General features: G+C 39.7%; 1 protein-coding gene and 1 long non-coding RNA gene across 2 annotated transcripts; both read right to left on the reverse strand.

Moving 5' to 3' along the window:
- Positions 1-15,330: 15,330 nt before the first annotated feature.
- Positions 15,331-39,580, reverse strand: GPI (glucose-6-phosphate isomerase). The gene is made up of 18 exons (XM_067302488.1): positions 39,370-39,580; positions 34,197-34,287; positions 33,196-33,264; positions 30,159-30,278; positions 27,944-28,027; positions 27,704-27,850; positions 25,839-25,910; positions 24,720-24,764; positions 23,772-23,825; positions 22,799-22,859; positions 21,059-21,102; positions 20,666-20,818; positions 20,166-20,295; positions 19,730-19,806; positions 18,229-18,357; positions 17,634-17,709; positions 17,486-17,552; positions 15,331-16,024 (listed from the first exon to the last, which is right to left on the reverse strand). Exons 1-18 carry the CDS (start codon positions 39,486-39,488, stop codon positions 15,901-15,903), a joined length of 1,662 nt encoding a protein of 553 aa, XP_067158589.1. The 5' UTR covers positions 39,489-39,580; the 3' UTR covers positions 15,331-15,900.
- A 12,805-nt stretch (positions 39,581-52,385) lies between these two features.
- LOC106483243 (uncharacterized) lies at positions 52,386-52,835 on the reverse strand. Its single transcript, XR_001292336.1, has 3 exons — positions 52,738-52,835; positions 52,539-52,646; positions 52,386-52,458 (listed from the first exon to the last, which is right to left on the reverse strand). It is a non-coding gene; the product is annotated as an uncharacterized lncRNA (long non-coding RNA).
- Positions 52,836-72,089: the final 19,254 nt, after the last annotated feature.

Below are 72,089 nucleotides of genomic sequence, written 5' to 3' on the forward strand. Positions count from 1 at the left end.
TTTAATCCATTTCCAATTTAACATCATATGCACATTGCTTTTTAAGAAACATCTACTACTTTTTAAAATCAAACAAGCACATGTCAAGATAATCTCTTCTTTCATAGTAATGCAGCTCTACAGAGTAATTGTCTAAAATATTCAACGTTTCGTGGTCAACCTTCTCTTCTCTCACCTACCCTTCTGCACACTAAACAAAGAAATCTAAGAGTTACCTGAGATCATGTTATAAGCAATGTTTTACAAAAAGACAGGGAATACAGAGCACAAGAGAATATATGTGATTTATCTATCCACTTATTAGGAAAAGAAAAGCAATAAATCTTTCGTTCCACAGTACACACAGGGACAGCTACATCTTTCCTTGTAAATAATGTTGGTGAGTATTTTATCCTTTCAAAACAGACCAAAAGCAGATAGAGGACTCTCCATCCTGAAGTTCAAGTTTTCCCCTAGAAATCAGAGATCCAACTTGTGCTTGACTTCAAAGTATTATTTTCTAGCTTACATTTATATATCATCATTATTGTCTCAATATTTTCCCATTCTGATTTAAAGAAAAGTTTGATTCTTTTTTAAGTCCATACACAAAGATCACTGTGATGTTCATTCTGCCAAGACTGTCTGAAACAAGAGCCCTCATTTCTGAAAGAAGCCTGACTTCTTGCAGTGTTTTGCATTCAGCAGCCACCACTGAAGCCAAAGCTATCTATCTCCATGCTCTTGAAGACCAGCCCACTTAAGTAGCAGCCTAAACATGGATTTGGGAGTCTAACTAAGGGTTTCCAGTTTTGAAAGTCTTGATCTGACTTTGCTAAGTGCTCCTTAAATAGAATATCATGTTTTCAGCATACATGCCTTAATTCCTGAAAGCAAAACAGAAAAGAAAGACACAGCATTAAAGGAACGCATCTTCCCTATAAGATACTGGTAGGCCTGAGAAAACTGGCAGCTATTCCTGCAAAAAGCTGATTTCCTCTGAAATAATAGGGTGTGGACAAGTATCTGTGTGCTGGTAGAAGCTGGAGAACTTTGGGCTTGCATTGCCTTGTTTGATTTTTTTACCCCAAACCCTCTGGTGCATTCCCAAAATTGCTTCCTTTCCTTCAATGCAAAGTAAAGAGAAAGCTCTAAACAGAGCATATTTGCAAGTTCTCCATTAGCTAAAGGAAGAGAAAGTTAAGCCTCTAGCTAGGCTGTAAACAAGTTCCTTCTAGTCCGCAAAACAAACAAAGTGGAGCTTGTAAGCAACTGCTAGTTAAAACACAGTCCTTTGCAATTACTCCCTTTCCTCAACCTTAGGCCTGGTAACAAGTTTCCTGTGGTTTTGGAGTTCCTGCTTCTCTTCAGACTAAAGCCTCTCTAGTCGGTGAGAATCAAAACATAGGAAAAGCAGAATAAAGGGTGTGTCGAAGAAATTCCTGCTGAATAGCAAACCTTTCTCCAAACCTGCGTTTCTCCATTCTTACCAGCCCACAGAAAATGACTTTCCTCCCAATGCAGGAGCATCGCCAGCCTGGGATAGTGGTTGTGATGCACCAAGTCAGCAGGATCTTATGGACACTGACAGTGTCCTGTCCCCTCAGCTTGCCCACACAGCATTCCCTAAGAGCTAACATGGGTCAGGGTATGCAGGGCTTTGAAAAGGGCAGAGACAAGCTTCAGAGCTGCTCAACTTTGGTCTCCCCTTGCATCTCCTACTTGGGACTTAAATGGAGCAGAGGGGTTTGTGGTAGTCTTTTCTATCAGAATGAATTTAAGGCTAATACCAGGTGCAATAATATAAAATGAAGAAAAATTGTCCTAATTGTTTGTAGGATACGCACTATTTACTCCAGTATTTTTAATCTCACTGAGCAAGCACTCTCTACTATAACTTTGTTTTTTTACTGTGTTTGGGATATGCTTCTATTCTATGTCTTTTCTGATACAAATGACAGATAATAAATCCAAAGTCTGGTCCCGGATATATATAGGTAAGAATAAATATAGGATAAATATAGGTAAGAATAGTTCCAGTGTTACTTTTTAAACTATAAAATAAATTAATTTTTTTTCCATTTTTTCATTTTGAAAATAGTGAGGTTTATTTAATTTTTTTTTTTGAGAAAACTGTTCAACTGTTGCAACAAGCTTACCTTAGAGAGTAGAATCACATATTTTCTCAGAGCTGTATAAACCTTCACAGAATTGAGACTGCTGCATCGAAATTTCCAATCTCTTACATAAAGCAGTAATTTTCAAAATACAGAAATATATGTCAAAAAGTAAGATACAATCATTTATTTTCTATAATCCTGAATCATTCTCAAAAGCTTTAATAAAGTTAGTGATTATCTGTCTCCATAATTAACTTCTTAGTTGAAGTGCCTCATTTCACTTCTGAAGGAGAGAAGGTATAAGAATGCCAAAATACATAACTGATTTGCTTACAGAATTGTTTTTTTTTCAGTCACACAAGCATAAGGTATCAGATCAGCTTAAATTAGCAGACGACAACTACATTAAATATAACTAAAACCAGAGTTAAATAAATACAGATAAGGAAAAATTATATAACAGTGAATATATTTTTCATGACCATTTTTGTTTTTGAAAAAGAAGAAAATAGATCTCCGAGAGAGAGATGAACTTTATTTCTCTTAGAGTCAAAATGCAGTCAACTGGCTAGTGAGCAAGGCAAAGTATGAAATAGATCAGACAGATCCTGACAGACAAATTTCTTACTCCAAGAGAATCCTCCTAACCAGCATAAGCCTCAAGCGTGCTACTGATTTGCCCAATCAAACCATTACACCCACAGAGAAATGCATTTAAACCAGTGGGCTTCACATCAACCCAAAGACTGATCTTTATGTGTGAGATGGCAGGATCAAGAACATGAAAGCCAAGTTTTAATGTTGTTAATGTTGGTGTTCCTGCTGCAATGACAGGCTTGGTAAAATTAAATTAAATTAAATTACATGGCATAGCTTGACAGGAAATCTGATTGTGAAGGAGAGAAATTGCATACATTTAATAGTTTGGTTATGTAGAAATAAAAATTCCTAGAAACAAGGAATATGAATTATCTCCACTGACAACATTAAAACAGTAATATCTATTGTCCTTGGAGAGCCATCACTTATACCAGTGACATTACTGTGCTGTTTTCAGTAATTGTACTATGAACTATATCAGCACTTGAAGGGAGATGAACACCTGGTTGAGAGAGAGAGAAAAGACAAGACGATGAAAGCAGCAATCACCCAGCATGTCTCCAGACTTAGTTCAAACTGTGAGGAAAAAAATAAAATACAGCCAATTCCCCTGAAGAGTGTACACATAACGGGTTTCCCCCTACCTATTCCTTGAAATTTTGCTCATTAGCTGGAATTCTCTCAGCCTCTACACACTTATCATAACCTTAAGTTTCATATGACGCAATAAGGCTATTTAGCCGCTTTATGTCTGAATTATCAGTGTGGCTGAAACACTAAAGTGCGGCTTCCCCGCTGCCTCCAAAGCCTCTCCGCAGCTGTGCACGACACCTGCAGACAGATCTGGGCATGGCTGCACTCACTCACTTCACCAGCAGTGCCGCACACCAGCGAAGCTCAAACAAACACCAGGGCTCATCGTGCAAGCAGGGCTGTCTGGTGCCTACCATTTCCATCCCAGGCTCTCCCTATGCTTAAAAAAAAAAAAAAAAAAAAAAAAAAAAAAAAAAAAGCCTCGCCACTGCTAACATTCGGAAATAAAATACGCTGTCTTTTTTCTCATCCTCTGTCCACATCAAATGGATACCGAGGATTAAATTGCTGAAAAATTAACAGAGTACATCCTGAACTTTTTGAGCAAAAGATGGACCAGATGACCTAGAATACAACCATGAAATTTAATACTTGTGAGTTGAAACCCAGGGTTTTTTTTTTGCATTTTTAAATATTTATACCCAATTTTAGCATTAGAATTACTTTTCAGGTTGACATTCCCAAATAGGTTTTTCAGAATTTTTTGAAAGTCTGAAAAAACAAAAATTCCAGAATATTGACGTTTTACCCCGACCCAAAGTTTGAGCTTGATGCTAGGAAACATTTTGCTTCTGGAAACACTGTCTTTTTGAAAATATACAAAACTGTAGGTGATTTCTAATGTCTGGAAAGATTTAATGAAATTTTTCTTAGACTACTTTCCCCAAATCCCAGCTAAAATAATCACATTCTTTCTTCCTAAAATCCTTTCTCAGTTTCAGTTTCTAGCCTAACACTGTTTCAGTCCTAGACACTGCGGTACACCATTAAAGAAATGCTTCATCATAAAAGTTGCTGCACTTCAGTTAATATTAAACACCTCTGAGATTCTTTTCACAAAGTGCCTTCAGTGACAAATTCACTTTCAAAGTGAAGCTCCTAACAGCACTTTACTATCCAGTCATCATTTTGGGTTTTGTAGGTCATTTGGGGTAAAACTTATCATTTACTATGACCAAGATTTTTTAAAACAACTATAGATACTGGGTGCTTAGCTTTACTTGGTTATTGTAGAGTGAATGCTCAACAATTTCAGAAGCCACCCCAAAACTTACATACCGAACATTATAGACATGCGTACCACCAGATGAGGCACATCTATACAAGGCTTTAAGGCACTGCCACAAACCACATGTTAAACCTTAAGCTTTATTAAGTCCTGCTTTACTTCAAAAACCTGGATTCTCAGATCAAAAGTTTCTCCTTAATTAGTGTTCCAAACTTGCATAATTTACTACTACTTTGTTTTTCACGTCAGCAGAATGGAATGAGGAAGGCTTGGAGCCAGGAAGGGAGCTCCTACACTGGTGGAAGAGGATTTAACAATCAGCATTACCACCTAGTGGACAGAGACTGCTCCTCTTTCATTTTACACTCTAGTCCTCTAATCTCCATCCACATGTAATATTCTAACATTTCTCTTTGTTGATATATTAATCAAGTAGTAAATTGTTGTATCTGTGCTTGTATCATAATTATTTGTTCTTAGTACTCTGCCACTGAAGCCCCAAATCCAGCAAAGCATGAAAACACACGCTACAGTTTCAAGTACTGCTTTGGATAAGTCAAACCTCCCCAAATTATTCAGTCTCTGCTTGATGTTCCCTGTCATTTTTCAATCCTCTCTTAATGCTTTCTACTTTATATTAAAATACTTCACCTTTCAAAACTCTGAAAAATCCAAAGCTATTCTTCAAAACTCTTTGTTTTATAAATACATTAAGGACACTATTAAGATGCTTTGGTTCAAAAGGAAATGAGCGCCCTGTTAAATTTAAAACCCCATGAAACCTAAAGAGAAGCTAACAGTCCAAAGTAAAGCATCCGGGACCAGACTGCAAAGCTATTTAGGTACTCCTGCTGATTTAGGAACCAACATACCTTGCAGACTAAAGCTGATTTATGATTCCCTCAGGGAATGCTGCGTTTCATCACTGAATTTTCTGTTACCATAACACTTTGTCAACATTCTCATCCCCCTCTTTGCACCTCTCCCTGAATGGTTAATCTGCATTCTGCAAAGTCCATTAAAGGACTGTCTTTCCTTCCATTTCCTTTCATATTGACTGTTTTGAGTACCTTGAATTTCTGTTACATTCCAGTCCTATCAGACTCTTGCAATGCCTGTAGGTTTATGGCCTTGCATATATTACACAAATTTAACTAAATCAATTTACAACCCCAGAGCTTCCTATTTTGGCCATAGCTTATTTTTTCCTGCACTTCTGTGATTCAGGAACCTCTGTCCAGCTGGACTCATTAGTGTTCTCATGACTTAAGCAGGATTTAGACATTTCTGTCCAATACTGAGATCCTCAGTCTCCCTATTTGTCTACTACTCAGTCAATACTCATTTCTCAGATCAGTACTTGCCTTTTTCCAGTGACTGTATTTTATTGTAAAAGGACAGTTCCATGAAACATCTGAAATTTAAGCACAAATTTAGTGCTTTGACTGGGCAAATCAATCCCAGAAAGAATGAGCTGCCATTTCTAAATCTGAAATGGTTACAGAAGCATGTCAGGGCATATTCCCCATTTGAAGCCAACTTGAGCACAAGAGTCAACAAGGACTAAGCGGTTACAGAGGCAGACCTCTCTAGGGGATGTGCTGTTACAATGGCCACACAGAAGCAACTTGAACATTTGAGGAGCCTTCAGTCTTTTTTCCTTCTGAATGCTCCACATTTCTGACTTAGAAATCATTTTAACTGGAGCCCACTGAGCATGAAAAATAGCAGATTGGCAGCCCAGGAGGCTCCATGGAATGTGATCATATACAGGAAAATGAGACTGTATGTTCCAAATCAAATCAGGTTATCTTCTTTCCATATTCCATTCTCAGCTGTTGGCTTAATAGCACTGCACTCCCAGGGTCATCTCTCCTGAAATTGTATCCTGACTGTATCATGAAGTGGGCTCCAGAATAGCAGCCCTTCAGACAATTTGCCATGCAGCTTTAATCAGGAGCCCTAGATAAGGCATCCATGCAAGCAGGGAATGACGGTACAGTATGTGAAATTTTGGCTTACAGCCACATGCACCAAGAGAGAGAAGCTCTGTTCAGTGACTGCACAGGCAGTGAAAAGGAACACTTTTTCCTACTTGTGCACATTAGTTAAACTCGGTGCTGTTGCTAACATCCCTTTGAGGCTCACAAACTTTCTTCACTTTTCCAAACGCAAACTAGCCTTCTCTTCCCTCTTGTCTTTCTTTCCCTCATTAAGTTTAGGTACCTTTATTTTATTGAGTACTTTCTTCTGGTTCTGTAGAGTGGTTGTTCTTTTATATAAACAACTGCAAGACAAAAATAATAAAATACTGTAAAAATACATTTCTCTAAATATTTCAGTGAAGAATGATTATTACCAGCATTGTAGTAATAAGCAGGGCTCTCTCTGTGCCAAAAATTACTATTTTCTTTTAACATGCTTGGATAAAAGAGACAGTTATTGCTTGCACCATGTCTGGTAATGTATTTAACCACTGGAGTGCCATGCTGCATTAGGGCAGCAGAAATCCTCAGTACAGAAGGAGGAACTGTGTATGTATCTGCGCAGAGCAGAAAGCTAATGCTATTAGCCCTTTTGTTAGTGGAGAAAAATAAGTGTTGTTAGTCTGGGCCCAGCTTTCACCTTTGCCTCAAACGATGCTTTCAGGTTTCTTGCTAAAGGAGACAAAGTCACACAGACCTCTCAGGCATTTGTCTCACCTGTGAAGATACACAGGAAATCAAGCTCTGTGCAACTAGAAAATCCCCCATCATATACTAAAAAATTAGCATATTTTCCCATGACTGCCCCTAAAGAATGAGCATTCAAATTAGCTTCTAGCTACATCACACACAAGGGTGATTTCTTATTAGAAGGGTATTTTGTAAAGCACCTTACTTTTGATATACAGATGCCAGTATACCAAAGATCCCTATGCATCCACAACAACCTACATGCTAAAGATCACAAGGAGGCCAGTAAGCCGCAGAATAGAGTGCCTGTTCCAGCTAGTGGTGTCACCTCTAATCTCACAGGGAAACAAACTCTATCCAATTAGCAGGTCTCTACCAGTAAAACTGCATCCAAACTAAAGGGGATACATCAATTTCATTGTACTGGTTTTATCAGTGATACCACTTGCGACCACAGAAGGCTTTAGTGTAAAAAGTATAAAGTTCAGTATAAAGAAAACACATTTACTTGTAAGACGGGGCTCAGTTTAATTCCCTTAAAGTCAGTGAAATGACACTGGGAATGACTGAGCCCAGTACTTCTGATAATGAATATTCCTACAGCTGAAACCCCTTGCAGGACAATTAATTACCTCCATACCCTGCTGGTGTGCTCCAAATTTTATTTTTATTTCAAAATCAAAGCTAAATAACTAGAAAAATCATGTGGCTGAGCCAAACTGTGACTTTATGGGTTTTAATTTTTGAGATTAAAGCATAGTACAAAGACACACCCAGTCAGCAAAGTCTGGAGACAATAAGATGTAAAGCAATCCTCCTTCTGACCTCACATTAACACAGAAATCACCCTACAGCATGCAAGTGTCAGCCAACAACGGCACCTACTTATTTCCTGTCAGCTTGTCCCTTTGATCTAACCTGATCCTTCTTCACTTTATTAAAAACGTTCTAATCTTTTGTCTTTGATCTCCCTGTAGGACTCTTCAAAGAGCTTCAAATTAGCAAACATGCAAACAACAAAAAAATGTACTCTGTATCTGTATCTGCAAGAAACAATGATGTGGGGAGCTGTTTCCTTCCTCAACACACAAGTTTAATGAGGGGCAGCATTTTAAAGCCAAAAGATGCCATAGTTATCTGTTGTTTATTGGCATTAGGGTGGATGACAGAGTCCAAGCTTTTTTTACTGGGGGGTGGTTTGCTCTGAAGGTGTAACAAGGCAGCCCAGCAGGGGTAGCAAAAAAGCCATGTGCATACTTCATTCAGCATGCCAGATGAAAGGATTATGTCACATTCAAGAGCAACAAAGAGCTCTGTTTAAGTTTGTACCAGGCTGGAACTGTGGGGCAGCCGTTAAAGACCACCAAAGTTTTAAATAAGACCGGACACTTTTAAGTTTCCTCTAGCTTTCCTTGTGGTAAATCCACCCAATATGAAGAGAATGTCAGTATCTCCTGGGAGGAAGATCTCTGAGGGTTAAGAGAGGAAAAAAAAGTTATATATATATTTTTATATATATATTTTTATATATATTTTTATATATATGTATTTATTTATTTACACACACACACGTTTAACATATATTTATATATATATATGACTTTTTTTTTTTTAATTAACCCCCCATCAAAGTTAAGAACATCACCTTGTTTGTTTTGTTCTAGCTTACATTTTATTCAACAGGATAAATAATCACGGCAAAATGTTTTAGGAAGGAAGAACATTGTTCTAGGACTTCTTATAGCATAATCAAATAGCTAGCATCATTCTATCCCCAAAGGTACACATGCTCCAAATAAAATTGGTGTCTTTTATTGTTGAATACTGCTATCTCTGAAAAGAAGGGCTATGAAACCAGGTCAGAGACACTCTATAGGCTACATTTTAAGTTCCCCACATATGTGTTTGCTTCTTAGCATGGAGACTTGGTTTTAACACACACTCCATGGAGAAGTATATTTGTAGCCAGGCACTGGAATGGTCCAAAATATCTTTGCAAAATAATCCAGGCCACGAGGATGCCCTCACAATTACAGTTTATAACTCAGGACCTTAAGTGATGTCTGTTGAAGTCAATGAACTGTGAGACAAGAAGTCTTCTCAATAAAATCTCAGTCCAATGGAAATAAAACTAAACATATGCACCTTTACTAGCTGGACTAGCTACCATGCTCCATACTTCTAGGGTTAGAACAGATGGAGCCTCCGTACCTTTTCTTCTTTCACTTTTTTATCACCCTGAAATATACTCTGATTACAGGTACCAGGTATATATTCTGAGAATTAAACATGGCTTAAACAATAGACTATTAATATTCTTCTAACTCAAAATGATGTAATTTATGTTAAAAGCCTACTGAAGATCAAAACTGATGTAGTTGTTTATAGGGTGCTATGGAGAACTCCAGTAAGCCTCCTGAAGATGTCCTGTACTGTCTCCTTGTAATACTAGTTTTCTTAAGTAGTTCATGAGACATTGCTGCTCGATCACAGACTATCCAGCCAACAAGCTATGCCAAGAGCCCTTTAGTTATCTATGTTAATGATATAATAGATTTTGGAGAATAAAGCAAACATTAAAAGGACCTATTAAAATAATGTATCACAATAAAAAAGCAAAATTGCACAGAAAATCATCTATATAGTTAAGATGATGGCTATAAATACACTTCTTGAACAGACTGGAGAGAGAGCCTTAAAGTGAGAATTTCTGTTGGCACAGCAAGGTACTTCAGTTAATCTAGGAGTCCCCGCATAAAATTTAAGAATAATAATTGTAAATTGAAATCTTTATGAAAAAAAGTCATGCTCAAGACTTGAACTTATCAAAGTCATGAAATGCTTAGACATTGGTTACCCATTCTACTGACAAGAGCAGTGGTTTTGCTTAGTCCAAGACCATGAAGAAATATTCAGCAAAGAACTATTGGGATTGTTATCCAAGATTTTTTACAGTGCACTAGCACTCAGTATCTATCTGACAACAAATGATATGCTTTTATCTGAGGGACTTTCCTATCAGATATTGTCCCTTTGCTGGCTGTTGTTAATGATGAAAGGCAGAGTTTAGATTTCCCAGAGCTGCCGCATACTTCAGAGTGCCCTAGATGCCCGCTCCCTGGCCAACTTCTTAGCAGGCGTCTTGTTGTCTAGCTCTTACCTCAGCTGAATCCACCATGCAGCCTACTTCCAAACACTGAAAGCATTATTCATTCCCCAACTCCTTATATTTCTTCCTGCCTGGGACAGTCCAGTTCAGCAGGGATTGAATGGACAGCCAACAGTAGGTGTTTTTCTCCACATGGGATTCGTCAGTTCACAAGTCTTGGCTCAAAACATTTCCTTCAATTTACATAAACCTCAAAACATAAAGTTTAGAGGAGCACCAAGAAATGTGTCTACTTGTAAAACCACCCAGTAACATCCAGATACTCTTGAATCTGACAACCCAGCTACAAATACTTTTAAGATTAGACATGTTGAAATTCCAAGTGCATTCAGCAGGTTTTGGAATAATAATTTTTTCTAGAGCATCTCCAAAGTTCCTATTTTTCTTCTGTCAGAAAATCCGAAATGAGGAACATCATAGAAGGGAAAAATTGAGGGCACATTAAAGTTATCTGGACATTACCAACCCTCCAGAAATGCTTAGCTTTGGTTAGAGTGGACAGTTGGGAGTATATTTATCTGATCTATTTTGACAATTCCAATTTGCCAGAAAACTAATAAAAACTTGGAAAACCTCTCAAAGAGGGAAGAGAAACAGTTATTAGCACCCAAGTTTAACTGAGACAGTAGCAAAAAGAGAATGCTGTGTCATTCTTGTTATTAATCCAAGTTGCTTAACACTTAAGCAGCTTTGTGAAAGCCAAACTGCTTATTTTTCACATTCCGTCATCCCTAAAATAGTTATTCACATAGCCTGCAAGCCAGTTCACTTTTATCTACGTAAGAGCTGACAAGATACGCTGTCAATATCCTACTGAAATTTCACCAAAACAAATTTTTGCTAAGCTATGATATACTGTACTTATCTACCTAACAGTGATCTCTCCAAAATCCATCTCCCTTCCATAAAAAATAACACCAGAAATTGCCTAAGCAGAATACTTTTAAGAACATACAAATTAAAGACTAGTATTGTCACATCCTTCTCGGCAAAGTAAATGAATGAGGAAAATAATCTTTATACTTGAATGATTTATACAGACTCATGATTCAACTGTTTAAGCCCTGAGACTGCAGATCTGTAAGTGCTTTTTGATCTTCCAAAACAGCAACAGATTCAGTTCAAGCTGTCCTTGTGGCATGGGAGGTTTTGCTCAGTGTATCCTCCTTTAAGCAGTCTAAGCTCAAGTCATTCAAATCATTGAGCCTGCAGGAACTCTGTATTTACTGCTGGATAGTTTGGAAATTAAAACAACCCCATCAGATCAGATCACTGGAAATTATGCCAAAGGGGATTACTTATTGATTTTACCCACCAAATTCTCTTTAAACAAAAGAACTGGAAGAAGCCTTCACTGTAATCTTGGCTCTCAGAGACAGCCTTTTTGGATCAAATTACAATGCAAACATATTCCTCCTTTAATCTCATACACACGGCCTAAATTAAGTGCATGTCCGGTGGGAATACAAGATGAATTTCACATTATTTTCTTTAAGAACATTTAACTTTTCCCTTTAGTTGACTAATTTCCTTCTCAAGAACTTTAAAAACGCATTCATAGATGAATTTTGACTTTGAAAAATTGTTAAGATTATGTAGTAAAATGACCATCTGCACACTCACAATGTTATTTTATATATGTATAAGATCATTGAGTTAGCTACTTACAGTGAGTGAAGCATCCACATACTGTATTTTCCTCAGAGGCCCTCAAGAGGATCATTTGTCTTGTGGCTAACGCACTGGGCTGAGAATCAGAAGATCTTGTTCCAGCTCATGGTTCTGACAAGTTTCTGCTTACTTTACGCGCTTTTCTTCCTTCCTGGGTGCCTCTGTTACAAAATGCACACAACAGAGAGAATATTTCTCTTTTCTCACATCTTCTGTTTTGTTGAAATTTTACATTCTCCAGGACAAAGACTATTTCTATGTTTCTTAGCATGGTGGGATCTAGTAGCTCTCATTTGTTCCTGTAATATAAATAATGATAATACAGCTTCATCAGGGAGCTCAGTCACGTCCATTACAGTCTCCTGAACAGACCTGACTAGCTTAGACTACAGTGCTACCTATGCAGAAACCTGCCATTTTTGGTTTGTGTAGGAATTGGCTGGCTTAACATTATACAGAAGAATTAAAAATTATCCATTGGAGTTCAACTACCAGAATGATAGTCCGAAAATTCACGTATATTTTATTCAACAGGACATAGGTCATGGCTGAACCTAAGAGCAGCAATACTATGTGAGCCCCAAGACCTGTCCAGGCCACTACCCCACCTCCAAGAGAGAACTGGGAAAGCACGTATGATTATTCTCTTAACTCTCTTGATCTTCACCTCGCCACTGAAACTGAATTCCTGAATCCTATGTGGTTTCCACGCATTTAAAAATCCTCAGTGGATTACTTCCCACTACTTTGTCTGGTCGCTTCAGCTCCTACAAACTTCAGCATCCACAAGAAATCACACAAGCGCTGACAGAAGTTCTGCGAAGCTGCTATTTAATAAACAAAATAAGTTTTTTATTTGCTTTGAGCCTGCCTCCAGCTTGCTCCACTCGAAGCCCCGTGGTTTCTGCAGGTTGTGCTCCCTCCTGCCAACTGTTTCCAGCCGCCGTGCGGCCTGCGCTTCCTCCCCTCCTCCTCCTCCTCGTCCTCCCGCTGTCCCCCGCCTGGTTCAAGTCTCAGCCCGGCCCGGCCCGGCCCGGCCCGGCCGCCCAACACGGCGCTCCCGCTCCGCCTCGCGCTGCAACACGGCAATCCCGGTCACGACTGTCTCAGCAGCTTTTATATCGAGCGCCTGCAAGCTCCTCTGCAAGAGAAGCTTCGAGGTAAGTATTTACAAATGTCGAAGGAAAGCATTCAGCAGCAAGGGGCCTGAAACGGACCTCTGCACCGGTGCGGGTTGCCAGTCGGTCACCGCTGTGACCGCCTCGCCCCCCGAAACCCGGCCGGGCCCCTGCCACCCGCCCCTCCCCCGGCGGCGAGAGCCTCTTCTGCAGCGCCTCTGTCGCCCGAGGCCTGGCTGAGCCGCAGACCGCGGGGGCCGCGCCAGGGACGAGTCCCGGGCCGCGCGAACTCCGGGTATAAGGCGATAACGGCAGTGTCCAGGGTGATTAACCGGCCCAAAGGCGCGCAGGCAATCCTTTTCCTAGCGAAACCGAAGCGCAGGTGCGCAGAGGCCCGCCAGCGCCTCATGGTGCCCGCGAAACCCCGACGAGCCGCACCCGAACCGAACCGAACCGACGCGGCCCGGCGCGAGGCCCCGCGCGGGGCCAGGGGCGCGAGAGGGCGCGAAGGGGGGGCGGGGCGGGGCCGCGCGTCCCCGCCCTCAGCCACCGCCGCCCCGCCCCGCCCCGCGCGGCAGGGCCGCCAGGGGCGCGCGAGCCTGCAGCGCCCCCGCGCGTGTCCGCGTTTCCGCGGGGCCTGCGCGGCTCGGAGCGGCGGCGGCCGGCGGTGCTGGGCAAGCGCTGCCTCATTCTGTGGCCCACGGGCAGCTGTGGCCCTTGCAAAGCCCGTCTGGGTTATGGGGTATAATTATTTAATTTGAACACTTGTTAGTGCTAAAGTGCTTTTTCTATAATTGCCTGGGGGGTAATTTCTAAAAAATTAAAATGGGGTACCCAGACTTGTTAATAGCAACAAGGGCCAACTGCCATCAAGAGCCTGTTTTGTTATTCTCCTTCCTGTGGCAATTTTGTATCACTTCCAAGACTAACACTGTGGAGAGGATTTTTTTTTTTTTCTCCTCTTCTCCAGCTTTCATGATGGGGTCCAGCTCTGCTCTTCCTGACATTATCTGCTCACTGCCCTTAGCCCTTGCCAGAAAATTGTTTTGTTACACAGAAACAATGCTTGCCTTCTTTTTATAAAGAAATAATAATAATAAAGTTTTAGTACTGGGCTGTCCTGCGTGAGAGTAGCAGCAACATTACATATTTATACTGCTCACTTTGCCTCATCAGTAAACAGGCTGAAGGAAAGGAGGTTCTTTCTGGAAAGAACACCTAATCACAAAGTGTTATTATAATATAATATTTTCTTTCTTCAAGAAAAGTTTCTAGGGTTTGTACTTTGCAAGAGAAGAACAAGTAAAAAGTGAAAAAACAGCACTGAGACAAGGCCTGTGGTTGACTCATTACCACTTAGCTCATGACAGGCACCTGCACAAAGACAGATCACATTTCACACCTAACTAATGAGAGCAGGAAGGCAGGGTTTTACCATCTCAGGTGCAGGAACCTTTACATAGCTGAATGAAAAAAATCTCATATTAAAACACTATGCCTCCCTCTAGTGGCTTCTTTTGTGAGGAGGAAATGCTCTGTAAAGGTATATAAAAAAACCGTAGCATCTAAGCACTATACCACTAATACTTAGGCTGACTTAATTCACATCCACACAGCCCGGTTGTGAAACATCCTCCATAATGCTGGATATATTCCAGACAATAGCAGCTACTGGTGTGCAACATCACTAAGATCAGATTAAGTGGCAGCATAGGAAATTTATATACATCAGTTTCTAGTCACAGTAGAATTTGTCACAAGTTCATTCTATTAGAACCAGAGTTAATTTGTCTGACTTCTCCCTTCAGTGCTTGTAACTTACCTTTGAGGCAGAAGTGTAGTAAAGGTGTTAAGGAACACAAGCACAGAGGGTTAGCAGTGGTAGAGAATGATATAGGATGTAAACAACTTGTTTACAAGTATTGTTAAATTGTTATCTATTCAGTTTTTGTTGCAACTATGATGCTGATTTAAGAAAGTTGAGAGAAACGATCACTGGAGGATACAAAAAACAGCATTTCTTCTGCAAGCGATGACAAGCTTCAGGTTCATATAAGTTCTTGAAAACTGTTTGGAAAGTCAAGAGATCACTGTCACTCCAGGAACTTTATTCCCCTTTTAGAGAGCTGTTTGTGTAGCTTTTCCATAGTTGATGAAGAAATCAATACATATCATCTACTGCTATTAGTAGACTTTACTTTTCACAGTACCACTGAAAAAAAGCTGTGTCTTTATCAAATGCATAACATCATGTGATCTGAACAATTTACAATTGAATACATTCTAGTTTCAGGCTTATAGCAGAACCAATCCAAAAAGACAGTGACATACCAGACAGAAGTTAGTTTACTTTGCTTCAGAGGATCTTACACACAATCAGTGAGGCAAAGGTTATTAGGTCTGCACTTTAAAGAAAGTGAATAAGTTTTACTCATCCATCATATCTTTTATTTTCTAATATCAGTACGTGACCATCTTTAAGGGAGCTGAGGAATAAGTGAGGAACATACCAGCTGCACTTTATGGATTAACAACCACAAAAATAGAAAGCAACTATACAATCTCTGGGTTTCACAAAACTAGTTTTCATTTGTAACACTTGACGCAACAAGATTAACTGCAACAAGTTAAGAAGCTACTTCTGTAAAGTGCTATTTTGTTAAAAGTGGCTAAAAAAAAAGCACAACTACAACATAGATTTGAGTATTTGGTGGTTAGATTTTTGATGTCCTCCGAGTCTTTCATTTCAGGCTCTATGTTTTTTGATGAAATTAATGAGCCCATTTGTTGAGCTATCGTGAGATGTCACTGGAGCATCCGACTCCAGTTCAGGCTCAATTTTCTTGGCAAGTTGTTTTCCAAGCTCAACTCTGCATTTATAAAAGCAGGAGAGGAAAGAAAAATAACATTAGTGCTAGCAGCCTAAGCTATTTACTATAAGCCATTGATGTTAAAATAGGTGCTAGTAAAAGCTAACTTGACAGTGAACAGTTTGAATTTGTTTCTTTCCCTCACAATTTACTGACACAATTAAGTTACATGAATGTTATTTAACTCAGTGCCATTCATGACCAGAGGTCTCACAAGTACAGCTGCTTAGCTGAATAGACAGCACTTAAACTGCAGCATGTCAAAATCATAAGGTTGTTTTAAAAGTTAAGCCTTTCTTTAAAAGTTAAGCCATTCCGTACAGTTTTCCCCTTTTGCCTTCACTACTCATTTCTGCTATACAGTCTGTCCCAATGCAGACTGCATTCAGCTTGCTACTGTTCATTGGTTAACATGACATCACTCAGAACACCAATTTGTTGATATTGACTTGATGCTACATCAAGCTGCAGGAAACCAGACTGGATCTGTAACATGCTCTGCCTGCCCTCTCCCTTCCATATTTAGTTTCAGATTTCATTCTGGATTTTGATGTGTTGCAGTTGCAGCTGTACTATTTATTCATATGCCCCTCCAGATTTCAGAATTGATAACAGATACCTACAGCTTTTAGACAGTCTTCCCATTTTCCATTTCTATTGCAATGTTTTAGGTAAAGAAACTGCTCTGGTAGCAAAACTCTGAGAAAACGTATATAAAGAAAGGCCAATCTTTAAGCAGCCTTTTTAGAAACGAGTTTAATGTAAACTGCTATTCTAGGCCTGTAAAGCAAACTTACTCTTCCAAATAACTTCTCATAGCATAGGCAAAGTTTCACCTGAAAAGTCTTATCTACTCCCCCAGTCCCTCTTTCTCCTGCATAAGTTTTCACACAGTATGTTGTACAGTTAATATTACTGACTAAAGATTACAAAGAACATCTGTGATTAGCTCCTGAAGCTAGCCTGCACTGGACCTAAGGCTGCTATATCTGAAGACATCTACCAAGAACGCTTTTGTAACTCCAATATAGAAAAGAAAAAAACCAAAAGGTGGCCAGTCTTCTGCTTGGCAGATGCCACTTAAGCTGCCTATTGAATGTTTCTAGAGATGTAAGGCAACTTATTTTCCCCTCTACAAGGATTACTTCTCCAAGATGGAATTTAGCTTGCTTGACTATTCCCCCCTCCTATCTATTACTGCCTTTTTTGCCCCCCCCTTTTTTCCCCCCAAATTTAACTAGAATAAAGGTTTTTAGTTAAAGGTGTATCCCTGTTCAGCCATGACAGCTTTGTAGATTTTCTGGGGGATAAGTCACTGTATCTGATTTCTATTTAAAGTTATCCTATGATCTTTTGCTTTAAGTATACAATCTATTATTTTGCATTGTCTTTCTTTTGTCTAAGAGATGCCAGATTGGTGCCACAGTTCATAACTACACAAGAAAGATTAAGGATACTTACCCCCACTGGTCATAGCTGTTAATATCCCAGACAACTCCTTGAACAAATATCTTATGCTCATACATGGCTATAAGGAGAAAAAAGATTCATCAATAAACTATCAGAAAGCCTCAATAAGCATTCACAGTTAAGGAATCTATTTACTTACCAATGATGGCTCCCAGAGTGAATGGGTTGAGTTTTGTAAACATAATGGAATTGGTTGGACGATTTCCCTCAAAGACCTTTTGAAACAGAAGTTATATTGTAATCCAGCACTTTAAAACTCGCATCAGAAACACATTGTTATATTTTTCTATAGCCCACATTGCATTATTTGTTTTAACAAAAAATAGAAAAGCCTTAAAGGCTAACAACAATTTCAACCATAAAAACATGAAAACAATGCAACAATTTTATTACAAGCACAATGTTAGAGTGTTATTGCCAAAACTCAGTACTGGCTACTGTATGCTGTGGAAGTAGCAAAATATAAATCAATATCCAAGGGGAAAGTGATGAGACAGCTCAACATTTATGAAGTGCCTTAAAAGGCTTCCTGATCAGCATGCTATTAAGAGTCCCAGACCTGACAGGGTAGAATCTGTAGTGACATTTGCTGCTGTCAAGACAGTAGCACTTCATAGCCACCGGAGGGCACTGCCCCATTAGCAAAGTCCATCTGCCAGGCGACCAGTGCAGTGTCCTCACTACAGCAGTATCATTAACTGGAGGAAAACTGGCAAACGCTAGGGCCTGGTTACCTTATGGGGAAGCAGCTTCTCCAGAGCATCTCCACTCAGCCCTGCAGCCTGCAGCTCCTTGCGAGCTTCATCAGGAGTCTTCCCCTTCATCAGGGCCTCAGTCTGAGCAAGAAAGTTGGCCAAAAGGATCTAGTGGGTAGAAGGAGGGGGGAGGGGAAGGAGGCGGGAGGGAAAGCATCAGCTCAAGTTACTATTCCCTTAGCTGGGAGAGTGATATCTAGTGCTCGAATCCAGACTGAGACCTACTCTAGAGTGACAGTCTTATTTTCAACACTATGGCTGTAAAATGTAGAATAGTTTTCTCTGTGTAATGCCCACTATTGTCATATTAGAGTGCTGGGAGACTTGATTACTACTTTTATAGCATGTCAGAAACGCACAGAATTGCTCTAGGGAATCCTGCCCCTGCTGACAACAAACCTTCTAGTGAGGACAAAGGAGCCAGGATTTCACATGCCCTCCTTCACCCACTCTTGGCTACACTTTTAATCCATGCCACATCACATGCATGGAGCACCAGCTGCTTTTCCATAAGGATTACTTGAAGTTAGCCAGCTAATATACATATTTACTCTAAATGAAGGAAAAAGCTTAACAGCATACCACATACCAACCCCTACCAATAACAGAAGTTTTTCATTTCCTGTTCCTTGCCTAATGTTAGTTTGCAACTTGTCCAGTGGTTTTGTCTTATCAGTTACAAAGATACTGCAGTTACAGTATCTACAAACATTTTCTCCCCCTCTTTTGCAAAGTCATTTTAAAACTTTCATCTGTACTTGGTGTTACTTGACATAAAAATTGCTAATATGCAATTTAAGTAACACTTCTAATCTGAAATCATTATAAGAGTAGAGCTTAGCCTAGGACATACTTTTTCTGAAGCCTAAAACTGATGGTAGAGCTGGGCACGTTTCCACCTAGAGAATTTAATTAAAAAACAAAAAACCCAAAAAATACAACTTATTTTGTTCATGACATGCGATTCACTGAAAATCCTTAGTTTACATATATGTTAAACTGTAAAATGGAATGAACTGGCTAAAGAGTTCCATGCATAAGTCTCACCTTAACCATGCTGATAAATTCTTTAAATTTTGTCCTAGAATTTTCAGTTTTTGCAACAGCATCTTTGTGGCAGTTTTTAATCAACTGAGAATTTGCTTCTTACTCTGCAAGATTAGTTACACTCCTTGCTTTCCTACAAGGAATTTTCTCTCCAAATGTCTGATTGCTCAACTCTTCCCAGCCTCAGTAAGCCAACAGGCCACACTTAGTCTACTTCAAGAATTCTGGCTACTGTTTCTTCAGGAACAAAAACACCACTGGGTATGCAATTATGGTTTAGAGATTGTTTCCAAGTCTATTGTGAATGTTCACAGAGCCTGTGGGTATAGTTTCAAGGGGACATTTAGAAATCTGGCACACTGCAATACTGGATAAGCTTCAATGCCTTCAGCAACAAGAAAATATGGGTGCCCTGATAAAGAATGCTTATTACCTTGTGATGCAAGCCATTTCTGACTGGATGCTGGGTCTGGACTGGGATCAGAAAGTCACAGGGAATCATGCGAGTTCCTACAAGGAAAAGCCATGTTAACTCTGCAATAGAGTAGGATTTTGAAAGTCACAGAAAAATTTCAATTCTCACCCCACTTTCAAAGTTATTGGAAGTCTCAGATATTTTAAAAAAAGCTTTCTAAAAATTGCATTGACTGTGCAGAAGGGGCTGTGACAAAGCTCAATAATTTCAGTTTTAATTGACACTCCTTACTGTAAAGTTGAGAGCTCCATTGTGTAGTGTTCTAAAGTCAGTAATTAACACCATAGTGATGTGATGCTAGGTAAAACCTGACCTTTAAACCAGTGTCACTTCTGCCAGCTGTTGCCCCTCAAAATTTAATTCCAAAACAAGCCATCCAGTAGTTTTAGTTTACCTTGATGAATGAGCTGGTAAAAAGCATGCTGTCCATTAGTGCCAGGCTCTCCCCATACAATAGGACCAGTACTGTAGTCCACACGAGATCCTTTCTTGGTAATGTATTTGCCATTAGATTCCATGTCACCCTAAAAGGAGGAAAGGACAGTATTCTTTGTTTTAAACTAAATTTTTCTACTTGTTCCTGAAGAACCACACAGTATATCAGTACAAATTGCCATACATGCTTGAACTAAAGTAAGTGCTGCTCATTTATAGAAATTTCATAAATATCAAGGATATAGCTGCTTCACTTATGGACACTAAGACAACTGAAGCCTGAAGGAAAAAAAAAATCTCTAAATTAATTGGGGAAATAAACTGATAGCAATCTTGGCACCAGTCATCTTTAAGTGATTGCAGTTTTAACCTAGAAACATTCATTCTGGTTCTAGAACCAGGACAGAAGTACATCTACACACTCACTTCTTAAAATCTTCCATTCTGTCTGAGCCTTACCTGCTGGAAGTAGGCAGCAAAGCGGTGCATGTATTGGTCATAGGGCAGAAGGGCATGGGTTTCACATCCATAGCAGTTTATATACCAGACCCCCAGCATGGCCAAAAGAACTGGCACATTCTTCTCCAGTGGAGCAGTGTGGAAGTGATTATCCTTTTTAGTCACAGAAAGGAGAGAAAATTTACTTTTGATAAGGCAACTGACATCCCTCCCAAATTTTAAATCAGGTTTATTGCTGCTTTGATCTGGCAGGAGCTCTCCAAGCACAGTCATTTTAGAAGCAAGATGATGACAAGGGTACCCGATCTTAAGATAACTGAAGACAGGTTGGTTTCTGAACAATGTTGTGTCAAATTAACAGGAACAAATTTGATACAGGCATCCCACACTCACCATCCAGTGGGCTCCTGCAAGCAGGCTTTCAAAGTTGTCATAACCTAACAATGGAAAAAAGTCAGTTTTTACTATTACAGCTCATACTTGATTTCTCTAGAGTCCTAAAACAGTTTAGGTTTCTTGTACATAAGAAGGCTCCCAACCACTAATTGAACTTAAAGTTGCACTTCTGCTTTTTGACTTCTCAATGCACCCCATAGGCTCAATATATTCAGTTACAATTAAAACTTAGACTTCAGAGTTCAAGTACAACTTCATGAAACATGCTTCAAAACCTTTCCCTAAAGTCTTCATTCAGGCAGAAACAGCAACTAGGAAGAAAACAGAGGCCTCAAAACCAGGATGTGCATTAAAGGCTGCATAGTTTTCAGCTAGTTGGAACGCTCAGTTGCTTCAATCACTCCAGACACAGTGGGGGAGACTTCCACAAACTTTACAGAGAAGAGCTTATGCAGCAGGGATACCTTGAACTATGTTTGTCTGAGGAGAAACAATTATAGCAAGGTCTTCTGAGAGAAACAGGAAAACAAAAAACCCTTTTCCTAACAATTCACCCAATTTTGTTTGCCCTGTAATTAGGGTATTTAATTGCCATTCATTTTCACTAATGAGCACTTTAACTAACACCACCCTTTCTTGCAAACCCAGAAATCCTGTCTCTTCTTACACAGGAAAAAAAAATGAGACAGTGTTGAAACAGCTGGCAATCAAAGTGGCAGCTCTGGGAGATGAAGGATCTAAGAGCAAGCAGCACAGGGACTGGCATGTCACCAAATCTGTCTGAAGGCAGAGATGACCAGCTTACTGCAGACAGAACATTACTGCCTGACAAAAGTTTATTTTACTATTCACATAGGGTTTTCCACACATGACAACTCCTATTCACATCATTCAAAAAATATCACAACCCATGTTTTACCTTTAACTTCAGTCTAATGCAACTTTAATTTTCATTTAGAAAATGTTACATTTTGATTTTAAATACCTGGAAGTAATGAGGGACCAAAGGCATTTTGCTAAACAGTCTGTTCACCAAGAAACAGTAGCTCTTAGAGCTGTAAGCTGTTCTACATTCAGTGTGTTCTCTACCTGTGTTTGAGATCTGCAGAGATCCCAATGGTGCCCCATAATGCAAGCAATACAAGTAGATGGGGATCAATTTACAGGATCTTCTTAGTTTGCTCCACATCAACTGCAGATACAGCTAGTGTTCCTATATCATCAGGCCCCATAGCCTAGGAAAACAAATACTGGGGAAAAAAAGGAAGGGATAGGAAAAGGAGCTCTTAGTGCTAAACAGTTCTTAGGCAGAAATGAAGACTTAGGATTTGATGTCCAGTGTATGTATATGTACCTGCAGAAACTAGATGCCTGACTTTTTTAAATAAGGAGTTTATGAATGTCAGTTGCAAGGTCTAATTTTCAAGATTGCTGATGTGGCTTTACATAAACCAGGCACTTTTGCTACACAAGTGACTGAAAGTGTAATTAGCTATTTGTACGTAAGAATGAGTCATTTCCAAAACTGCACTCAGAGCTAGTGTAGAGGCTCAACATTTTTATTCCACTGCAGATTGTTTTTGCACAAACATCCAACTGCACAGAGAAGAGGTTGGGTAAAATAACATCTCTGCCACAAATTTGATCCACAATCCAATATTGCTAACATGTTGCATGATTATATTCCTAAAGCAAACAAATTAACTCTTGGCATTGGTATATCACAGGAATACCTACCAATATGCAGGGCAATGGAGAGACCAATGGCTGACCACAGAGAATAGCGGCCACCAACCCACTGAAAACAAGAGATTGGTTTACACAGATGAAATTCAAGGCTTTTAAATTTGAATTTATTCAAACTGTTAGGAAATAGCATGTGTTCAGAACTATTTGCATCAAAATCAATATCCTTATTGGCAATAAATCACTACACTGTATATGGCATGGTCAAAGGGACCTACACCTTATGATAGCCCCCTAATTACACCTTTTGAGGACTTTCAAGTTATCCAACTGGTCTGGAGGCTCTGATTTATAACATTTATTGAAGCAGTTACCTTGATAATGACTCCAGCTCTCTCAGGCATGTGTCAATACTAAGTAAAGCCTGCTTCACCAAGATTATGACATTGTCTAGGGAAAGATAGTGTTCTAGATCATTTCTAAACAGCAGCTTTAAAGTCTAGTTTGTCAGGCACATGATCATGAGACATGAACCAAACTGTTTCTGATTATTTAAGTATAATAAGCACCAAGATTAAGGGCACTATACTTTCAAGTGTCTACTATGAAATATCAAATTAGGCTCTTGTTTTTCAGATGTTTGACCTTTACAGGCCTGGATTATGTACAGTAGACCCCAACAGTCAAATGTCACAGCTTATAATAACTACTTACACTGACAGCAATAAGCTAAGGCTTCTATCTCCTGTTACCCAGCAGCTGATTAGACAGCCAAGAACATAGAAGGCTCTTCTTCAGACTTTTGACAGCAGGATTTTAATGGAAGGGCCAAGAGGTAAGACTTTGTTCTGCTTGCCTGACATGTTTGCAGTTTGCCTTTAGTCATGATTCTTCAGGTGTTTCAATACAGATATTACAACTACTAATTTTCAGTTCTTTTTGGCACTGACATGTATTTAAGATTTTCTAAAGCAAATTATTCTAACAGCTGATGTCTACCACACAACTTCAAATGTTTACTTACATCCCAAAATTCAAACATGTTCTCTGGGTCAATTCCAAAGTCTTTAACTTTAGGCTAGAATAAAAACAGAAGTGGGTAAGACAACCATAAGCAAAGCTAGAGTTCTTAAAAACCTTAATGTCTAGTAACAAAAAAAAAGATTCAAGTGGGGTACCCATTTAATACATGATTCCCTAACTATATCCTCCAGTTCAAAAATACATAGCATCCATCAGATAAAGTATGCCTCTATTTCCACAGATCAGTCTAACATTGTTCAGCAGTATCAGAACAGAAAGTTCAATTCAGTGATATAAATTGACCAGAAAGTGTTTAAGTGGTGAAACATAGTTAGGAGTTAAACTGGCATTCATTTTACATTCAGAGTCAAAAGTAAGGAAAGAAGCTTTATACCAGGGACCTCACCTGAAGGCTTCAATTATTGTAGAGTCTTTCTAATTGCTACAGCTCTTTCTACCCCATACCCTTTTGCATGCATTTTCTTACAAATGCAATCACCACATCAGGGTACATGACACTTTACATGCAACAGATTATTCACATAAGCTACTTGCATCACTTCAGCATTTATCTAAGGAGTCTAGGAGAGTACTATTTGCTTACAGAATGACTACCTTCACACACACACACACACTCAAGTAGTAACAGGTGTCCTTCACTAATAACAACACAGACACTTCAAGTAAGAGATTTTGACTTCAGATTTATAAAGTTCTACAAAAAAAAAGTACAAATCTGTAATGGAGCTACCAGTCCTGCTAGAGTTCGTTACTTTGGAGGCATTTCAATTATTTTCAGTAGAAGAAATATATATTGTTTCAAGAGAAGGCTAACTCCTGGTATTCAGGCAGTCTGTCTCAAAAGACATGCTTCCTTAGTGGATTTTAAAATGAGGCCATCTTAAAAGTACAGAAAGAAATAATGTTTAAATAGAATTGTTATACTTACACCATTGGTAGACAAGGCAACAAAATGCTTGGCCACAGCAGAATGCTTAATAAAACAAACAGACTGTTAGATCTCGAACACTCATTTTTCATTTCTGGTCATAAAGCTGATTTGCTACCATTTACATTTAAGCAAAATACTGTTGACTATCACCAGTTATTTTTGCATTTATCAGCTTGAAATCACCTTATTCACATTCACTGTAAGATTTGACAGCATGCCTGTCTGAAAACAATAGTCTGATAACGTTCTTAGGGCCTCCCTCTGGAAGCAGTCACTACTTAAATAGTAGGCTGCCCTAAGATGAGTATGTTATCAGCCTGCAACACTACTAACACTTTGGAGCAGACAGTTTGTTGTACACATGCTACCCTCCTGGCTAGGGCCAAAAGTCAAGACTGCAGAATATCTGTTTCTTGGTATCTACTAATAAATCCCAAGCTACAGATTTAAACTTTGGTCTTTCAGCAAGTCTTTTGGTGAACTAAGAACTGTTCATAACAGTAGCGCAATGGAAAATTTCAAAGCCCAGCTTTCAAATCAAATACAACTATCCTGACTGGAACAGGTTAAGACCATCTTAGCTACCTAAGCAGCCAGTATCTGCCCTTTTTCCTTTCAAGGGTTAGAAGTGGGAGGGAATGAGCCAAATACAAGGTTTCTATTCATAGCGCAGACATCTGCCATAGAAATGCTGGTATATCACTTAAACAATAGCTTCATTTCTAGCTTTCAAAGATTTGCCAAGAATTGAAAGGTGATGACCTGTAGACATCATATTCTTGGATTTCCATGTCAGTAGTCTAACATTTGCACCAAATTATTAGTCAGCTCTAAGGCAGACGCTACAATATATTACTTTAAAGGAAGGATTTGCGAGAGCAAACCATGACAACTACCCATAACGAAAGCCTTCTGTGGTTTTATCAGTTAGATCAGACATAGCAGGCTGTCACTTTAATTACTGTGCACTGAAGTGTTGTGTACAGCATTTGCTGAGCTACACAACTTATGTTCAGGCAGCTACTGGCTCTGCTCCAAAGCATGCTTAGAAAGACCAGGGAGAGGCTGCACAATAGAAAGCTATTACATTATGTAACCTAACCATATTAGACTTACATCCTTAGCAGCATGTAGGAACCACTCTTTGGCTGTTTCTGCATTGGTGATCGTTTCTTGGGTGGTGAAAGTCTGCACATCAGAAAACAAGGAAGTAAGCAAAATATACTGTACTAAATCTAAGACAAGTTTAGGTTGCTAAAATATGAGCTAAAGTTGTTCCAGCTAATCAGAATAGAATTCTAGATATTCACAATAAAGAGCTGCTGCCACATTCCAGGAAAAGTAATTTTGTCAAGCCAGTAAAGACTAGTCTTTCTAGGTTTATCTTTATAATTTTAAACTAGCATTTATCTGGATTGCAATAACTATTCATTTCTTACATTCCCTCTCTTCCTTCCCTTCCCCAAACTGATATGCAAAACCTTGAGACTAAAAGTTTCTACTTTAGTCTTTCATTAGAGTGAATTTTTACTACTCAATTAAAAAGAAAATAATTGAGCATCAAAACAGGATAACCTAGTTGGATTATCCTCTCGTTGTTCAATTCCTGTTTTTCCACATCTGAGCACTCATTTCTGCTGAGAATTTTGCCATAACTTTATTTTGCTGACTAGAGAAAACATTTTCTTGCTTCATGAAGTGTGCAAAGAAGGTCAGTCATGCAGTTCTCTTAAGATCATCTACAGCCATTCTGATTTACTCAACCATCAAAATTCAGCTTTAGGGGTGAACATCATATTCATCCTACTCCCATCCATCTCCAGAATTATTTCATTATGAAACAGAGGCCTATTATGGAAAGCTAAAAAATACTATTCATCTTCTTCCAAATATACCCAATTATCTAACTACAGTTTGGCAAATGGAAATTGAAGTGTTACTCTTGCAATTTGGCAATATTTTGAGCCTTTGAACCGTGATGCTTGAACTCAATTATTCACAAAGTAACACTAATGGTCATTTTCAAAGTTTCCTTCATATTCCATAGGTTGATGGATTGCAGTACTGCCAAGATGAAATAAGGGGCAGTACAATAGAGCATGGCCAGCATTATACACATTCATTTGTTGCAGATGGTCTTCAGCAGCAGAAGGGTTCTACTGTGCTTTAGAAGTGAAGGGAACCCAAGTTACATAACTATGAAGTTTTCTTCATCAGTTCCCTCTGATAATACAGAAGCCAGTATTCTTCAGAAAGAAAGAGCTAGCAGCTGGCAATTATGCTTATAAAGTTGCTCACAGCTGAGGTTAAAAAAATGCAGGTATTAACTCTGTACTCAGAAATAAGTGTTGTCTTATAAAATAACAGCAGAATATCTATCCATTTGCAAATAGAGAGACTTAGCATTTATAGTGATCAAGGAACTCAGCATTTAAGTTCTTGGCAGGGGGGGAATGACATTTCATCACTGCACTAAACCAGAGTGAAGATTCCCAAGCTAAGTATAATTCATTCAAGCAAACTTGTTTGCAGTAACATTACACTGTGAACTAGTTAGCACTGTACTTCACAGTATGCAAGATAAAAGGATCACCAACAACCTTAAGTAAGGAAAGAGAAAGACCTTGAATTTCAAGAACTATATAGGATCCCAGATTCCACCCAGAGAAGAACAGTAAAAGAAACATTTGTGAATGAACTTAAAACCTGGATTGAGAAGCACATCCAAGACAACAGAAAATTGCTCATGTGTATTGTGTATTTAGCTTAAGTCATTTTCAGTGATCGATTTGTGGATCCCTAAACATTTTTCAGTAGTGGCACATAAACCTGTATTGCAAGTTTAGGCTGAATCACAATTGGCCTGCATAAGAATAGTCCACACTAAAAGTTACTGATACAGATCTTCCTGTGGAAGAGTATCTATTCTGACTTAATCCTTTACAGTTTAAGTCACACACCAGCACTTATATTAGACATACCTTTGATGCAATGATGAAGAGTGTTGTGTCAGGGTTAAGCTCAGCCAGGGTTTTGGCTATGTGAGTACCATCGATGTTGGATACAAACCAAACACGAGGGCCTCCCTTGGAATATGGTTTCAGGGCTTCAGTTACCATCAGAGGGCCCTGGAGAGAAGCAGCATAATTAGGTTTTAACATTTTCATTGCAGGAGTAGGCACACTCAAAAGATGTGAAAGATATGGAAATTAGGAGCTTACCAAGTCAGAGCCACCAATCCCAATATTGACCACATCAGTTATTGCCTTTCCAGTGTAGCCTTTCCATTCACCACTACGGACTCTCTAGGGCAAAATATATAGCTGTAAATATTTCAGTTATGCTAAAGTTGTAATGATTCTAACCCTGGAAGTAGGTTGTGTTTTCAGGCACTGTTGCAAAGAATCTTCTAAGCAGACTTTTAAATAAACCTATACTAAAAGCTACCTTCTTAACTATGTATTTGGTTAAGTAACAAAAACCACTCATTAAGAGTTAGAAATTAATGCACATCTTTGAAAGAACAAACTGCAAGATCAAACCAGCCTTCTTTCTGTGCCCTACTATAGCATTTACAATAGACAGGTGTATTAAAGGCAAAAGAAATCAAGCTAAAAAAATGAAGAAAACACACCCTCAGGCATTAAATTATGAAAGAACATTTGAACCTGGAAGTTTTCCTTAGGTGTCTTCAATTAGAAGCGACTTCACTAACTAAATTCAAAAGCTTTAAAATAGGAACAAAGCCATAGATATATACATTTATGTGCAAACCAAACACTCAAAACTTTCCTAATGCCTGTATGTTTTGCATTAAAATATTCATTCCCAAGCTTCACATGGAACATTTCTACTCTGTTCTCACTTCTTTAACAGTTACTGAGAGTTCTGACAAAATTACAATAAAATATCAAAATGTTGCATTGATTTTTGTCCATCGTGCAATCTATGCATTAAACCTATTCCAATCACAAAGTGAGCCTTGCAAGTATCAGCCTATACCATACACACCTCTATATATGTTCCAAATCAAAGCCATTTCTTTTCTGCAACAGATTAATAATTTCATTATGCTGATAGTAGCTCTCCCTCCTGACAGATCTGCTTTAAGTTAAAGCTTTCTGTTTTTTTCCAAATGTAGAATCATTTGAGTATACACCATTAACTGTAGCCTGTAGATGAGGCTGTTATAGTTTTAAAGTCCCATCTGCCTCTAAGGGAGAATTGACTAAATCAAGTGTCTTTATATTAATCTTTCCAGAAAAGACTAAAAGTGTTTAGCATGATATTAATTCTGCAAAGAAGCTAGATCTGCATGGAAAGTGACATTTACAAGTGCTGATGATTGAAGCAGTCTTTTATCTATGAAAGAGGTAGCATCAATGAAAATACTTTCCCATTTCTCACTACCAAAATCTTAATCTTTATTATGAAGAGAAACTCCAGGGTGGAAAAAATATTCAATTTCTGTGCTCATTCAGTTCTTAGTCTGAAAAAACTGCCAAATTCAGAAATAATTGTCAATTACTGTGGTTTTGGCACTCATCCATTGGGAACTGGACATAATCCAGACTCATTTTGTCTAGGCTAACAGTCTTAAATTGGTGGTACCACTGGCCACTACCATCTGGATAAGATCCACAATAGCAATCAAGCAAAACCAATTCCTCACAGCCATGTTTAAAGTGCATTTGAACTATTCGGGGAGCTTTACTTTGTCACACAAACTTGCTTTCTTGTTAGAGTGCTCTATGTACAAAACTACTGATTTCCAGTTCTCCAATGATAATTTTCTCAACTCATCTGACAGATTCCTACATTTTAAAGAACACATACAGAATGAAAAACTACTGATATTTAAGGAGATTAGTAGAGTGCTGTATTTAACTAGGGAACAAAAAGTTTTCACACTGCTAAAATGGCAAACAGAACAGAATCATAAAGGTATCTGACCTAAATTGTTTTAGAGATCTTCTGGCTTTAAGTAGACCATAATCAAACTGCAGGTAAGCTGCGAGTATCTAACTCTCCTCCCCATTTCATAGAAATTTTAAGAGGCAGTTTCTACTTATTAGATTCAAGTAGCTGAAAAGTTAACAAGGGGAAAAAGCAACTTATGAACGACACCTTATTTTTAATTATTTACAATATTTTTGAAGTTTCTGAAGTAAATGCAAGATTTTTGCTAAGAAAGCAAGATCCAGAAAGCCCATTAAAGAAAAATGACAGGAATTACAGCAAGTAAAGCAAGTCACACTCAAAACAGCTCACAAACCCCATGCTTGAACCAGAAGAACAGTTATATGCCATATTCATTTATACCAGTTATTCTCCCCTCATTCAGTCTACAATCAGTGCTTCACAGTATACATGTAATAGAACCTGGTTGGATATAGTAGAAATATAGAAAAAATACACTGTGGTGGTGCTTTATACCTGGCAGAAATGTTTCATTTTGTCCAACACCTTGTTTACTTCTGGAACAACATCTTTCCCATCTACAAGTATTGGCACATTGGAGCGATTTCTCAGAGCAATATGAAGCACAGCTCTGTTCTGAAACAAGGGGAAGAAAAGGGGAAAAATATTAATGGAGTTAGTTCAGCATTACACCTAGGTGTCTCATCCAAAAGGCAATACAACCTTTAAGAAAATTAAAAATTGTTTAGATTAAATATGCATGTGTGTATACACACACCCACCCCTCTCCAACTACCTGATCACCCTCTCACTTGACAGAGCCAGCAAAGAGGGCTTACAATAGCATATAACACACTAAGTAAACAAATAGTTTATTGTAATTAATTTGAACAGAAAGTTCAAAATCCCTTGAAAAGCATTTAATGTTTGAAGTTCAGAATTCAGTAATACTCCATACTCAGTAATCCTAGTCTTTTCAGTATGTTTCAGGTATACAAGGGGGAAATTATGTTTCCTACTACTGAGGATACTGATCAAATCAATTGTAACAAGCAGCCAAAGGAAGTTATTTTCTCCGTCATTTTCTCAGAAGTAGTCCATTTCACATAGAAAGACAAATATGTATTTAATCATCTGACAAGGATACAATAGCCACATAATTGCGGGCAGCACATGAAGTATTACCGAAATACTTGCATACTAGGTTTGTAGGTTGTAGTTGCATTAGGTGAGAAAAATTCTCCTGTTAAGGTGCATCTTATACTAATTCTCCAGAGATACACAAGTCAAGACCCCAAAACCCAGCCTCCAACTTGCCTATTTTGGAGTTTATGGCTTTAATCTAGAATGAAGGAGTTACTATTAATACTAATGAACAAATTAAAGAATTTGTCTGCTCTGTCTCATTGTTCTTTGCTACAATGAGCAGCATTGTGAGACAAAGACAACAGCGCCAGTATGAACTGCCAGGTTACGATTTAAATACCAAATGCTAATTCAAAATCATTGAGTACGTGGTTACTGACTTGGAATATGCAAAAGCTCTTTCAGTTGCTAATTAATGTACCCACTTAAGTCTAGGGTGAACAGAAGCAATTCTTCATGACACTCTCAGTCAGGAAATGGTATTTCCAAAAGAGGTATGCACAAGTGAGTAAGTAAATACTGTTCACTATCTGGCTTGAAGGAAGCTTTGTCTTGGTCAAGATAAAGTGTCACATTTGAACCTATATCTGCTGTTATAAACCAAAATATATTTGGGTGGGCAATGAAGACTGGATCCATAATGAGTGGTCAGATATGGGTTACCTTGCAATGCACAGACTGTGCCGTATCACACTGCAAGTTTTAACTCATCTGGGATGAGCACCTGGCACTCTCACGCTTGGGTGCACTATAATTTCCACATACATACACAGCAAGCATCCAATGCCTGCAGCACCAAATACAGACAAGCCTTAAATATTTAAGAAAAATAGCTTAGAAAAAATGTTCTAAATCAGAACAAGGGTAGCAGACAAGTCAGTTCTTGCCATTAAGCAGCTTCCTTCCGTCTTACTGCTCTAAGGTTTTTAAATGATACTGTTTGACAGCATCCTGTTTTTAAAGTCTCATGACAATTTCATTGTCCACACATTCACATTCCAAAGCCAAACTTACCTGATATTCCATATGAACAGATTAAAAAAATGAATTAAAGCAAATCTAATTCCAGGTAAATAATTGACTGCAAATGAGAAATACCCTGATCAATGAAAAAAATGTTTCTAGACTCATCATAAAGGTAATCACCACATAAACTTGCCACATTGAGACACCAATGAAGCAGGGAGCTAGTAGCAGAGGCCAAACAAACAGTATTAAATTGTAGGACAAGTGTTATGTGCTAAAGCTATATCCTTTCGAGAAGTCTTCAGCTGCTATATTTGATCTCAGGCCAACAGTGAACAGTAACCTCATAATGCATAGACAAAGGTGGGCTACCTTGTAATAACCTTTGTGCTACATAAGGGTAGTGAAAGAGGCCATATCTGAGAATCCAAGCCTACAGGCAGATTTGAGACTTTTCATGCTCTTTTCCCTCTCCCTTTAACTGTGAATTACAAGGCATTAATACAAAAGGAAAAGGAATCATTTTTCCAGTGGAGCTTTATCTGGTTCTGTTTGTGTATTTCTACAAACATGCAGCATTCACAAACAATACAATGTCCAACTACTGAGTTATTTAAAGCAAGTGGCTTGTGCGAGAGTTAACTCAGTCAACAAATAAGTCAAAAGAAGCATTAATTTCTGACAATTACCTCAAACATACTAAAGAACCTTTAATATTTAAGGTAGGCCAATAAATCACGCTATACTGCTGAGCTTCTAGCTTTCATCCTATTTTTAAAGAAAAGGTACAGCTGATTCTCTGTATGTTCTAATGAAGAAGGATTTAACCATAACCATAGCCTTCACACCTACAAAGAGAGGAAAATACTCATCCTCTTACTGAAAATAGGTGACTAATTTCCCTAGAAGTTTGTTTTATAATATCTACTGTTAAATCTCACCCAAAGATAAATAGCACAAGCAACCCAAAGCAGGTGGTCTTACACAATCCTGGCTAAAGCTTTGTAGGCAGTTTGCCTAATGTCAGTACTCATAACACTTTGCAAAGCACATAAGGGATATGTGGAATGCTCCGTGCCCTCTAAGATCTATAATTCATCCCCCTCTCTACAAAAGTAAAGGGAAAGGAAGGGGAAAAAAATATATATACACCACCAAAATCTGTAAGAAAAATTAGGAGATGAATATGAGAGGGAGGATTGAATAGCTTTATACAGATTTTTCTTCTGTCTTCTTCCCAAAGTTGTAAAGATTTCTCATGTAATTAATGAAGTAAATACTAACACCAGTTTCATCATTTCAGAGTAGCACTAGCAATTAGAATAGTTCCCCTCACTCCACCCCAAGACTCATGTCTTAGAGACATGAGCATCCATAATATACACACAACTGAGAGGAAAGAACCCTGAGAGGAAAGAACCGTGGACAGAAATAGCCTTACCTCAGTGAAGTTGATCTTCTCTCCACTGAACATTCGCTCTCTGGCACTTTCCACACCCCTTGACTTTGCCTGAGAAATGTAAAAATAGATTGCTCTCAAAAATAGTAAGAAGTCAGCATGTACTACAAAGGTCTAGCTACACTGAAGAGGGTGAGCATTTACTGCATAAAAACAGTAAGCTTGTAAAAAAAATTAGATGAAATGACACTAGATTCTAGCTTAAATATAGATTCTCCTATTAAAATGGGTATTTTTAAACAGCTGTTTATTCACTTAAGAGGTTATATAGTAACACGCACTAATTGATAAAGATGCAGCGAATCCAATTTTAATTATTCAGTTTTATCTTCTAGACTACTACAGAATTCATTAATGATTCCACATACCAGCTTAGAATCCCCCTGCTACAGAAAAGTAGTGAAAAAAATTTTGCTACTGCTAATGTTTGCCAGTGTTTCCAATTATTTTTTTATTCTGTGTCCTATCCTGGTTTAGCCTTTGGCTGAACCAAGTAGTTAATGGAGGGCTGTAAATAGAGACACCACCCTAAATTGAGATTAACACAAACTTCTTCCTGAAAACATATCCAACATGTGAATATCAAAACTAAGACTACATGACATATGAAATAACTTCTGTTTTAACTACAGATAAAGAAGACATTAGCTTCTCTTGCAACTTCATATGAAGCCCTATCTTATTTTACTGCAGACCTCAGTAACAGATCCACATGCCAGCTGGCCTATTACACAGAAAAAGTCTTTTCAGTGATGGCAAGAGACTGTCCAGACACTGAAAAACAGTCTTGCTCCTTGAGGGCTAAAGGACAACGCAAGACTCAATAACGCCAAGATTTGTACACAAATGATGCTGAACTTTGACAGTCTCTCAAATTCAAAGCTGAACATACATAAACAATGTTAGAACAACCTGTGACCTGAAAAAGCCACCTTTTTTTAAACAACTATTTAGTTTATTAATTCAATGTTTTCAAGAGTTACCAGTTCCATCAGCATTTTCATTACTTCTTCTGTAATAAGATTCTTTGAATAATCCAGTAAGATATCCCCATGATCAGTATTCAGAGTCAAGCTGCCAAAAGAAACAGGTTGTTTAATTGTACATTCCTGAAGAGTGATTGTTTTAAGCAAGACAATGACAACTCCTGCACAGATTATGAAATAATTTGAATCCTAGTTATACTAAGCTAGTAAGGATGACCTGAGGGACAGATTTGCCTAAATTTCATGAAGTGATTTACTAGATACTGTAATGTCATTTTAATTGAAGACTACAATTTGCAACAAGCTACATTGTAGTGTCCATTTTCTGCTTGTGAAAATCCAAATACAAAGTAGTATTTTTTTAATGCACAGTTGGATAATCATATTCTATTTTCACTGAGCCACAATTACTTTCCACATATAACATAGGTGAAATGCTTACCACATTCTTTTGCTACTAAAAAAATTAAACTCTTCCTACAGATCATTTCAACAAATCTAGTCATGCTTTTACATGGAGACTTAAATAAGCCTGATAAACCTGTTACAACTCCAAGCACAAAAACAATCTGTCAAGTACTACACAGAATTAATCCCATTTGTGAGCTGCGTAGTCTCGCTATCCACAACGACTCAGCAGAGGTCTCCAAATTATTTAACTAATCCTCATCTGAGAGCTATAGTTTAATATTTCAAAAGACTTTAGGTTTAGATCCAAGAGGAAACATGGGAATGGCAGTCTAACAGATATCAAGCAAGTTCTTTTGTATTTACCAGCCTGGTATCTAAATGAGAAGTTCTATAGTTCCTCTATAGCCCTTTACAACAGTGTTTTCCAGCCATTTCTTCTCTTTGCACTAATTAACATATAAAATCTAATTAACATACATATTCAGTCCAAACTGAGGAACTAAAATCCTAGAAGTCAATCAGTAGGCCTTCTGTGAAAGAAGAGTGCCTTTCCTATGCCTTATTCTGCACCATTTTTTTGTTCCATGTGCTAGAGTCACAGGAAACTGCATGCATCTCAGTTCAATGTGTCCACATTGTTCATCTCCCTTGCTTTTTTATTTCCCAATACTTGGGCATAAACAATTTGCTGTTATTTTAGTGCCCACCTCTGTCAGACACCCTGCAAGGCAAAAAGATGGCATAATCATGATTCCAAACAGATTTAATATGACAGAACAGGAAAGACTGTAGAAAGGAAGGAAAGAGCAGTAATCAGCAAGGCCTCGACATTTTGGTGGTTTCATTAACTTGATTTAAAAAGCACAGTAAGATATCCCTTCTCTACTTTTAAGATAGAAGAGAGACAGTCAATAAAAGGTAGGTGCCTTCAAGCACAGTATTGGGAAGAGCATTTAATTCATAGGGGACAGAAGATGAGGCAAGGGAAGGGGGGCTGGGGAACCAAAATCAAGACTGTTAATTGCTCTTCTCCTCAGTAGGCTGTAAACAGTAATACTGAGACCCTAACTACCCAATGTAAGGATACCTGGAATATAGCTAGCTAAGTGAGGGACTGTACCTCCCACCTGATATAGTCACTCTTTATTAAAAGAGTACCCAAAAAATGCACAAACAAATCCTGCACATCTTTAACAATTTAAAGTTTGATCATTATGTTTGGAGACAAGTCCCTTAATGTAATGGAAGTCTGAACACATTTTACTAATGGAATGGCAAGGCCATTAGTATATTAATATTTCTTCACTGTTTAGAGAAGTTGAACAGTTAAAAACATGCAACAGTTTAATGAAAGAGAGACAGTCTTTCTTCTACTCCATGAATGTGGAAATCCTTAAAATCTTTATCTCATGTTTACCAGAAATGCACAACATGCTTCAATCTGTTTTCCTTATATGAAAGGAAAGTAGCCTCACAAGACCTAGAAGACAAGGTATCTCAATAAGTTCTTCCTGGATTCAAATCACTGATTTGAAGAAAGTGCCAACAGCTGAAGGATGACCCCCACCCACCCCTTTCTCATGCAAAAAGAAACAAGCAACACATACTAGGGAATACAAAGATTAACTTCCCACTTCCCACACATGTGGCAACATACAGGCATGCAATGTAATCTCATTAAACCCTTACACAGGGAGTTCCACCCTCTCCCTGGCATCTCCCTAGATCAATGGCATTCTGCTACACTACCCATTCTGCAATGCGGCATCTAATGGTAGCATTACCCAGGTGGAACAAGAGACTTGTCACGTAAGCCACATTCATATTTTAAGTGATGTAGTTCTTTCCAGTAAAGTCATCTGTATCATCCCAGAGAATGAATTTATCTCCCATCTAAACACAAACTATAAAGAAGCTGTGTGCATCGCTTAAATACACGTATAGGACTCACTGATTCCCTGGTGGGTTTTTTTACCCACTTAGACTAGAGGCTTTCTGATCCTTCAAGAAGCACTATACTCATTTTTGCAAAGTCAAATCATTGTGTAAAGTGCTCTACAAGGCTACCCTTGAGGAGTACCTTCAACCATGCAGAATGAAGCACAGCTGTGATGCACAGGGCAACTAGAAGTTATCAATACTAGTCCTCTATAATCAGCAGTGGCTATTTGCATCAAGAGTACCTAGTCACCATCCAGGTATCTATCATCCGCTGAGTTTTATAACACAGCTATCGGTTCTAATCTCTTCAAAACTAATGATAGCATTTTTCTACTGAACAATTCATGCTAGCTGTTCTTGACAGGGCTTATATTTGGGTGTCAAAGAACATCAAAGGTGTACCTTAAAGGTTTGAATAGACTCCAAATCAGGCAAGGAAGAGGATATGCATGTTTTGCAGAATGGAGGAGTGGGGACAGGAGGAGGGAAAGATCTGAGATTCATACTTTGTAGAGCACAATTAGTCAGTGTAAGGCTCTTAGGTAGATACCCTAGAGCAACCTTAAATAGATAATATTCAGGTTAGAAACCTATTCACCTCATTCCCAAAATTTCTACAGCACAGAAGTCAAGAAGCACTTTTATATAGGTATAAGCTTTTGCCTCTTTTCCGTTAGAAAAGAGATAGTGACTACCAGGAACTGACTGAAGATTAAAGATTAATTTTGCATGAGGAAAGAGGTGTAAACAGAGTACCTTGTGGCCAGTCCTCCAGATTGCTTACGCTTTCAACAGATATTAGCCACCATCATCTTGCTGATCCAACTTGTAACATGGGAAACAGTGAGAAGTATACAGGCAGATCAGTCAAACTAACCCAGGCTACCAGTTCTGCAATTTTATTTTGCTATAAGATCACAAGTTTCCCTGGTAGCCCACAGTATGAAAGTTTAATTGGGAAACACAGTTGAAATCACAAAATGAAAACATTAATATAGATTAGATAAACTGAAGTCTGACCACTGTTCCCTATCCTTAGGGGAAGCACAAAAAGATATGAAGATGGGCAGCTGTCTGAAATGATAAAGTGTTTCATAACAAATAAAATCAGAAACAATTCTGTGAGATGCATTGACTACTCTTAGTATGGATATGATGTGCAACACAAGTACAAGTACTTGAAACAACAATTGCCAAATATCTTCTCTTTGGTTAGTTTTATTTATTGATAGTGTAATACTCAAAAAAAGGAAGTATATTACACACTGGCAATTGAAATTAAATACAGACCAGAGACTAATGAAAATGTTTTACGGTTAAAGTGGCTTAGATAATCATAAAATGACAACCAAGACAACTAAGATTCAGTGCTATCCGCAATGAAATACCTTCTTAAAGCATTAAGAAAGGAACTTTATAAGAAACCTCTCATTATACCTTTAGATTTACTTCGCTAGTCATCTTCTGCTTTCCTTTGTTACCAGGATGTTATCAAACTCAAACTCTTGTCATGCGCTGGGGATAAGGGAAACTTGCAAACAGAACATGCTTTTCCTACTAGAAAAGAGCTAGTAGGTTTACATAAAAGAATATTAATCTCCTTCAACAGTAACACAAGTCCTATTAGGTGAGCCAGATGAAGTCAATACTCCAAGAAGTCTTTTAAAGACTTTCTTTCCATCAAAGCACATGACATTTTACCTCTTGTGTATTGGTATGCAGAAACTTCATGTGTAGCATTTCATTATAATCTAAAAAGTACCTAGGCAGTTCAAGAGGAAAGAGAAGTCATTTTGTTCAGGACTCTGCTGAAAAGTGACAGAAATATTCTTATTTCAACACCCAAGAACAGAATTTCCCTCTATCTGCATTACCCAGGCTCACCTTAAAATTCAATTCAGTGATGAATCTACTTAACAGCAAAATTTTCAGATTGCTTATATTGGCAGACTTTACCAACACGCATATGACTACTCAATCTCCAGCATACAGAAGTTATTAGCCCTGTTTTACAGGAGAACAATGAATGTTATCCCATTGCTTCTACTTCTTTCTTCCTTCTCTATTTGTAGCAAAAAGATGTTGCAATATATTTTCTGTAATGTGGGTAGCATGAGTTAGGGCAAGAGAGAAAGCTAAATCTGCTAAACATCACCCCTTCCCCAGTTCAGGGTAGAGGCAGACACTGACAGGACATACAGATCGCTCTCTGATCACTGGCAGTCACCTTATCGCGGGGACTTATGACTAAGCACATGGATGCGAGAGACTGGGAAATGAATGACCCACAATGCCACTGTGCAGGCTGCAAGCCGGCGCTGTGCTTCGCGGCACGTACCCTGCCGCAAGGATGAGTCAAGGACGAGCCTGCGCGGCCGCCGTGCTCGGGGGCCGCCGGAGGAGCAGCCCCTCCGGACGGCACCTCTCCCCTGCGGGGCCCCAGCCGCCCGGCGGCCCACGCCGCGCTCCCGAGAGGGCGCTGCAGGCGCCGGGCGCACGTGCCCGGCCTCTGCCCGGCTGCAGCCAGCGGCGGCCGCCTCCCCCCCGCGCGGCGGGCTGCCAGCGCGAGAGCGTACCGCCCCCCGCGGCCGGACCGCGCGGGCCCGCGGGGAGGCCCGGGCGCCGCCGCAGCCCCCGCCTGCGGGAGCGGGAAGGGAAGGGAGGAAGCGCGGCGGCGCCCCGGGCCCGGCGTGCGGAAGTGCTCGGCGCGCCGGCAGCCTCGGCGCCCGGGGGCCGCGGCGGCTGCCCGGGGAGGGCAGGGGCTGCTGCCGCGCCACGCCGCCGCGGAGGGGCGGGGGGAGAGGCCGCCCTGCCCCACCTGAATTTCTGGAAGCGATCCTTGTCGCCCTCGAAGAGCTGCCGCAGGACGAGCTTGGAGGCGTTCGCCTTGTGCCACTCCGCCAGCTTCTTGAAAAGGGGGTCGCTGGACAGCGCCATGTTAGCGGCCAGGCCGGGCTGAGGCGAGCTCGGGGTACGTCGCGGGGGCGAGCACGGCAAGCAAAGGCGCCCCCGCACCCCCGGCTTTATAGCAGCAAGCTCGGCCTCCCGCCGGCGGCCCCGCCCCGGCCCCAAACACCTCCCCCTTTGCGGGCCGCCCCGCAGGGCGGTGGGATCCCCCTCGTGGCCGCGGACGGCGTCGCGGAGAGCTGCGTCCTCGGCCCGCCTCAGGGAGCTGCGCGGGGCGCTGTGAGGGAAGAGGCGCCCCTGGGCGGGGGGGCCGCAACGGCCGCAACGGCTGCGCGCGCTGAGGCGGGCAACGGCCGCAACGGCTGCGCGCGCTGAGGCGGGCAATGGTCGCAACGGCAGCGGGCCCTGCGCAGGAATCCCCGGCCCTCGGGGCCATCGAGCACGCCCCAGTTACGAAATGCTTTTTTCAAAGCCCGGGTGTTGCTGGAAAGAGCCGTTCCCAGTCACAGGATGGCTGTGCGAGGCGGTGGGGTGCTGCTGCTGTAACCGTTGGGGTTGTGCAAGGCGCAGTTCAGGGGGCTGGAGGCAGCCCTTCAGGCCGCCCCTGCCTCGCGCCCCGCTGTCCTCGCCCACCTGTGGGCTGCCTGCGCAGTTGCATCAGTACTGCTGTTCATTTTGCTGCACAGTTAATTGACCAGGTTAAAAATTATCTCTCTTCCTTTTCCCCCCGGGGTTATTTTTAACGTCGGTCAGTCCCACAGTGTGATTCTGCATGGAGCAGCGCAGCTGAGAAGTGCCAAAGGCTGCGGGGAGAGCATGCCTTTGCTGCTTAGTTTGGCGGTGCTGCTGAAGGAAATGCTGAGCAGTCTGTGGTCTCGGCAGCGCGCCTCAGGGTAGCGATCAGAGCTCTGAATCCCAGTCTGGCATAAATACCATCCTGAAACCTGCATTAGATATCGACACCCCCAAGAAGGGGCACGCTCCCCTCTCTCTGGCATTTCCTACCGGCTGCTTTAGACAGCCCTTGCACTGTTGGCTGTTCCAGTTTTCACTCAAAACCTGAGCTCTCCCCAGGCCGTTACGTAACGAGCTTACATGTCTAAGCTGCAGCGGCTCGGGGCTGGCTGCCTGGGCCCTGGATCCCGCACTGCGAGGCGGTGGCACACCTTGGTTTGAAGACAGGCCAGGACAGGCAGACAAACAGCTGCTCAGTTCTCTGGAAAAAAAAGGCAGTTCTGAGCATAAAGCAGAATGTTGTTTAAACATGGGTGTATAAAGCCGTATGTCAAATTCTGAGGATTGTACTCTGTGGCTTAAATTAATAAATCCTGGTGAAGTCATATTTTAAGCACCTAAGCCTCTTTATGGATGTGGGCCTAAGTCAGAGTCACAGAGCAGGAACTTGATGCAGATCGCTTGAATCGCAGCCCAAGTCTTCAGGGACAGAATTAACATTTTTCCGGGTTGCAAAACCAAGAACATTCTTAACTGATCCTTAATTATATCAATACATCTGTACCTCAATTATAGTGATAATAAACTTTGTCTAAAAAAGGCCCTTCCTTGCCTCACAGTGCACTTGCTTGTTTCTAAGGTTTGGTTCTTCAGACTGAAAATAAGCATTTTAACAGGCCAAAGACTTTTTCTTCATCATAATAAAGTTCACATCCTTCATAAGTTTTCAGCTTTTTTACATCTTTGGAGGACACTCTCATTCCTGCCTATCATAGTCTTGGGCAATTTCTCCAAGACAAAGTAGCTTCCCTCCTCCTGCCTGAATCTACCTGATCATCCATCAGTGACTGTGGTTCCCTTTGTATCTTCATGTAAGGAAGGAAGATGAAAAGTAACAACTGGACTATGAAGATGATTCCACAAAGAAGCACACAAGCACCAAGTAAAACTTGAAGAAGTCACTTAGGTCATCATGTACACTGCCCCATAAACTTTCCAAATTTTCCTTCCTTTTCAAGGTCTTGAGGATAAAAGCTCAATAATACTAGACTTCTGTTCGTAGACAGCCTACAAACCAGGATATGAAGTACTTTGGCCTAATAAATATCTCCTATTAGTCATGGGGAGAGAACAAATACCCTTTTAAAACTGTTAACTTTACTGATAGCATTTGATATAGTCAGTCATGAAATGCTCCTGACTCACCTGTCTGATTTTTTTAAATTGGGGCAAATGGGAGAAAATTCAAGTGGTCTTGCCAGATCCCTAGCAAATCCAGCGTGCCTTATATATGCTTTTCCTCAGTTTCTCTTCCACTTTCAACAGTAGTTATCATGCTTTCATTGTTCTCAGAGCACTTTCCCATCTTTCCACTGATTAGTCTCAAACTGAAGGTCTGCCATCTACACTTTACATTCACTTCTCTTGCAGATCCTTCCAGCTATCATGTTGTTTTCTTAAATATTGAACAGTGATGATGTCTCAGTTTAGGCTCTACTTTTCCTCTTTTACCAGAACTGGCAACTCCCCTATCTTGCCTTTTACTTTAAAACTTTGGAGATATCTAAGCTATTATCTGTATTCTCGTCACATTCAGGATTTCACTGCCTCTTGATACTTACCCTGCTAAAATGTCTTTCTCTGTTTTGTTTATTAAATCCTCATTCATTACTATAGTTCTCTTTTCTGGCCACCTCACTTTTACATTTCCTTTACAAACTACGAAACCACAGTATAGCTCTCTTGTTTCTTACTGCTCTGATCATGTAGCACTCTTGAATCTTGTACTTGTTCTTCTTTTCATATGAAATTTGAATCCCTTCCCGTTAAACAGCACAACTGTCCCAACTGTGGCTCAGTCCACAGTTCAACACCTGTCTTCAATTTTGTTTCCCCTTCTCTGTCTTTTTATCGTGGTCCTTGCACTGTTTGAATTATCTCCAAATCCTCAAGATCTTGAATCTTGAAGATCTTCAAGTTGATTTGATCCAATCCCAAAGTCAGTAGGATTTTGTTAGGCTAAGGCCAATTCTACCAGCATTCTGCTCACACTTAATTGTATTCATTAACATAACCTCACTGACTTGCAGGATACCATTAAACATGTTAAGAATATGTAGGTTCAGGCACTCAGTAAGAAACCTATTATTCTGGTCCACAGTACAGACAATACCATCACTGTTTTATTATCAATTCTACTTTCTAAAATGTTCATTTTGTTACCCATAACTAATGTGTGTGTTGCAGTTCACATAGTGTAAATTCTGTTTATTTTCTTATGTAATACTTTATTCTAAGATTTTGAAATATTGTTCTCTCTCATTTCATAAACCTTTATATTTTGTAACTATCTGTCATTCATATTCCCTTTTGTTATACCTCCTTCTCTGGTGCCAATACTTGCTGACCTCCTGTCTTTTTCTCTAAGATATATAGACTAGACTCCTTAGAGATTTCTAGTGTTCAAACTATTCCTGCAACAGACTATGCAAATTTTATGACATAGGAGAAGTATCCTGGTCAAGTCCTAATTTTAATCTTTAAAGACTACAGGGTAATGTTTGTAGCTGTTGCCAGTGTTGCTTGTCTGTCTGTAAGTTGTGCAACAGCTGAACACTACAGGGACAGTAATGCCTTGTCTACATTAAAAAGATCAACTGATTTTATTGTAAAGGGTAGAAAGAGGATTTGGACCTGGAAGGTTCAGCAGCTGGGACAGCTGTTTCTTTGACAGCTGATGGTTGTCATACTAGTTTCCTTTAAGAAAATTTAAGGCAGCTCTAATGTAGACGGAAGCCATAATAAAGAGTAAGGACAAGACCTTAAACTAATGGGGGACAGACAGTGTGAATATAGTGATGCTTCTGCTCTGGCAAAATAACCAGCTGAAACCCCCATTCCAGAAAGGCCAAAGGCTATCTTAGCAAGGGATCATAGCAACCCCCCCTTGGGGGCTGAGAAAGGGTATTTTAGTAAAGGATATTCTACAACTGATGGAAATCAATTTTGTGACTTACAGGGTACAATAGCAGGCTTACCATTTTACAAATGCCAGCCTCTATTAACAACAGCTGCACAATGACCTACTTATGAAAAAGACAAGTGAAAATTCCATTTTGGAAGACAGCTGCATAGAAATTAATATTTCCAAATGAATGTGTGAGGCCTAAATACTACTGCCTCAGGCACTTGTGCCAGAAATGTTAAGTGGCACGTTTAACAGATAATCTCTATGATTAATTTATCAGAAAGAACCAAGAGGCTAATTTCCCCTAATTGAAATTTTCTGGCATGATAGAAATTTTTCATATATAATTCCAGGATTTTAAATCCATTGTACTAACTTATTTTATTACATGAATCCAAACAAAACTACAGTCTTGAATCCTGCTTCTGTTTCCCAGCAATGGAACAAAATATTTGAAGAGCAGTGGACATAGTAGTAGAATGGATTCTTTTGAAGACTGATAATAAGAAAGGAAATGAAAAGAAATGAAAATTTTGAAAATTTGATCCCATGTTTCAAATATGAAAAAGGAGCCAGATTTGCAGAACGCTCCACAGCTATCAGCATCTGTTTTTAGCAGTGGGAGAAACCTGGTCCCACACTCACTACAGCAATTTAGGTAGAATAGGGCTCACTGACATCGGCAAAGAAACTTGAACTTTTTATGACATTGGAGCAGGTTTCAGAAAAAGAGCACTCTTAGCAGTCTGAGGTCAGGACTTATTATGTTAATGTACTAATTCCCAAATACTTGAGCTGATCAGCTATACCTATACTTTTAGGAGTTTCTACTGAGTGCCCTGAATGTTTAAGACAGGGAAGGTTTGCAGAGAGAGGTCATCTTTTTGCTCAGATTGTGACAGTCAGACATAGCCTTCTTCAGGTCTGGCACAAAAAGAGCAAACTTCAAGCTAAGGATAGGGAGGAAACAAGTGCTCTGAGTTTAACTATGTTAATCAGTTAAATAATCTGAGAAAAAAAAGATAAGTGACATCTGCAACAGTGGGGGAAACTAGCAAGGGGAGAAATACTGTGGTTCTCTGCCATACAAAACTGAGAAATGCAGTTATCCATTTCCTGTAAAATCAGTGTTTCCATTATCTATGCTTTTTTACTGTCCAGTCATTTTTGTTCCTTGGCTTGCCTTTTCAGAATACTTTTTAAGTCTCCTTTAATGGTCAAGACAGGAATCACAGGTGGTGATTACTTTGTTTACTGTCACTGCTGAGTGTTTCTGTCTTTTATCACTTGTCTATAGGAATTCATTCCTGTGTGTAGTAATTGTCTTGTAGTAATTGTATGGTTCACACAGCTCTCATTAGGACTTCTCGTCCATTAGATAAAACATATCATTCTGGAATGTGCATATTTAGGAACCATGGATTTTGATGGCTCTTGTGCAGAGGTATCAGATTTTTAATTCACTATACAGATGCTTGGCACCTCTGAAACTGGCTGCAGAGCATCTCAGCTTGGCAGTGCTGAGAAAGTGAACGTTTACACAGTTCTCTGAGGATCTTGAGCCATATCTTCTATACTAAAGAGTATTGCCATTGATTAGGTTCATGATATGCAAACACTTGGCTAGAAAGTAGAACTGTGCTTTAAACATGCTTATCTGTCTCAGGTTTTACAGGTTTTAAGAGGAGACAGATTTTATAACTCACTCGGAGAAATTTTGCAGATCCCACTCCTTTCTCTTCCCCCCTTGGGGGAGGAGGAATTCTCACATATTACTCCTACAGTGTACCAGGTCTTCACAGCCTTTGTCCTGGGGAGTAGCCTCAGAGATGGAAGAAAGTTTGAACAATCTGGTCCAGAGCTGGGAGTCAGAGACCAGTTGCAGCCTCCTGTCATGCCCAAGCAGTTTTCCGGCAATACAGCAGCCCAGGGCGAAGCGCCTGGCTCTCTAGAATGTGCCAGTGAAACATGGCCTCGCAGGAGTGAAAATAGTAATACTCCACAGCAAGTCTGTGTGACGGTTCATCGTTCAAATAGTAGTTCTTCTGCAGTAGTTCTTCCGCAACATTGCTAATCAGTTACCAACAGATGGCAGTACTGCATTGATTATTTGGTATTTGTATTAAATACTATGGAATTCTCCTAGTGCTTACCAGGTAATTGCAAAATGCTTACTGCATTGTTTTAAACTGCTTTCATGATATCAGACAAACCATACAATCTTTCTGAGAAACAATATGAACATCACCTGTCTGATGATTAAACGTAAGGATAGGCTTTTGAATGCCATTAGTGGTGGCTTATCTCTTTCACCACTGAAGATAATGGGAAATTCACTAGTTTCACTGAGGGTTCTGTAATTATCAATACTTTTGAAAAATTGCACCCTTAAAATAATAGAGATGTGTCCAAAGCACCAAATTCCAATTTTTCATAGATGTAAAACTCAACTTTCAAAAGTTTGAAAATACAATTTTTTTTTTTTAAACGTGTTTTTCCATCTAAGAAATAATTGTTTTGGCCAAACATAGACATCCTAGGAACACAAACTGTACTTGGGAAAAAATGCAATTTCCAATTTAGAGAACGGCAAATGCAGTATAAATAGTATGGTGATAAGGGAAATTAGAAACCAGCAGGTTTTATCTTTCACCTAGCAATGTGGTTAAAACAGTTATTACAAACAGAGTAAGAAAACTGATGTTTGGAATGGCATTAATGGCAGAATGTTGGTTTAACCAGAACAGATTCTTCGATGGAGGAACATATCTTACGAATCTTTTGGAATTCTTGAAAGAAAAAGTAGTGACTAAACAGGAACTGTTTGACCTTATTTGTTTAACCGCTACCAGAAATTTTCATGAGGTCCCACACAAAAAGCTGCAACAGAAACTAAACAAGAATTTCTCTTGGCAGCACTGCAGATCCTGCCTAATCCTCTATTATCTTAGTATAATTGTGGAGAAATTTATTTTCCATTGGAGAGGAAAAGTATTGTGACAGATCAAAAATTGGTTGAGAATGGGATTAAATGCTTCTTTTCATCTTGGCAAGAGGCTAGCAGCACTGTGCCTCAAGATTTTTTACTAGGTAAAATAACAGTTCTCTGTAATTTAATATATTTATTACTGAACTAGAAAGAAAGCAAAGATCTGAAAGGCAAGCAGCAAAATCTGTAGATGACAGTTTATTTATATTACAGTTAGAGAGGACTACAAAGAACTTCAAAAGACCTAATTAAATAAAATCACCTCAGCAGACTGATGGCAAACAAACCTCACTTTTGATAACTACGAAGTATTGTGCTTTTGAAGGGAAAATAAGTCATTTATATGATTCATAGCATTCTTAAAAAATTGTATCAGCTTAGAAAAGGGATTGGGGCCATGTTTAGCTGTGGTCACCAAAAGCAAACAAAATGTTGGGATGCATAAGAAAAGTAATAATGAAAAAGTTGGAGAATGATAGAGAAATCAATACCAATAGCTTCATCTGGAAGAAAGTGTAATAATATGGGCTGCAAGGACCTCAAAAAAGGATGCTGCAGAGACAGATGGAATTAAAAGAAGGGGGAGAGGAATGACCCTGGCCAGGGAAAAGGCAAATTAAAAAGATGCTTGGCTTTTACCATAAAATGAAACAGGCCTGAAAGGCCTGTGATAAAAATGCATAAAAATATGACTATTACAAAAAAGGTAGACTTTGAACTTCTTTTCTCGCTGTCTTGCAGCAGAAAAACAAGAGTAAATTTTGTCTGCAATTCAATAATAATAAAATAACAAACATACAATTATATGATGAAACTCATAGTTAAGGGAAATCATTGAGACATCACTGTCACAAGATTCAAAAATAGATTCAGTGGTTAAATGATCATCAGCGATACTCAAAATAGCAATTACTTATAGCAAAAAAAAAAGCATGGGAAGCATATGAAAATGCCATGCTTCAGGGTTTAACATTCAAAATAAATTTAAGATCAGGCTGCTATCTAATATTGACAGTGGATTATTCAGTATCTGTGGGCCCCTTCTATACCTTCTTCCAAATCATCTGCTGATGGCTTCTGATGGAAACAAGGCTAGATGTATAGTAGCTGGGCAATTCCTACACCGCATAGAATTTCTACAGTGAGTCATATTCTGAAGTGATCATATTATTTAATTATACTGAAGTCACAAAACAGATTTCAGCAAACCTGTTCAGAGTTACATGCCTATAAGCCTAACAGTAGCTTTCTAATTTGCACATTATTTAGCCTAGTTATAGTGGTTAGTAAAAGTTCTGAAAAAATATCACTTAACTGGTAGAAACATTTACCTTCCTACAAGAGCAGTCAACATTCCCTCTGTTCCTTCCTTGAATATGCAACTGCTTCAAATCCCTTAGACCAGTGGGCGGCTTCAGAGTCGCGTTTGGACTCTCGGGTGTCCAGCACAAGGCTTCAGGCTGCAGTAACATCCTGCTTTGGGTGTGACTGAAGTTGTTCACAATCTCTCCCACTATTCTTTCTTTTCCTTATGGGCTAACTTGATGGAAGATCTATGGAGATGACCATCGTGTAAGCAGTTTATCGCTATAAATACCTACTATGGAACGCACATAGAAGAGAACCCCAATCTCATCTTTTCTGAAGAACTTAATCTTTCCATGCTTCAGTTATCAACCCACAAAATGACTGTAATACTAACACTTTACAGGAATGGTAACTAGTTAATTAACATTTCTTAGAGTCCTGAAACCTCAGATTAATGATGCTCTGGAGTATGAAGACATAATATTATTTCACTGAGCATTTGTCATTTAAAAAGCCCTATGCCTAAAGCTTGAATCAAACACTGTAAGATGAGAGCAATTTCCCTTTTTGTCACATTTGGGTCTCTCTTCTCCCCTAAAGATGCATATGTAGCTAAACTATATATTGTATTGAAGGGAGCAAAAGTACTACTATTTATATGATTGTAGGTACCAAACCCAATAGTAGAATCCTACACTCAAGAGAGCTGTATAGTTGTTTAAAGAGTTATTTTTAGAAGATATGTTTTCCTGAATTTACAAATTGTGACACTGTACTGTTTTTATTAGCACACAAAAAAATCTCCCCTTCAGTCAACTATTGTTATGTTAAAGCTGCCAAGTCACAGTGTCTCTAAAATAGCTTAATTCTAACAAAGACCATTATTTTTAGTTACATAAAACAAGTACTGGCTACTAGATTTACATCTGCTTCTGTAGCATAGGAATACATTCACTTTGGGTACAATTCCTCTGTAGGTAATGGATTTTTACAAGGCAGGAAATTAATTTAAAAATTTCCATTACGTTATATCAAATACAACAGAAAGCGAGGATATTCCTTTGAAAAATGAGCAAAGGACTTTGAGTATTCAGTAATGTCCACTGCTATAAAAATCAGACCTTTAATGCTTGTCAAGAACACTTATTCAAATAGTACAAAATCACTTCAGATGTACATTGTGACTTGAGGCTAAAACTTCCTAGTCCTGGCAATTGTGCCATGAACATTAATGTAGAAACACAACTGAAAATTGTAGATGCCAATGACTTCAATGACATTAAAATCAGGACCCGTGTAATATGTATTTTCAAACTGCAGATGACACTACAGAGCATCAGACTGGACTTGGACTCCAGTTTAGTGTCCATGCAAAAATATTTCTCTTTTCCAGAAGGTAATATAGAACCTATTTCATAAAGATGATACATGTTTCCACTATCACAGAAGATTGTTATTCAGGCTGAATTAGTTCCCTCATCTGCTTAGCACATAGCATCAAGAACATTACTGCATGTACAACGCAAGGAGCAGCAAAGTCTAAGGCCGAGGGAATGGTGGGACTGTTTCTCTCAAAGGCAGCAGAGATTTACGCTGGATCATGAAGGCTGCATAATGGTGGCCTCCAATCATACAGACTCCACTAGCTACACAACAGCAACTCTCAGTATTTATTCTTATTGCTTATGCTGGGGTCTAACAGTAAGATTGCTGCTCTTCTAAAAAGGAGCAGAAGCAAATTCTCAGAATATATTCTTTAAAATATACTTACTACTTTATATGTTAATAATTAATGCACTGCATGGCATATGTGTCTGAGGATTAGGACTTCTGCAATATCAAATAGAAGGTGACTAACTTAGGCTATTTTGCTTGCATGCATGTTAATTCAAAGTTCTAGCAAATTCCCCATGCATGATTTTTAGACTGTCAGGAGAGTCCCTAATGGGAAGCAAAGGCAGCTTTAAAGTACCAATCACATGTAGTAATTCTTGGCAGCTGACCCACTAAAGCAGAGTTTTGAGACTTATGTTTTTCACTGCTATCATTCCTGCTACTAGTTTTCTTCCTCACCTCTCAGTGGGGCTCCTGGTGGGAATGTAACACACACCACTGGAGTAAGCAGTGATGTGCCAGCCTGCTTCTGCTACAAAGCAGCCTAAAAATAAAACCCAACTGGACAATGCCATTTGGTGTACAGCAGCACATATTCTAGTAATGTAAACCAGACAGTCAGCAAAGATAAATGATTGCTCAGCAACATGCCAAATAAATCTTGGGTTCTTTAAAAAAAAAAAAATCCCTTTGATATTCATTTATAAACTTGGCTTCTCAAGATTTATTATCCTTACAATTTAATGAATTTGCATCAGCGAAATCATGACAAGAATGTCTCATCAAAATTTTGTTTAAAATGACTTACTAATGTTGTAAGAAATTAGCCCATCTTGCAGCTCATTTCAGTTCAAGGAAATTCTCTGGTAATTTGGATTTTGTTTTAGAAGATGTCTACTCATCAAGCTGACATTTTTCCTGTGTGCATATCAGAAGAGCCTTATTCTTTTGCCCATATCTCTTTTAAATCCCCATTCTGTAAACTGGATCTTTGCAAAACTGATTTGCATGCTGATGTTGTCCTTTCTCCAGATTCTTTTTGAAATGCCTGCCTATATTTTTTGCTTGTGTGTACAATTCTATATTACAGTCCTTAAATTTAAAAGGATATGGTCATACAGAGTGCACAAATCATTATAATGCAAATAATTGCAGGCTCTTAAATTGCAGATACTGCTTTGTATTTCATCCTTCATGCTACCGTACAATTTTACGGGGCTAAAACTCTCCAGACCTTTGCATTTTGATGTTTTCAAATTCCTGTGGAATCGGAATTTTGAAGATATTTACAAACACAACTCTTAATTCATAAGTTGTAGACCTTGAAACAAATCCCAAATTCATTTAATGTAAAATGGGAGTAGAATTAATCACATCATGGAACCATATTAATTGCTCAGCAACAGAGTTTGTTACATAATTTCAGGTCCTGGGCCTTCAATGAGATCTATGTGTAAATGGATCTCATTGCAAGATCAGCACCATGATTTTTAAAATCACTAATTAAAAGCATGACCGAGGCCAACAGGCTTTAGATATCTTTTGTTCTTGCTACTATATTTAGGCCTGAGAATCCCTAAATTAGATGTATACCATTTTACAACTGGAGAAGTGTGCTTTACAGAGACTTCTGCTTATATATCTCCAAAAAAACAATTACACACATGAAAAAAGGAGACCGAACTTCATTCTTACTATGCATTGTGTTATTCTGCTAATACTCAAAAACATTCTGCTACATGGTCAAAAACCTTGAGGGAGAGACCAAAAGTATTATGAGTTTGATTGATATTTTCTTAGAAAATGACCATTCCTAGAATTTTGAGGTTAAGCAAAACATCAAATTGCATGGGACTTGCAATCAGAAGGCCAAAATTAGCAACTCTCAAGTCTGTCAATATGTTATTTGCTCCATACAAGGCGGAAAACAACTCCACGCAGGGACAAATATGTCTAGTCCCCAAATCCTACTTTTCTGGAAGCATTATTGAAGTCACACTCTGCGTACATACTCAAGAGTTTGTTAGTTGGCATGGAGGTCAAGCTCACATGTTTTTAGGCAGTTATTCCAGGAAATAGCGAATCATATTCCTCAACAACTATACAGATTATTTGTTCTCTAGAAGCAATATTCAGCAGATTCAGGTATCATGTACATCTTTATAACAGCATATCATTCATTCATCTCTCAGAGTATCTGTCGTAACAAATAAAGATAGAAAAATCCATGTGTGTACCTATGTGTGTATGAGCTTCTTGGCATGTTTTAAGGTTGTCTTTGAGATGGATAAAAAGCTGATTACAGCTAACATTAGTGAAATAGCAAAAAAGTGCAGCTTTTTTGTTCTGTATTACATTTACTTCATATTGAGGCAGCAGCACGTATTTAATTTGCTTATAGTATGCTAAAAATAAGCTAATTTATTGTGATAAATTCACAGTAGGTTCCCTTACTAATTAGTCTTTTCATTCCTTATATGAATATGCATTTCAATCTCTTTCTTTTCCTTATTCTTTTATACTAAAATGAATGTCTATCAACTACATCACCATGTCTGAAATGTTCTCCCATTAAAAAGGAAAAAGAAGTATACTCTGTATCCTATTATTTATTGTCTTTTCATCTTCCAGCTCTTGGAATTACAAAGGTCCTTGAGACGTATACAGTGTTTTGACAGTTGACTCTAATATCAAATTTTAACTTTAGAAGATCTATATAATATCAGTTCCCCACTCTCATTCTTGGAATTCCAGAAGAAATGTAACAGATGTAAAATCCAACAATAAAAAAGAACTTATGTATAGCATATATACGGCTTACATATTGTTTTACTGCTCCCTTATCTTTTATTAACAGTTGGTTTGATGCTATGTGCCTAAAGGAATCTAAAGTATATGTATTTGGGCTATAGTATCTTGATTTGCCAGTGTGAAATTCAAAAAAATGCACCTGTGGGTCCTGTTTATTTGCTTCTTTGAATTATTTAACAATGCACACAGAAAGCTGAAAACCTTTCTTCCCCTCACACCTCAGGTGCCAGTTGCTACCACAGGGCTGTTGCCTCACGGTCCCTCATGCTGGCAGACAGGACAGCTTACACAAGAGTCACAAACGTGCATATGTGCAACTCTCGTGGGCCTGATGTTTTGTTTCCTGCCTTTTACACCTGCAAGAAATGTGATCTGAAAGTTTGATATAGACTTGGCAGCTTTTTATACCTGCTTTTACAATACTACAATTGATTACCTGCCATGAAAAAGAGCTGGGAACAACAACTGTCAGATTCCACGTATACTAATGACAGGTGAATCAGGACCTTTGGAGCCAAACCACAGTAGAGAGGTTTGCATGTGCCTGTTGAAATAATGAAGACATAGTAATTGAGACAGGGGATGCAGAGAACACCTTTAACTAGCCCTCTCAGACAAAACGATCATCTACCTACCTTAGATGCCAGCATTTGGAAAGTGGTGAAGGATCTAAAACTATTCCAGGAGAGGCAACTTCAGATAGCCCTTAAGCTTCAAGCAAATGAATACCCAAACAAGGAATTTCTGGACTGTGAAAAGACAGCACTAGAGTGAACCATAGACACTGTCCAACAGAAAGAGAGACCTGTTCCTGCATCCTTGGCATGTGTCTAGCAGTACAGGATATTTGCATCTAATAAGATGGCCAGCTGTGTACCCTTTGGCTAAATAAGTTTAAAAAAAAAAAGTTTAAAAAAAAAACAAACAGAGCTGGGCAGCACATCATAAGCTTCATCTTTGTGATGAGCAGAATGAGCTCCTCAAACCTGACGTCACATTTATCAAGGAGAACCAGGCTCTGGAGGTGGACCAAATTCACTCTTGGCTGCAGTTAACAGAGAAGGTATGAAAGCACTAGAAGCTGACTAAACATATCAACCTGAAAACAGCCACTGAGGTCAGCTTTCCAGTCACTTTTTTTGACTTTCCTGTTGGAGCCAGAGGAAAATAGTACTCAGCCAATCAAGCATTGCTAACTACACTGGTCCCTTGGAGAGCAGACAAAACTGGGTTGCCAAGTTTTTAGTAGATAAACCCCACTCTTCTCTGTCAACATCATGAATATCTTCTCAAGCATAGGACAGACAGGTGGCCAAAGCCCCATCGTGGCCAAAGAACAAGTCATAGGCATCTCACATTTCATGATGTCACCTGGAGACCTGGACTGGGTTGGATGGGACACCCAAAAGAGGTTCCTCATGAGGGGTATAATCAATAGTCATTTATGAAGAAAGCTTAGATTTTCTTGTATTAAGTTGTTCCTAAGAAGTGCCTTTCTGTAAGTGGACTACTTAAATCTCAATACCAATCAGGGCCTTTGGGTATTTCTGTAATTAATAAAGAGGAGGCTAGTTCATTCATGTATCATGCCTATATCAGAACACAGTTTTTATCCACTACACTTTTCTGTATGTTATAAAGCAATTTAGCAAAGATTCAACAATGAGATATTGGCTTACGAGTTTCTCTGTTATCCTTCTGTTCAACCTACTCTCATAAATCTATGTTCTCCATTACAGAATTACTCCTTATTTGCTATTTTTCCACAATACAGTATGTTTTCTATAGACAAAAATTAATAACAGTACCACTAAGGTAGTTCAAATGAAGTTACCTTTGCTACAGTGCCCTAACAGAAACTAAGGCAATGCAATAGCTTTCAGTCCTCTGTGCTGCAGGAACTACTACATGGAAATTCTTTAAAACTGCTATTAAAGCTTCTTTCCAGAACACTTTAAACATTTATATATATATATTTATAAACATATATAAAAACATTATGCATACAAATGTAATTTAGAATAATTCCTCTAAGATACACCATTCATATGTTACCATGCTTACTACAGACTATTAAAAAAGAATTATATATCAATATAACATATTTACTAAGAAGGCCAAATTCTGGTATCTGATACATACATACCACCTTACTGCAAGGTCAAACAAACAGAAAATGATTTACCAGTTAACCTTCCCATTTAAAACATTTAGGAGAAGTGATAATATTTTTCAATACCTGATTATCAATGTTGTTCCACAATTCACTCTAAATTTTATTTCATTCCTTCTTAAATAATGTTTACACCCTATTATTTTAGGAACCCTAAATACCCTAATAGGAAGTTGGGTCAATTATAGAGAATTACATTTTACTCGTATTTATCACCTTCCAGTGGAATATACTGAAATGCTACATTCATTTCTAAGTAGAAAATATAGCAATCTAATTCTCATTCACACATTTAGAGCATATATGTTTTATGAGAGTCCTCTAAAATCTAGTACTACAAAACATTGTCAACAACAGTTCTACTTTATACCTTGCAAATATTCTCTAAGTACTTCCATATTTGCTCCATCCTTTGCACAGTTCTAAGCCAGCTGCTGATGGCTAAAAAATAATGAATGCATAATAATTTGTTACTCAACAGAATAAATTTATGCAAAATATAAAAACTTCTCCTGTATTTAGATGGCCATGCAAACTGTTTTACCATAGCTGGTTGAGAAGTACATTTTTGTGGTTTTGCAAGCTGATTCCTTTTTGTGAAAGTTTTCAAGAAAACAAGCAAAATGAGATCCCAGACATCTGAATCATCAGACATTCAAAAAAAATTATACATATGTTTAAGTAGTTGAACTTCCTGAAACAAAAATATGAATGCCAATGACTATTTTGTGCATGTGATTGGGACTACTCCATTCCTGTGCCCATCTAGCTGGCTGCAACAGAGAAAGAATTTATTTCAGAGCTTAGTCCTCCATTTCAGCATGACTGGAAGACAGTTTTCTAAGCAAAACAGCAGTCTAAAAACAAACACATCTTCTCCTTCATCTCTGGACTGGGGACACTGACCTTAAAAATATCTGAAATTCTTCCACTGCCTGTAAACAAAAATGGACTGCAGGCAGTCATGATCATATGTCACTCTTACAAAACATTCTTACTTGTTGGCTACTTTTTGGAAAGGCTATTTGCTGTCAATCAAGTGGCAAGTTCTGCTTATAATAATGGTGATGACATCAGGCCTGTAGACGAGGAGATCAGTAAGGGGACTCTAAATATAAACTAGAAGGTCATAGGACACGTCCAACCTCAGTTGAAGTCAATGGCCTCCCTTCACTTCAATCAAAATTAGACTGGTCCATGTAGAATTAAAGATAAATAGATAGATAGATAGATATAGATAGATAGATACAGATAGATAGGAAGAGAGAGAAGTGTGTGTGTGAGGGTGTGTGTGTGCATGTGCGTGCGTGTGTATGTGTGTGTGTGTGTGTGCGTGCATGCGTAAAAAATTTTCCCTAGGGCCAGTAGCATTGGCTTGCAGCCTAAGATTTTTTAAGGTGATCTGGGTCTTTGATTTGTCTGACAAGAAAAGCTGACTTCCTATTTTTATTTGTAAGCGGCCATATACAGTCAGTCACGTTCACTCTTTCCAAAGCGGGACTTGCTCTGTGGAGGTAACAGGGCAGAATTTTTCCAAGCAGCAGGCTAGGGGCTGTAATCATGCATTTTTTTCCTGCCATTTGGTAGTGTTTACAAAGAAACCGGGCAAAAGGCCAATTCTCATTTTAAGCCTCAGGTTGGACACAATGGTTGGTCAATGTACGGAGTGGTATAACACATAGGTCAGCAGCTTTCCTGTCAGGCAGCAAATAACTAAATTTCACTTGTCTGAAATAGGATTTCAGTTGTCCAGGGCTGCAGGACAAAAGGGCTGTTCTCACCCCGACAGCTGGAATGGATGATTTGTGAAAGGTATTTTTAGAAGTCTTATTTGCCTACGCATATGCCTGCATCGTCATACATTCACAGACACCAGTGAGACTATAAGCCACCAAAACTGTGACATAGAGTACAAACTGTATAACATATATAGACCTAAAGCTGCATTTTCATTACTGCTCATCCCCCAACTGCAGATATACAGCCCAAATATTAATGGAATGCTACTGCCGTTCTTCCCATACTCCAGCCTGCTGTCACTACAACATTTACAGTAATTAGTAACCACAAAGGGAAAATCACTGTTGATACAATAGAACATCAGTGATCAAGTCTATTTTCCAAAATTACCGTGGTTTTCCTCACATTTCCTTTTCCTAAACATATCTCTGTCAGATTAAGAGAAACAACAATCCCTTGTAAATTACCTTTTTCCTTTAAGAAGACAAGCCACTCTTGAGGAATTTTATTACTAACATTCATCCTCCTAATCTTTTCCCACACCTTGCTGATACGCATATCCGTATTAACATTTGCACATGGCTATCGTGCCAATACTGCCTTTTTTTCTAAGCTAATGATTTCTTCCGCTTACAGCCCATGATATCAAGTTGCAATCATAATACATTTCAAAGCTGGTTTCCTCTCTCTCTAAACAACATTGTTACATTTTTTGTTCAAGCAGTGCACTGATTTCCTCCCCTTCCTGTTCAATGGAGGTTGGGGAAAGCACATCTCACATATACGTAACATTGATAGGAAAATCATAAATGTAATTGAATACATCTATTGTGTGCAGATTTACACAGGATTCTGCTAAACAGCTATTCATACTTCCATCTTTCAAAACATTTGGAGTTCATAAAAATTGGAATATTCAGAATAAATATAGTATTGCAAGCATTTAAGAAAATAATTTTAATGAACAATGTCACAATGGTTATCTACATTATCTATTTTCTAGTCTTGAGGAAGTTCCTCTTTATTCTGCATTGGTTATTATGGAATTCTATTGAATTGAATGTTTTCATACTCTAACCGTATTTAAAAAAGAAGTGTGAACTTTCTATTTATTTCTCAGTCTGTCTTAAATTCCTACCATCTGGTTAAGAAACATTAACTTTAAAACTAGGATTCTTATCATCAGTCTCCTGTGTCTTTATAGTCCTAATCTATAAACTTCATCTGTAATAATTTTCAAATCAAATGTCTGATCTATAGATATGGCTACATGATAAAAGTTGTTATACATCACTGTAAAAAAAATTCATAATAATACATAAATAAATCCTGAAAGTCAAAGTAAAAAATATATGTTTATTTAAAAAAATTGTTTGTAACACTGCTGTTAGTGTTGACAGAACCAGACCCTGTGCAGAGCCACTGAATACAGTCAAATTGCAAGGGTAATAAAATATGAAGCAGATTTGTGCACCTCATGATTATTAAAACTCCAATCTTGCAAATACTTCAACATGCACAACTTTACACACAAAATCAATGCTAACTCAGTTCTTAGATAAGCTGATTTAGGTCTTGATGTTGCATAACACAAAAAGCAAATCAAAAGAAGCAAACAGTTTAAAACATTTATCTGCTGCTGGGGTACTTAAAAATCTAGCCGATATCCAATATCCAAGGAAACAGATTAAATTGAGTTGTTTTTCATGCAGAAGTGCTTCCTCTCATTCATAATGACCCCCTCATTAGTTCTTATTCAGTCTTCTTAATTATTTTTATTATTTTATGACAGTGAAGCTAGAAATTTTTACCAGACACCTATTACTGAAAGATAAATTATAACTAATGAGAATGAAGACCTGTATTACCATATCCTCCAGAATTGTGTTCCTGCCAGCATAAAAGAACGTTTGTGCCTTGTATTAATGGTAAGTCTATATCTGCAGAACAAATTTCGGCCAGCGTAGCTATGTCAATCTACATAGGAGAAGCCTGACCTCTGACTGCCATAGCTGTACTGCTACAAACGTCTACCCTGAAGACTCCTGTGAATTTTATCAGGTTAACTTGTTGCATCTAATGGTAAAGTTGCACCTATAGCACTATTTAGAAAAAGCACTTCTGGATAGCATCAGCTATAGAATTTCCCAACTATATACCAGGGCATGAGATTGTCATTATCCTGTGAGCACTGTATCAAAATTTTCACATGACCAAGAACTACAGGCTTGGAGAGCAGAAGGGAAGGAAAATTCCCAGAATAGTTTGTAGGTGGGAAACGTCAATAGCTCACCAGGGATTCCAGCATTTTGTTTTGGACAGGCCTGGACCGGACATGCAACAAGACTCACGTGTGAGCATTCATGTTTGCCTCAATAACTGCTGACTCAATAACTTGCTTCTTCCTACAACAGCCCCACACCAGCACTGCTCTGCACTGGCCACATGGCACAACCTCAGCACAAGAGCAACAGGTCAACTCCTGGGGAGCTGCTTGCAGCTAAAAACTTCCAGACTGGCCACCCTGCTTCCCCCAGATAGAAAATACACATATACCTAAGAATATACATGTTGTGTACATCGTATTTATGTGTATTTTGTTGTATGGTATGTTGTATTTATATTTGTATTAAGCTCTCTCTGTCCATTAAAAAAATATATATATACATATATATATTTTTTCTTTCTTTCTATCTATCCATCTATCTATCTGTCTATCTATAAAGTATTTTGTGTCTTTCCTTGAATTACTTTAAAAGTGCAAGTTCAGAATCTGGCCTGTGAGGAGGGGAAATCCACCCTGCTACTTCTTCCTCTTTATCTTCTTCAGCTCACTCTTACTTCCTTTTCACTTATTTTTTTCACTTCATACCTATACTTCCTTCCAATCAAAAACTTTGTCAAACCCCATAACAGTTTTTATCACCAATGTTCATCTATCATTTAGTTAAAAGAAGCATTAAAAAAAAAAAAAACCCAAGCGCCCCCCAAAACAGTACCTTCTCCAGCCCTCTAATTGTCCTCTTCCAGTAAAAAGGATACTCCATAATGTCCTTTCCTATTGAAGTAGCCAACAATATTACAACCTTCTGCTCCCTGCTTGCTTTCCAGGTATTTCCCAGGTATCTCTTAATTTGAAGACTGAATTTACTAGCAAGAGACATGCTCAGCATACATACAGGCATCAGAGAGGTTCAGCAGCAATCCACTGATGAGAGCCCAGTCTGTCAGTAACCATCTGTTACGGAGAAGGAAACAAAGCCACAGATTGCTTCTAGGCAGCTCCCCACAGATAGTACTTGAGAACTATTTCTAGCTTGTGGCTAGAAGGTGTCCAATAAATTGACAATTTCACTTCTTCCCACAGAGTTCTCTGATTAGCAGCACTGAAACTGATGGAAATTACTGTTATTTTCACTTTATTAGTATCATATCCAAGTGTGTGGGTTTTTTTTTTTTTTTGAGCATTACAGTCAGATGATCAGATGTTTAGGCCTGTAGACAAAACTTTTGCTTATGTATATTCCAACAACTTTTTAACTACTCTCTTACTACTACATAAATGTTACCCTATTTTCTAACTTCTGCCAACTATCTCTGTATATTATTAAAAGCCTGTTCCCTTTCAGGCGCAAGATTTTAAACAAGCCTTTGAAATTAAAAATAGCCACTTTCTGTTATGAAAGATGGGGTTAACAGAAGGTTAATTCTTTGGAAATAGGATTTGAAAATACATTACATTGCACAGCAAACTTTTCTGCATATAAAATCTGCTGAGAAATAATAATAAACTGGGTTAAATTCACACAGCAATGAGAATATATACCAGGCATTTTTCTGAACAATTTATAAAGCTGGTGGCATCATGATAATTATGTCCCAAGAACTCAAACTGAGAAAACTTTTCATGCATTTATCTAACTGAGAAATAGGTCCCTTTAGCAATGGTGTTGGTTGCCGCACAGTTTCTTTAGCTAGCCATTTCAAACGAAGAGAAATACAGTACTCCGCAGGTGCCACTGGTGCTCTCCATCCCCCAAAGCCCCCTCCCTGCCCCGCGCGCGGACGCTCCGCACCTGGCCGTGAAACAGCACAATGAGACGTTTTAATGCGACGCGAGCGTTTCGGTGCTTCCCCCGCGCCGCGCTGACAGCTGCGCGGCCCCGCGGCCCCTCCGCGCCGCTCCCCGAGGACGGGGCGGGCGGCGGCGCAGCGCTTCCCGTCACCCCGCCTCGCCGCCGGCAGACAAAGCCGCGCCGCGGGGCCGCCCCGGCCCCCCCGGCCGCAGGGAAGTCCCGCCGCCGCCGCCCGCTCCCGTCCTTCCCCTTCGCGCGCCGCCCGGCCCGGCCCGGCCCGGCCCAGCCCCCCGGCCGCCGCTGCCGCCGCCGCTGCTGCCCGCCCGGCCCGGCCCTCACCCCGCCGCCGCCGCCGCCGCCCGCCCTCTCGCGCCGTCCCCTTCCCGCTGTCACTCGCGGCGCCGCCCGCCCCCGCCGCCGCCGCCCCTCCCCCGGCGCCCGGCGCAGGAGCCGCCGTTTCCGGAGAGCGCCGCGCGGGGCTGGCCGGGCGGCCGCGGCTGGCGCAGCCAGGTGAGACCGCGGCGCGGCGCGGCCGGGCCCCCCCCTCGCCCCCCGCCCCGCCGCGGGGGCCGCTCTGCGCCCCGCGCCCGCGGAGCGAGCCGCGGTCAGCGCCGCTCCGCCCTGCCCTGCCCTGCCGCGGGCGCCGAGCGAGCCAGCGCCCTGCGGGTGCCGGAGCAGCCCCGGGCCGCGCCTGCCAGGAGCCGCCGAGCGGAGCCCCCGGCTGGCGCGGAGGGCGGCGGCGGCGGCGCGGCGCGGCGCGGGGGGTGTCGAGTCGTGCGCGGCGCGGCGCGGGGGGTGTCGAGTCGTGCGCGGCGCTGCGGCCGCCCTGCCCCTGCCGCGACCCGCGCGGGGGCGCCGCGCCTGCGGCCGTGCCGGGGCCGCCGCCGCGGGGCCGCCGGGCTCCGACCCCCCCGCCGCGGCGGCCTCGCCCGGCTGCCCCGGCCTGGCGCCGCGGGCGGCGGTGCCCGGGGCGGGTGACGTCAGCGGGGACCCGCCGCTGCGGGAGCCCCGGCCCGGCCCGGCCGCGCCTCCGCCGGCCCCGCGCGGCCCCGGCGCGGTGCGGTGCGGCCGCGGTGCGGTGCGGCGCGGCGCGGCCGGGCTCTCACCTGCTGCTCGCTCCGCTTTACCCGCCTCGCTCGGCGCTGTTTCCCCGCGCGTGGCGGCTGCGAGGCGGCTGCGGGCAGCGGTGCGAAACTCTCCTCTCCTCTCGCGTCGAGGCTTGAAAGTTTCATTGAATCCCCCCGGCGCCCACGCCGGGGTCCCCGCCGCCGCGGGGGGAGGCCCGGGCAGCGCTGCCGTCTGCGCGGGAGGAGCCGGCGCCGGGGAGACTCGTCGGGGGGACGTCGGTTGGGAAATCTGAGAGAAGTTGGATTTTTTTTTATTATTATTATTTTTTTAATACACGAGGTAACGAACGTGGCTGTGGGCATGAGGGGGCCGCTGCCGTTATCGGGCTTTGTGGAGGAATAGCTGTTTGGGCGCTTCGGTGAAAAGCGGCGCAGGTCGGTGACACCGGCTGTGTGGCCTCGCGTGGCCGCGGCAGGCCTGGCCCGCGTCCCGCAGCGGCGCCGCCTCGCCGACCTGGCGGCACGGCTGCTGGATAGTCACAAATCTGGGATTTGGGGAGAAGGTCGGTATGGAGTTCTGGGCTACCGCTGCTGGGTTCCGCGAGGAGTCTCGCTGTGCTCGCCCCGGCACTGTCCCGCGGACGGCTGGTGTCTCCCGGCCGCGGAAGACTGCAGGAGCCGCCGCGGCACGTGACCCTCGCCTCCCCGCACCTTGCCGAGCTGCGCGGCACGTGCTCGCGGCTCCCAGCCGCACGACGGCTTCAGTGCGCGGCTCGGGCATCGGCAGCGTTGGCCGTTCGTGGTACGTACGTAGGTACCGTTTGCAGATGGCACCTGGCTGGACTCTCCTGTTGGGCAGCGTCTCTGCAGAAAGCAAGGTTGGAGCCCTTTCTTCTTCAATGAATTGCTGTTTTGCAGAGCTCGAAGTTCAGGGCTTCAGCAAGCCTTTATTTTCGTCTTTTATTTTCTGTCTCTGTACTTTCCCTCCTAAAATGAAGAGTTTCTCTTCTAAATTTGTCGATTGTCGAATCCGCAGTTGCGGAGAAGGTGGGTTCCAGGTAAAGGTGCCGGTTCCTGGTGCCTCCGGGAGCCTTGGCAGGGTGAGGGATGGGGCTGGACGTGGTGCACGGACAGGCGCCTCCTGTCCGCCACCGCTCAGAGCCAGGCGGAAATCCTGAATCAGAAGTTATTCAGAGGTGTCGGGCAGCTAGAAATAATATGTCTTGGGAATATTTGCTAGTCAAAAGTCTCTTCCAAGACTCTGAAATTTTGGTTAACAGTTAAATAATCCTTCTTTCAGAGTAATGTGAAAACATCAGCTACAGACATTTGAAAGAAATGTCAAATTTTCTTCCACTTCGTAGGTGTCAACTTTTTTGATCACTTTAATCTTTTCCAAAAGCCTTCCACCACCCATTTAGTCTTGTTTTTTTTCTGATTTTCTTTTTTACTCCTGTCTCTGACCTGAAAGTATTTCATCCCACTTCTTCCCACTTTTTATTACTTTTCAACATCTCTTCCTCCCCAGCATACAAATGGCTGCTAGTGTTTTTTTTTTGCTGCAGAACAAAACAAATGTGTTTTTGCTGTCCTGTAAGATATAAGCAAGCTTTCCTTTACACCTTCAGTTGGTTGCAGTTTTAAATGCTACCACTTGTCTCTTGTTATTCAAACCAGGGTTGTGTGAAGAAAAATAGTGCTGCTGCTTTTGTTTATATAGTAGTATTGGAATAGGAAAAGATTTGTTCTTGGTACAGTGAATTCTGGTACACGAGAAATCCTGCTAATGATGGTGATTAATGGGTGCTACTCAAAATAGCTTATCACAGCAGATGTGACTAATTGTCTTGTATGAAAAGAGCTCCTGCGTTCCAAATAATCTCAAGGTGTTTTTTCAGTTTTAAAGAAATGTATGATCTGTGCAGACAGATAAATGCACAGTGAAATGCCGAACTCGCAGTGAAGTGTGGCAGCTCTTTGAGAGCTTGCTGCTGTGCTATGAAACCACTTGGGGCTGAAAATGAAGAATATCTCCTTGTGGTTACTGTAGGTAGATAGAGTATTATTACTGGAATTGGACGTTAGCCAGAACAACACCCAACATGTTGGAAACAATGCCAGGGTATTGTTAGTAACTATAGAGGGGTTTTATGTCACACATGAAAGATGACATTTCCAGCAGCGTGGATAACCTCATCACAAAACAGTGTGCTGGGGCTGATTTACAGGGCAACTGCCTTTGCGAGGCTTTTCAAAATCTACTTTATAATCACACCAGTTTTCACAGAGTTAGGTGGTGTGTCTGGATTAGCATTTCTTAACCTTCATTGGCCTTTGGATAACCATGATTTATTAGTGATGTGCTGCAGGCAATCTTGTACGTCCAGGGACTATTGTATCCTGGGTTCTGTTTTAATTTTGTATGTCTCGTGGCTGAAAGCGACTCTGAAAGTTCATTTGGAGACTACTGCTTGAAGCTGCAGAAGGTGTTATTTCTTGATATCTGTAAATCTGAAGGTAGCCTGGTAGGATGGAAAAATATTTTGATAGTTATGTAGAATTTCTTAGATAAAGATGGGTTCCAAACTTGCTGAGAAGATAGCAAGTACTGCGCTTTGTTGTTCCTCATGGGTTTCGTGTGGGTTTCTTGTCTTCTGTTGTTTGTATACTTTAGGATAATTTCATGGCAGGAGGGGTTTAGGAGTTCATTTTTGTGGGTTTAACAAATTCTGTTCACTCCTTTCCCCAAAGAAACTTAGGGTGGTGGTGGTGAGAAGGAGAGGTTTACACAAGGCATTCATTTGCAAATACTACTTTGCAGGTTAACTTTTGATTTGGTGTGACATAACAGCAGTCTTCTAGCATTCTAGCATTGAAAATACCGTTTTGGTCAACTACGTACATTTTGGTCAGAACAATAATTAAAAAATGCTTATTTTTTTTTAATGAAATTTCAGGAAGATAAGCCATAGTGCCTTGTGTTAATGAGGAGTGTTTCTCTTTGAAGTGCTCTAAGGTGACAAGACAGAAATTATTTTGAGAAATGTGTAGGTCTTGAAGTACCAATTTTTGTCTTACTGTGCTATTTTTAGTGAAGACTAGATAACTTTTGGGGGGTTAACCTGTGTGGTTTTATTATGGGCATAAATCTTGAGTAGGGCAAGCTGACTTCCAGGGCCTGGGTTGGAGCAGCAGTAGCGTACAAGGAGGAAGAGTGGGAGGACCAGCAGAGGAGGGTCTAGACATGCTGGTTAAGATTTGAAGGATGAAAGAAAAGGGCCAAGAAGGAGCGCATGAAGTACTCGGTGTGGTGTTGAGGGAATTCCGAGATGTTTGTGAGTGGAAAAGGTCAGTGTGGGTATATTTGAGGTGGGAGTACCCTGGGCTCCGTGCGAGACTTTCAAGTGTACTCAAGAGCCTTTATAGCAAGTCAGACATTTTTCTAACTGTGTTATTGCATACCATTGATGGTACATTGGCTTCAGTATAATGATCATGTACGGTGGCTTGTCAGAGTAAACACCTATTACCACTGTTTTTATTAAAACAACTAATCGGGTGTGCTATGTACGTACCAGTTTTAAATGGGATATTCTAGGCCTCTCCTTTGAAGAGCTATTTTCGTGAAGGGAAGAGGTACTCTCTCTTCTAAGGAAAGCCCTTGTAAAAGAACATGATAGCACTGGTGGAAATAATTTTTGCTGTATTACTTAAAACAAAAACAAAAAGTTTTTGCTGTAAAGTAGCTGTCTCCATTTTTCTTGAATAAAGTTTTACCTTGTATGTTTTTATTGTTAGGGTTACATCAGAGAAAGTAATTTCCTAGCAAGCATATTTAGAATATGCCCTTAAATAGTGACTAATTTCTGATTATGTTGTTAGTAAAATTTTCTCCTTGAAATGACTGATACATGTTTTCCGGTTTAGTCTAGCTAAATTTTTATTGTCTTGCAGCATGGTTATAATCCTTCTTTGTGGTCTTTTGTTTCTTACTTTGCTAATTGTTTTCTGCTTTTCAAGTGGTTTGGGCAAATATATCTTTCTAAGTTCACATTTTATCTTGTTGCTTTTCAGTGTGGTACTTGTGAGATGCTGCTATTTTTTGCACTTCTGTAGGATAGCATTGGAAAAGACACATTATTTGGCTAATTTCAGAAGGAAAATCCCTCTGTTGCCTTTTCAGCCAACCCTTCTCAGGTTTGGATATTCCACTTTTGTTATTTTTTTGCACTAAGTATGTGTTGGCTGGGAAGTTATAAGGGGACATATTAACTGGTTGTTTAATAACAGTATTGAAGTTGTGATTCTTGCTTAGCTGTATGCTCAAAGTTGAACTTTAAATGTAATAGTCTGATTTCAGAACATTCTTCATGGGCTCTATGCTACTTATTTTGGTGCAATTTGGGAATGGAACAAAACTCCTGAACTTCAACAATTTCCAAACATTAGGGGAAGTTTGTTTCCCTTGTTAGAAATAATAATATTTAACTTTAATTCTTTAATGCACTATTCTAGCATGCTCTATTTGGGGAACTTTTTAGAGCAATGTATGGAATGCAGGATAGAGGAGAGGGTAGGAGAAGAGCAGAAAGATTCGTAATGGTCCTTTTCTCCCCCCACTTCTCCAAAGACATCCCTAGTGTGATTGATGCCTTTGTCAGTGCTTGAGATTGATCTAACAATGAAATATGTCTTAAATCCTTTCAGGAACTGAGTATTTCTGGCTTCTCAAGTAGATTGCTTCATTGTGATAATTTGGTATGTTTGTGAATTTCTGGATGGTATCAGGAAATCCTCAGCATTTACTGGGGCAGAACTTTATCTTCTGAAGCATGTTCACGTGCTCTGTGTGATATGTAGATATTCAGAGCAACGCTCCTAGGTATTTTCCTTGTGTAAGAAAGCTGCGCTTCCTGCTCCTCTCTACAGACTGTAGCGCTCGGCCGATTGTGTCTTAGCACAGCTGGAGTCCGAGCACAGGAGCTTCTCCGGAGAAAGAGAAAGCCCCTACATGCTACCTAGAGCTCATGTCTCAGAAAGATCCAGAGGTCTTCTACTGTTTTTTTCCTAGGAGTCTAAGACAAGGCAGCATTTTAAAAAGTTCCTTAAAAATGCTTGAAGCTGGCAATCTCATCCCTAAGATGCTAGACGTTCTTGTTGTTATGTGGCCCAGTGTATAACAGGAATGCTGAAAATGGTGAAAGCTCTAGTGACTAGAAAGAATGGACACATAGACAACTCCTTGTTGGTGAAAGCCTTCCCTTGTTTCTGCATCCTCACAGCTTGGGAAAAAGACTGAATATCACAGGGGAAAGATCAGTATGGGTAAATGCAGTACTGTGCCAGACTCTACAAGATTTGAGGAACATGAACTCTTTCTGCTGGAATATTTCAAAATTTTTCTCAGAATGCTGTTGTAAGTCTTGCACCAGATGGTATTGTGTAGAAGGAGGAAGAATACAAAGAGGGAAAAGACTGGCTAGAAATTCCATTATTTCAGATCTATACTCGATGTTCCTCTGAATGCATCTTTCAAACGTAATTTCAATGCAGAATGGGTTTGTCATTTCCAAGTGCTCCGAAGAGACCATGTATGTCAAATGAGGGTCTAAAAGTGAATGCAGCTCTTCATCTTTTGTTAAAGGCATTTGTGTTTAATTAAAGGTGGAAAGATTCTGAGGACAAGAATAAATTATTTTGGAGGGGAAAAGAATAGCAGTAATGCTTACTGTTCCGATGGTCTCCACTTCTTTGGTCAAGCAGGAACTGAAGAGTTAGTGTAGAACAGAATAGAGAATATCTTAGTGTAGAATAGTGTTAAATAAAGTTACACTAATAAGTTGTTATGGAGTCTGACTTCACCAGTGCTTGTTTCTTAGCTCAAGAATAAATTTTCTTGAGCCTCTTACCAAAGATGTAGTAGATACTTGTGTTTATTTGGCTGAGCAACACATTTTGCAAATATTTAAGTGATAAGGTAATAAGAACTACCTTTTTCCCTAAATGAGATGAACATCTACAAGCAGATGACATAGAATCCTTAATATGGTGCTAAAAGTAGGTCTGCTGCTAAATATTTGTGTGTATCATTTGAAAAAGATAAAAAATTGCATTTATCTAATAAAAACAAAACAAAATGAGAAAAATGTATAAGATTTGATAGTGATCAAAATTCTCTTTTACTAAGTTGGATTCTAAGTAGTGCAGATGAAATTATCCAGATTGCTGGGTTGCCACTGGTGTTGGCAGGAAAACAGAGGGTTGAATGAATACTCACACGATCTTCACCTACAGAGAGCCAACTGGAGGCACTCTGCAGGTTCATAGTGGAGTGCATGTTCTTCTGGGCAACAAACAGTGTAGATATGTAAATTATGATACAGGCAAAAAAGTTAAGGTTTTGGTAGTAGTATAACTTCTGTATTAGTTCTGAAGAGAAGCTGCTCAGGTTTTTGTATAGAAAAGTAGGGCTAGACTAATGAAAAATTAGATTTGCGAAGTTAATGCAAGTGTAAGTGGACTTTTATTTCTGTGGCTTATTTTTCTTTTTTAAGAGACTTCCATGCTGGTGAAAATTGGATGGGGTGCTGGAGGAAATGCCAGCTATTAGAACAAAATGATGAAATAGAAGCATTTGTACTGTTCTTAGGAATATGCTTTGTTCAGTATTAAACTCTAGGAAGAGTTCTTGCTCAGAGAACGTCCTGTCTTTCTGTTTGTCCTGCATTGCTTTCAGGAAGAGAAATGAAAACGTTTCTCTCGAGCAATCCTATTGGGTCTCATATTAAACTTTTTTTTATCTAAACATTGTAATAATTTCCAGGGCAACAGATTGTTATGTCCAGTTCATCACTTGGACCTTATTTCATGTCCTGAGTGGGCTGAGTATCATAAAGTTTGTGGCAACTGTTTAAACAAAATAACTTTGGTAATCAGCAAACTCAGTATAAAACTGTGAAAGTTTAACCATGAGTTTAACATGGGTCTGTTTAGAAGTTTTTCTTAGCAAGCGCATTCTGTTGTGCCAAACTATCAACCCTAATTTAAATATATTATCCTACATATCATATGTGGTCTTAAAACTAAAATAGTAATTTGGGTCATGGGACAGAAAATAATCTAATGTGGCAGTCTTTGGTCAAGTGCACTTTTTACTTTATCCACGTGGAAAAGTGGTACATCTGACCTGTGCTATTTTGAAATTAATATACTGCTTGGTTTTGTGGTTAGATTTGGATTTGTGTCTGGTTAAGTGAAATCTATTGCTCTGCAGATGTTGCTGGACATGAAATCTGTTGAAAACCACTAATGATACATGTTTTGTTTTTATATAGGAATGTTACATTTTTGTGGTGATGGATTGGTATGATAGAGTAAATCTGTAGTCGACACATAAGATTTAGTGAAATGTTTTTGGGAAAAGTGTATTTTCTTCCTTTGAAGACATAGCTGGAAAAGACTTTTTTTTTTTTCCCCATTTTAGTTTCTGGAACAGTTGGGTTTTATGAAGTTTGATTAGAATCGATAATATAGTTAGACAAATGAATAACAGACCTTGATTTTCCTCTTAAACATGTCTCCTCTGCACATGTGTTAAAAGGCTCTAGTTATCTTTTACTCCACCTTCTCTTTTCATATCATAGTAACCATATTTTTAGCTGAGGGCTGCATGGGTCCCTTTCAATTTATAGGTGCTGTCTTTGAAACATCAGGAGGTATTTTTGCCACTGAATCTCAAGCACTCTTAAGTTGTTGCTGGCCGGATGTCAGAGTTACTGCTCAAAAACTTCTCGTGGTGTTTTCAAATCGGGACGCTTTTCTGGGCAGGGTGTTTTAATCAGACAGGTTATTGGGCTGAATACTTGGCGCATGGATTGTGGTGGTTTACTGAGATCATATTAAACAGTTGAATGGCTCCTCTGATTTTAAGGACAGGATATATTAAGTTCAATTTGTTCTTAGACACCTGCACAGAGTTCATTGCCTAGCCCAGCATGGTAACGTGTGCTTTTTTATTTTGTTTTTGTTTTTTTGTGACACTTAGTGTGTTTTCAGACCAAACTACTTGAGTCAATTTCTGAGAAAATAGGTTTAAATTACCATATTGCTGTTGGTCTCCCTAGAATCATTTCTCCTTACCCTTTTGTTTGTTGTTTTGTGAATTAAAGCGGTGTTTCTCCATCCTTTGCACTTTCCAGGATTGCTGATGGAAAATGTGTCTAGACTCTGCCTTTTCTTGTGTTTCTTGTTTGTGTTCCACTTCAAAGGTCTGCATGGCCTTCACGTTTGTGCATTATGATTTATTGAGAAGACTAGTGCTTGTATGACTGATAAAATTTGACTAGAGTTTTATTTTTTAATGAGACAGAGGGGTTTTTTTGTTTGTTTGTTTTGTTTTTTTTAATGAGACTTGCACATTTTGGGGGGCTTTTGTAGGTTTACAGTGCAGCCAGTGGATGCTTTTTTCTGTGTGATATACTGTGTTGTCACTGGTATTTAAAGTTGCTGCCTGAAACAAAAGAAAATTACTTACTTCGGTCAGTATTTTTCTGCTAAAAAGTCTGCATTTTGTTTTGAAACTGTTTTAGCACAGCTGAAGCAATCTCTTTTCAAAAATTTTTGTGGTTTGGGGGAAATAGTGCATTGTGTCTTCCTTACATATTTTATTTGATACATTCGGTTTTGGAGCATGAGTTGATTATCTCTGCTTTGTTGGTTGTTTTTCATTGTCCAGTAAATCACATATCAAGAAAAACAGTGGCATGTACTTTATGAAATTTTCTACACTAGATAATCATGCTTCTTTTCCTGGTAACTTACGGTTTTGCCAGTGATACAGTCGTCATCATCACATAGTGTTATAATTAGCCAGGTATGCTGTATTTTGACACAGTTGTTCCAGTGTATTGAGGAATAAATTGCATGAGTGCAAGTCATCTTACATGTGTATACCTATGCTAAATACTCTTCTCTAAAATGAATCCTAATGCGAGCAAAGTTAAACTGGTGTAACCTGCAACAGTAGACTTGGACTAAATATACGCAGCGAGATTGTGTGAATATTGATTATAATGCTCTGTAGTACGTGAAAAAGCTGGTCATGCCTTAAAGCACTGTTGGCATAAAGTGGAATTCCTATCCCTTATTTAGCTATGTCTAAAGGCTTGTGTCGTGGCATTTTCTCTTTTTTCCTTTTACATCACACTACTGGCTTAAGACTTACGGTTCACTGGCTTTCATTTACCTTACGCTGTTGTCGGCAGACAGCGTTCTGGCAAAACGACAGTGTTGTATGGGACAGTAGCACACCTGAATGGTCCAAATCTGGTTACATTTGAAGTAGCCCAAATCTAGTGATCTCAGAAGACCCACCTAATATATTCTGATTTCTGAAAAAGGCAGGGAATAGTAGTTGCAGCTGTAGAATATTCCTCAAAGAGAACTGTTTGACAGGTTAACTTAAATATACAGTTTTGTGTCCTCAATATACATACTAGGCATATGGGGCATATAGATGCCCTTTTCTTACAACTGTTGTGTATTTCAGCATTGATGAGACCTTCTATATCATTTAGGTAAGAACTGGCATTTTAGCAAGTAATACTTCAAAATGGATGCTTTGTAGTTGATGTAAAGGGAAGACTTGGATTTTGTTTTCAGTCACAAAATTGTTTCTTCTAAAACTGGTACTTATGTTTCTTCCAGAAGGAAGGTGCTGCCTCAGCTGCAGCTAGCATTAGGCCAGGGATAAGTTGCAGATTGTGTGGCAGGTACTCGTGGCTCACTGTTTGCGCCAGAATGCTTGTCCTTCTTCATTTTTTGCTTGCCACTTTTTTTGGTTTTCTTGTTAAATACCTTCATATTAGAGCCTATGGGAAGAAAGGTAGCAAGCAGCTAATCATAGTCAACTCTTAATGCAATTTTTTTAGAATTATCAGATAATTAGGTAAAGAATTCTCCATTCACCTATGAGTTGAGAAGCTTAAATCTAGCACAAATGAGGACAAGGTACCCTGATTTTTACAGTATTGGCATGCTGTAAAGATCTAGATTTCTCAAGAGTTTTTCACTAGCTTTTTTTCTCAAATAGTTATGTCCTAGGAAGTTATTAGTATAGATTGCTTAATATGATATTGAATCAAATTTTATTAGCATTTAATAAGTACCACTTCTGACCAATAAAAATGCACTATCTTGTCCAAAATGTGGACAAAGAAATGTCTACATAAATAGAATCTGCATGTTTCAACTTCAGAGGCAAAGAAATGCCAACAGAATCATCTGAAAGATATGAAAAGCAGTCTGTGGAAGAATTTTCTGTTCCAGACGGAGAACAACACATTAGCTACAAGGGGAAATATAAAAGCATTTTACAAGTAGCTATACTACTTAAAAAGATTTGGTGATATGCATATAACATTTCAAAAAGCAGCAGAATGTCTTACTAATGGCATTTATGAGAGACCTAAAATATAGTTTAATCTTAATTTTTAATATCATATTGATGTACTGTAAAGAAAACCATCAGTTTAATTGCCAAGCCCACAATAATCTCATTTCCTTATGCTCCTGTGTCCAGTCGCTCTTTTTTTCTAATCTCCCTATGATTTGTTTTGTTCCTCCTTTTACTGTTGGTTTTTTTCCTGTTTTACACTTTATTCCTCATTAAAATACCCCTGTTTCTATGATTACACAATGAGGATTGGAATGTAAACTGGAAAGAGGGAAGAAAAATCTACCGGCTTGAAATTGCAAAGGATTTCCTCTCGGTTCCTCTCATTCTAAGCTTGGTTTGGTGTGTTAGTGTCCGTGCAACAGAAGCGCTGCCTGAACTCTGCTACCACGCATAAATGCATTAGTGGTAGCTGAAGATGAAAATCTTGATGTATCAAAGAGTATTTTGATTGTGGTTAGTCACAATTCTGACTTAA

The sequence above is a fragment of the Apteryx mantelli genome, chromosome 10 (genome assembly GCF_036417845.1).
Source record: "Apteryx mantelli isolate bAptMan1 chromosome 10, bAptMan1.hap1, whole genome shotgun sequence".
Lineage (NCBI taxonomy): Eukaryota > Metazoa > Chordata > Aves > Apterygiformes > Apterygidae > Apteryx > Apteryx mantelli.

Excerpts from the sequence above, each read along its gene's own strand:
- GPI (XM_067302488.1), bottom strand. The coding sequence starts at position 39,488 with ATGGCGCTGTCCAGCGACCCCCTTTTCAAGAAGCTGGCGGAGTGGCAC. Across the intron at positions 24,765-25,838 it reads TCCTACATGCTGCTAAGGAT|CATTCTGCTGTGGCCAAGCA; the intron begins GTAAGTCTAATA and ends TGTTTTATTAAG. Across the intron at positions 18,358-19,729 it reads GAAATGGCTTGCATCACAAG|ATCCTTTTGGCCAACTTTCT; the intron begins GTAATAAGCATT and ends TCTACCCACTAG.